The sequence below is a fragment of the Dipteris shenzhenensis genome, chromosome 10 (assembly GCF_047967505.1).
Source record: "Dipteris shenzhenensis isolate YYH24624 ecotype China chromosome 10, Dip_SZ_1.0, whole genome shotgun sequence".
NCBI classification, from domain to species: Eukaryota; Viridiplantae; Streptophyta; class Polypodiopsida; order Gleicheniales; family Dipteridaceae; genus Dipteris; species Dipteris shenzhenensis.
In genome coordinates this window covers 53,727,485-53,799,573 of record NC_141605.1, presented here as the reverse complement: position 1 = coordinate 53,799,573, position 72,089 = coordinate 53,727,485, and the positions used below count along the sequence as shown (strand labels likewise).

General features: G+C 43.2%; 1 protein-coding gene across 2 annotated transcripts; it reads left to right on the top strand.

Moving 5' to 3' along the window:
• Positions 1–14,279: 14,279 nt before the first annotated feature.
• On the top strand, positions 14,280–58,659 carry ALY3 (DNA binding protein). 2 transcript variants are annotated; one of them, XM_087380169.1, is made up of 18 exons: positions 14,280–14,767; positions 22,759–22,857; positions 23,735–23,797; positions 25,250–25,327; positions 26,924–27,125; positions 27,278–27,540; positions 27,646–28,063; positions 28,182–28,265; positions 28,371–28,639; positions 28,742–28,798; positions 31,750–31,890; positions 32,216–32,394; positions 32,486–32,768; positions 45,991–46,239; positions 46,442–46,609; positions 48,541–48,681; positions 48,785–49,288; positions 57,717–58,659. In XM_087380169.1, exons 1-18 carry the CDS (start codon positions 14,666–14,668, stop codon positions 57,915–57,917), a joined length of 3,501 nt encoding a protein of 1,166 aa, XP_087236295.1. In that variant the 5' UTR covers positions 14,280–14,665; the 3' UTR covers positions 57,918–58,659. The 2 variants fall into 2 exon arrangements, with proteins under 2 accessions (XP_087236295.1, XP_087236294.1); XM_087380168.1 differs by having other exon boundaries at positions 26,921–27,125.
• Positions 58,660–72,089: the final 13,430 nt, after the last annotated feature.

Sequence of the window (72,089 nt, the reverse complement as noted above, 5' to 3'; positions counted from 1 at the left end):
ACTGTATAGTGCCCATGTATACTCATATATATATGATAGAGGAATAAGCTGGAGTAGCTTTTGCTCCACCACTTTTGGTGTCTCCTTATCCCTTTGTGTGTGCTCTCCTCTCCCACAAGAAGAGCTAAACGATGCCATTGTCTCAATAGTTACATTCACATAGAAGAAATGGATTAGCGGAATGCAAGAAATTCCGATGAAGAAATACATTGCACTACTTAATTGCCCACCCAAAGCTTACAGTGGACGGAGCGAATATCATGAAAATTCATAAATACCATTACGAAAGACAGTAACGGGTAAGAAAATTAGTTATGAAGTCACCTAAACTATATTACCCTATATATATGAATGGGTCAAGAGGACCTAATTAAATATGATAATAATTATTATAAGTTTTAATCTTAAAAGGAGTGGAGAGAGGAATAATAAGAGAGAGAAGGAGGGAGCAGGGAAATAAGGTGTCACGGGAGTTTGAATAATTCAGAAGGAGGAGTGGAAATTTGTAGTAGCACATAAGTGATAGCGAATCAAAGAAAATGGAAGAGAGAGAGAGAGAGAGAGAGAGAGAGAGAGAAAGAGAGTACATGTATGTGTGTGTGTGTGTGTCCTATTTAAAAATCTAAACTACTACACTATTGGACCAGTTTTAAATGCTCAAGTACATCAAATGCAATCCTATGTCATTGCCCTTTTCAAACCACAAATGGGAGTAATCCGTTCTTATTCAACCCCTTCAGATAGAGCATCAAAGTGATAATCAACATGAATACCCACGATCATATTATTAAAGTGTCCAAAATACACAAAGATAGTCAAGATTATTATCCAACAACTAGCTCATTCGTGTTATTCACTAGTTGGAGAAAATTTGCAACAAAGTACTTGTCGCAATTGCCAACGTTGTATCTTAAGTCCATCAAAACATGCCAAAGATTCAAATCTAATCGAGAGGTATGCGGACTCACCTAACATCATTAGAACCAAACAAATGTTAAAACAAATCATTTGAGTTGTTGAAGCTAGGCTTCAGCACACGGTTGTTATCCTTGTCACTCTATCAAGTCTAGCATTGACAAAATCATGGCATTAATACATTTTAGAAATCGGCAAAGGTTGCCATAGTAATCCAAGGTCAATGGAAGGTGATAAAGAACCTTGAGGTTTTCAAATTTTGTCTTCTAAATATAGAAGAATGTACTATAGAACAATCGAGTTGCTGAAATTAATTGAATCATGATAATGCAAAACTATAGAAGCCATCAAAGACTATTTTCCCCATGAGAATCCATAGATCCAATCCCTTAATATACTAGTAGTAGGGCATGTGATAACAATGTCCACTAGCCCATATCCATCAAACACCTTAGGCGGGAAATCATTCCATGTGCATCTTAGTAACCATTTCTCATTGTCACTTTATCTCTCCTCATTTCTCTCCTATGAACAGACTCCCAAATGTACCCAGTCACCGTGGGCAGCCCTCTCTCTGGCCTCTCATGTGTGTGTGTGTGTGTGTGTGTGTGTGTGTGTGTGTGTGTGTGTGTGTGTGTGTGTGTGTGTGTGTGTGTGTGTGTGTGTGTGTTTTCAAGACAAACATTATCCATCTTAGACTGATCAATCCTTTTGCAAAGCAGGTTCTTCAATCACCAAATCCCATGGGCCGGTTGGCCAAATGGTTGGCAGTTCTACAAGAATATGATTTTTCTTTCAAAATTGTAAAAGGGGGTTGTTCCAACGTGAAGAATGCTTTGATTGATTTAGAGGAGTGCCTTGATGTAACCCTTGTAGCGGCCATAGAAGTCGGGGATCCATGGTATGGGGGTATCTACAGGTTTCTGACTACTTTCTCCTTTCCTCCAAAAAGTACTAGCCATGAGAGAAAGAAGATCCGCAATGGGGTGTTGTACCGTCAAAACATGGATGGGGTACTAAGATAGGCCATTAATGCAGATGAAGTGCCTAAGGTATTGAAGCATTATCATGATGGATTTTGTGGATGCCACTATGCTAGTGACTATACAACTAAGAAGATTTTACATGCTAGATACTATTGGCCGACCTTGTTCAAGGATGTCACTTTGTATTGCAAAACCTGTGAACCATGCCAATTCTTTGGTAGGAAGGATTTGCATCCTGGGCAACATCACCCAGTGATGTCCATCCACCCGTTTCAGAAGTGGGGAATAGATTTTATCGGACCCTTGCCCATGACTGCCTACAAAAAGAAATATCTTTTGGTAGCCACTCAGTATGCCACTAAGTGGGCTGAAGCTATCGCCCTCCCCGCTGCAAATGGTAAGGCAGTTTCAAATTTCATATTTCAACGTATCTACACAAGGTTCGGGACACCCATGGAAATAGTCTCTGACCATGGGAGTCCGTTCTTAAATGAAGCAGTGGAGTTACTCATGGATCGCATGGGTATTGATCATCGCACTTCTAGCATCTATTATCCAGCATCCATGGGTCAAACAGAGTGGACCAATGGCCTCCTTTGTAAAATTATGGGAAAAATGGCCACAGGGAACAGGAGCCAGTGGGATCAAAAGGTCACAGAAGCCGTATGGGCTTACAACATCACTCATAAAACATCTACAGGTCACACTCCTTTTGAGTTGGTATATGGTACTGAGGCCGTTTTACCACTAGAGATAGAGATTACAGCTTTGAGATTGGCACAAGAACAGAGGATGATAGAAGATGAACATGTAGAGGCCCGATTGGTGCAACTTGAGAAGCTAGATGAAACGTGACACCTTGCCCTACATCAAACAGAGATCCAAAAGAATCGACAAAAGGCCCGCTTGGATGCTAAGATTCGCAAGGGATGGGAAAGACATTTTGTTGAGGGGGATGTTGTGCTATGCTTTGATAACAGATTGGACCACCAAATGGATAAGAAGTTTCTGCCACTGTGGACTGGTCCATATAAAGTCATCAAGGAATGTAGCAAAGGGTCTGTACAAGTTCAGGAGCTACATGAACCATATGGCAAGAAGCTGATCAACAAGCATTACCTCAAGCCCTTCTTTGTGCATGATGGACCCAAGCATGGAAATCTGTGCATTCCCTGCCTGGGGGGGGGAACTGTTATGGATAAATTTGTCTAAGGAAAAAGGCATAAATATGAGTGTGTGTTTGTATGTGTGGCAATAGTATAATAAAATATGGTGTGCATAGGGCCCAGGGTTGAGGTGGCAGGGGCATGACCATGTGCCACCCTTCCATGTAAGAGGACCCATAAGGTGTGTTGTACATAATCCATGGTAGTAATATTATAAAATGTAAGGTGGCATGGCTCCTCCATGTGCCACCCCTCCACCTAGGCTGCATTTAGTGAGATATGGCTCAAAGTCCATGGGAGAAGTAATATAAAATAGGTGGAGATGGATATTATATTGGGTTATTCCCTCCATATAGGATAGGCCCATGTGGGGGAGGCGTAGATACTCCAAGGATGCAAGTTAAATAATGGGGAAAGTAGGATGAGGTGGCAAGATCCCTTATGCCAACCCTCCACTTGTCCTCCTAGAGGTTTGAACATATTATAAAATTGGGAGAGACCAAGGGAATATCATAGACTTGAGATATGGGGCTTGATTTTTGTGGAAAAATGAGGCAAAGGGTTGTCGCACACAATTGAGAGTACGTAACCACCTAGCCCACATGGGAGACTTTTCCACACACACCATACATGTGGGAGGATGCATTTATTGGGAGAGAGCCCCTCTCTTGGCTATAAAAGGAGGGGGCTATTCCTTGATGAGACACGCTCATTCTTGTAAAGCCACCTAGCTAGTACTTTGATTTCCCCCTTCCCTTCCTTTCAAATAAAGCATGGTCCTCTTCCCTTAATGTCTTCGTCTTTACATCCCTCCTCCCATTGTGTATATGCTTCTCTTCCCCCTTTCCCTTTCCCCTTGTGCCATAGTCTCCCTCTTCATTCCCTCCCCTTCCAATCCCATTTCCCCTCCCATGATAACGTTTTGCCCTCACGTTCTCCTTTCCTCTATGGCCCTTGAGCGTCGCCATGCTTAGTGTCTAGCCTCTTGTCCTGATTTCTTTTCCGGCTAATAGTAGCTCAAACACTGAGTGGCCCCGTGATGACTCTTGAAATAACATCAAGGTATCAAACATTATTATGGAACATTCAAAGAGTGATGACTCAAACACTGAGTTGCCTCATAAAGTACCTATTGCTAAGGATACATATTTGATTTACTTTGTATTTGAATTTGATATTGTGACATCCATAACAAGTGGAGTTATGCATTGAAGTCTGCAATCCCACAATAAAAGATTTTTGTTCTAATATATCTTTTTTGTGGATGGATGCAAGTGAGTGGAGCTCCTTCAATTTCATATGTAACATGTTACAAGCTTATCAAATTGAGTTATCCTTGCTTTTGTGTGTATATAATGTAGACCCCACATGCTGAGTCATGTTTATTTTGTAATGTACTTTTGAGTTATGTCTTTGTTTGAAGAAGTGAATGCAAGTGTGTTTTTCGTTGAAAGTCAACACACACACACACACACGTATACTTCCCCAACTATGAAGTATTCTTTTATGTAGTCATCTTGAAATCTCCCCTTTACACTCTCTTTTTAACCACCCTGCACATCAAGTATACTAATCCTTCCATACTTTCTCCAATCCCTTCTCAACCCATGCACTCATTTGCTCCTTACTCCACTTGTGACTTATTTATTTATTTTTTAATTTTATCTAAGAATCGATATGGTTGTCCATATTCCTAGGTCAAGTGATAACAAGCTAGGGAAAGCAGGCATTACCTATCTACCCAAATGTAACTATGATGTTCTAATACCTAATTTCTTTGGATGGAGGTAGGTAAGTGGACCCTAACCTCGGAACCTAGATTGCCTAAGGATTCGACATCTTTTTTTAATATTATGTTTGTCAAACTCAATATTATTAAAAATTCTTAAATTTGGTGAATTTTTTTGCAAACTCTAGTTGTTGCATTTTTCAACTTAGATGTCTTAAACATTTTTTCCTTATATGTTCTCCCTTTTATTACTTTTTATCCAATTGATGGAATTAATTTTATGGCTCAATTATTGATGGGACTTTTTAATCTAAACACACACTTTGATTTCCAAACTAGCCTTTGGTCAGGCTAGTACCATACAGTTAATTCACATCCATTGGATAATTCTTTAGCATGGATAATCCTAGTCATTTTGTGATCCACTTGATTTTTTACTAACTTTTATATCTATTTTGGACAAGTAATTTATGCATTTACTATTAGCATTATTTTTCCATTTTGACACTTATCGTAGAGATCCACTTTTATTCACTTATTGTCAATAGGTGGGGAGTAAGTTCCACTTGGTGGGCTTACTCCCCACCATGTGGTCTTACCCTCTGGGTTGGGGTGGGACACACATACACACACACACACACACACACTTCCCTTCTTGTCAAAAGAGAAGTTATGATCCTTTGTTGAGTCTTGATTTGGAGCTTCAGAGCAAAAATTATGATGCCCTAAATATCATGACTCTTCTAGGCCTTTATGTGCACTAGAGTACCCTTGATGTCCCTAAATGAGCTTCTTTATTAAATAATGCAATATGACTTTTGAAAAAGAGGTCATAAATTTCCTTTAAGTTTCTTTTTTTCATTTAAGTAATGATTTCTTAAACTCTTTTTCTTTAATGTAATTGATGTCAATTTCCCTTCCTCTTATTTTGTATGAGGGAATGGCTCTATGCAGCTCTAATGTAAATATTTCTAGTGATGATATTATTCCACTCTTCACTGCATAACTCTGCTCATGGTATGCATAATTTAATCATGGCAAGATTTATTGTATGTATTTTCCTTAATTTAATCTCCTTAGTATGTATTTTCCTTATTTTAACATAAGGATTTTTGCTAATACTAAACCATGGATTTATACACACACACACACACACCAGAAGGAAGTTTATATGTGTGTGTGTGTGTGTGTGTGTGTTTTTGTGTGTGTGTGTGTGTGTGTGTGTGTGTGTGTGTGTGTATATGTGTGTGTGTGTGTGTGTGTGTGTATATATATATATATATATATATATATATATGTATGTATGTATGTATGTATGTATGTATGTATGTATGTATGTATGTATGTATGTATGTATGTATGTATGTATGTATGTATGTATATGTACTCATCATCGAAACCACATCCTAATCCATTGCAGCCACTCAACACATAAAATGAATCTAGATAAAATTCATTTGCTGCATTTTGTGCTTCAACGTGTAGTCTAGCTGTAGACTAGCATCGCCATAGAGGAGATTCAACTCCACCAAGCCAAGTAAGCCATTGCCATATCACCCAATTAGTTCCCAGCGGCGTCAATCCCATCAGATCTATCATCGGTATTCACATTCACACATCTAACACCAACTCAGTCCCTTGGCATTTGGCGGTTCATCACACAGTCTGACACTTGGCAGAGTGATCTTCCTCGGATTTAGGATTGTTGCACATTTGGACACACATATGCCACCCTTGTACAGTCATATTCATCGACTATTTTTTGGCATTAGTTCATGTACACATACATCAACCTTGTATGACCTCTTGGCTACTCCCGACACTCGGTTGTCATCGCTTGCTTATAGGCTTGATATTTGGTATACACTATTCTCACATGACTTGGTTTTGACCGTTTAGCATAAGCCCCATAGTGGTAGATTTTACAATGTTCTCATGGGTAGACACTCTTGTTGGTACATGGGTAAACCTCTTGCACAAAGCACCAGACTGCCTTTAGCATGGAGCTCTTCTCATCTCACAGTTGATTCATGACTCCGAATGAGATCCATGATGAGTGGAAAGAGAACCAACTTCGACCATTCATTTCCACATGGTATGTACCAGTTTATGATGATGACTCGATCCTCATTGGTCTTGAGAGATCAGATGTAGATATACACATGTTAGCATGGGTCAGCCTTCACATTCTAATCATGCACATTTCTTAGTAAGCCCTCAACATGAGGCACATTTGACACTAAGCCCTCAGTACGAGGCAGTACCATCCACATCAACACAGTTTGATTCTAGTGATGTACAACCATCACCTTCATGCATGGATCCGACTCCATCGACTATCACATCAAATGCAGATACAGAGCACAAGTTTAGTTATGATCATGCAGTTATTCAACAGGTAAGTCCTCAGTATGAGGATCTCACATCTCTAGACACATGCAAAGATATATGCCACAATGCATCTAGCTCCTCAGGTGATTCCAATACAACATCCATTAATGATGCTTTCACCTCCGACACGGAGCATACCTTGGACACAATTTCCACGAGCAGTGCTGATTAGCACATCAGTCTTCAGGACATTCCATCATTGGCTTAGTTATGCCACATTGCACAGCCCAGTGATCACCACCTCTTTCGATGAGCAAATCATTCCTCAACGTGAGGATATTTATGCATCAATGCAGTCTTGCCCCATTGCAATGGACATCATCAGGTTCAACCATAGTGCAACCTAGGGAGACTCAGTTTTCATAATGCACTTATGGCTGTCAAATATAGTCCATCTTGATGCAGATTAGTGCTTGGATCCAGCACTTCAGATCAGTCTCTACATTAGCATTCTGCACTGCATATGCCTCAAGGATATCTTATGTTTTGTCATTGATATTTTAGGCTTCTAGGCCTCTATACTGTCAGCTCCACCTTGAGTCTTTGATAGATGCTACATCCCATGCAGACAGAAGTTTAGCCATGAACACCTCATATCACCTTCAGCTCATGATAGTTGAGCATATAGGTTGGACACATTCTTATACCTTGTCATTTGTATAGGCCTCCTCATTACCAGAGCAGTGTATCACACTTGCACCTTCGGCCCCAACTTTAATGCAGCCCCTGGATCATGCTGTCCACACTGATATATGTAGTCTTCTTTGACCCCGCATCATTCGACAGAGATTTATAGCTCTACTATAGCATACCTCTACCATTGCCGTTAGTTCTTTTGGGTTGGTGACACCCTTGTTTGTCATAACCGACCGGATTTGTTCCCCATAGCTACATCGACTAGCTTCACATCCGGATGCCTCTTCTACAGAGCAGCTGCACAGTCCACAACTACTTATGACATGTTCATCTTTGACATGTTCGACATGTAGCCACACATGCAGTTCTCCACGCAGTCATCTTTTGATTGACCAGCAGTCTTTGATCTAGGTGGACTTTACTTTTTGCATATTTCCTTCCTCTTCCTTTTGGCCTATCTTTTGGGTTTTTTTCCCAAAGGCGAAGGATGACCCACAACTTAAGAGAGGGAAATGCACGTTAGGTACATGATCTAGTAAATTATACTCATTAGATATGCTTCCACTATGTAGTCCCTGTGCTCACACATGCATATACTACTCTAATACTTTCGAGTTTTCTTTTTCAGTTTTGGACGCTATCAAATGCACAAAGAAAAAACACAAAAAGATCTTGTACGTGCATACCCAGTGCAATTTAAGAGGGGTGTTAAGGGTGGTGTAAATTGCACCATACCTCTACGACATTAGGGGTGAACCCTAACCCTACCCCTAACCTTAAGGGATTCACATGGATATATTCATGTTATGTATGCCAGTTTGGTCTAATGGCAAGCTTTAGAATTGGCCACTAATGAAACTCATGGTCCTAGGGGACACGACAAAACTCCCGTCAACATTGGTGGCGGCGAGCTGGCCATATGGGAACTCCGTAATAGAAATACCTTTCGCCATCAAATCCAACTTGGGTTCATAGTACCGGTGATAGTAGCAGCCATCAAAGTGTACCTGAGAGTTTTTAGTAGAGTCCTAAAGAGGGTCAATCCTGTCATTAGTCATGCACTTGTGGATGTGGAAGCCTCCCTCTCCCTAGGTTAGGGGCCATGTGCTGGATACAGTGTGTGTTCCTCTTGAAAGACCAACTTTTGTATTGGGTCCATCGTTTTTTTTTTTGGAGAGAGGACTGACCCTCCCTCCTTGAAATATTCGGCTTTTTGGGGGAGGGGAGGCAACATGTATAAAAGCTTCTTCATTTAATCAAAAAGATTCTTAATGCGCTTTTGGTTATAATGCCAATGCTAGCCATGCCTTTGGTTATAAAGTTCTAGGCTTTGATACGCCTTAAAGTTTCATGATGCTACTTCTTAAACTTTTTGGTGTTTAATATATTGCTCATTTGAGCAATAATGTAACCAATGTGCACATTTGGATGCCTTATCAAAAAGTATAGCATCTTTTGTCACATAACATATCTATCATTAGGCAAAAGTGAATACTAGGCTCCCCTTGTACCCCTCGTGACCCACTTTTATTGCATATCTATTGGTAGGCAATCTATTACTAGGCAACAGTGAATACATCATGCATGACTAAAACCATTGAATGGGATGTCTTACTCCATTAGACTTGTTCATCACGATAACTCATGTTATCTAGATGTTCATTATGTTAACTCACATTAACTTTATTGAACTCTTGTAAGCTTTTGCCTCTATTAGACTCATCACCATTAAGTTACCTCATGTTCACTCCATTGCCTCTATTAGACTTGTTCATTAAATTAAATTTATTGGTAAACTTTTCTTGGCCGAAGGGTTGTCTTTTTCCATGTACAACATGCCATCCTCCATATGTGAACTAGCAAAATTCCATCTTTTGCAGTTGAAATCTAAAGGGTCCACTGGATGGATTTGGAATTTAAGGTGTCCCCACGATGCACCTTCTTTGTGAGGCAAGATAAATTCTAGTGCTCCTTGGATTTAGAATGAAATGGCTCCCAACTCTTAGTTGCTTGCTTTGCTTAGTGAATGTAGATCCATTGTTGATTCCCTATTTTGTGAGATATCTCATTTCTTACTTTGGAATATATTTTACCCACACATTACACATTTTATCTATATTTGTCCTATATCTGCAAACTTTCTAATTTGTACTCATTGGTGCCATATGCATATCGTCCCTTGTCCCCCCTCCCCCCTTTAACTAGTACTTCATGACAATGATATGCATATATCTTTGACCAATCTGGGGGCTTAAAGAAAGGTTCCAAGGGAACCAAAGTGGATTGTTGTCCTTCATAATAAAAGAGTGTTAGGATTGTTGTTCTCGTACATACTGCACAATTCATACGTGAAGAGTTTTCTAAGACAAGAAGCTATCACATTATACTAAATTAACTTCTCTACAATGGACCATGTTTTGTGGAAACTAGGATATGTTAATGTGCCTTTATTTGAGGAGGAGCAATGGTTTTTTTGGTAATGAGCATGGACATGGCTATAGAAGCTCAATTAAAACTAGAAACAAGGAATTAATGTTGGTGGCAATATCATTTTAATTGCAACATCATCATTCAAAGACGTAACAAGTAGATGCATGCATTGGCTAAATGAAGGTGTGAACTTGAAGGATGGAAGCTACATCTCTCTTTAGGATAATGGAAAGGAATTGTACTCTTGAGGTTGAGGCAGTGAGGATATCTTATTATTTGTTAGTGATATTTCAAGCTTTTAGGCCTCTATACCTTTGATAGATGCTACATCCCATGCTGATGGATGTTTAGCCATGCACACCTCATATCACCTTCAGCTCCTGACCGTTGAGCATACGGGCCTCCTCATCAGCAAAGTAGGGTATCACACCTGCACCTTCGTCCCCAGCTTTTATGTAGCCCGTGGATCACTCTATCCACACCGATTATGTGGTCTTCTTCTACCCCACATTATTTGACAGAGATTAAAGCTCTACTGTAGCATACCTCTGCCATTGCTATCAATTCTTTTGGGTTGGTGACATGCTTGTTTGTCACAACCTACTGGATTTGTTCTCCATAGCTACATTGACTAGCTTCACATTTGGATGCATATTTTGCAGAGCAGCTGCACAATCCACGATGACTTATGACGTGTTTAGCTTTGACATGTTCAACATGTAGCCATAAACATAGTTCTCCACATAGCCATCTTTCGATCGACCACTCGTTGATCCAGGTGGACTTTACTTTCTACATATTTCCTTCCTCTTCCTTTTGGCCTATCTTCTGAGTTTTATTCCCAAAGGCGAAGGATGATCCACAACTTAAGAGAGGGAAATGCACGTTATGTACATGATCTAGTAAGTTGTAATCATTGTACATGCTTCCACTATGTAGTCATTATGCTCACACATGCACATACTACTCTGATACTTTCTGGTTTTCTTTTTCAATTTTGGATGCTATCAAATGCACCAAACAAAGCACAAAAAGATCTTGTACGTGCATCCTCTACTCACCCACTGCAATTTAAGAGGGGTGTTAAGGATGGTGTAAATTGCACCATACCTCTAGGGGCAAACCCTAACCCTAACCCTAAGGGATTCACATGTATATATTCACGTTATGTTCAATACAACATAGTGTACATGTAGCTATATTGTGTGCACTCCTCTCTCTCTCTCTCTCTCTCTCTCTCTCTCTCTCTCTCTCTCTCTCTCTCTCTCACTTGTGCTATCAAGAAGATAGAACAGGCAGTATGCCAGTCTGCAGGCTTTAGAATTGGCCACTAATGGAAACTCACAGTCCTAGGGGACACGGCGAAACTCCCATCAACATTGGTGACCGGCGAGCTGACCCTACATTAGGGTTGCGGTCATCCTGGGCATATGGGAACTCCGTAATAGAAATACCTTTCGCCATCAAATTGGGTTCATAGTCCCGGTGGCGATAGTAGCAGTCATGAAAGTGTACTTGAGAGATTTCAGTAGAGTCCTAAAGAGGGTCGATCCCCTCATTAGTCACGCACTTGTGGATGTGGAATCCTCCCTCTCCCTAGGCTAGGGGCCTTGTGTTGGATATAGTGTAGGCTAGGGGTGTTCCCCTTGTAAGACCAATTTTATATAGGGTCCATCGTTTTTTGGTTTTTTGAGAGAGGACTAACCCCCCCTTCTTGAAATATTCGGCTTTTCGGGGGAGGGGGGGAAACATGTATGAAAGATTCTTCTCTTAATCAAGAAGATTCTTAATGCACTTTTGGTTATAATGCCAACGCTAGCCAAGCCTTTGGTTATATAGTTCTAGGGTTTAATATGCCTTAAAGTTTCATGATGCTACTTCTCAAACTTTTTGGTGTTTAATATATTGCTCATTTGAGCAAGAATGTAACCAATGTGCACATTTAGATGCCTTATCAAAAAGTATAGCATCTTTTGTCACATAACATATCTATCATTAGGCAAAAGTGAATACTAGGCTCCCCTTGTGACCCACTTTTATGGCATATCTATTAGTAGGCAATCTATTACTAGGCAACAATGAATACATCATGCATGACCAAAACCATTGAATGTGATGTCTTACCTCCATTAGACTTGTTCATTACGTTAACTCATGTTATCTAGATGTTCATTATGTTAACTCACATTAACTTCATTATGTTAACTCTTGTAAGCTCTTGCCTCTATTAGACTTGTCATTAACTTACCTCATGTTCACTCCATTGCCTCTATTAGACTTGTTCATTAAATTAACTTTATTGGTAAACTTTTCTTGGCCGGAGGGTTGTCTTTTTCCACGTACAACATGCCATCCTCCATACGTGAACTAGCAAAATTCCATCTTTCGTAGTTGAAATCTAAAGGGTCCACTGGATGCATTTGGAATCTAAAGTGCCCCCACGATGCACCTTCTTTGTGAGGCAAGATAAATTCTAGTGCTCCTTGGATTTAGAATGAAATGGCTTGAACTCTCATTTGCTTGCTTTGCTTAGTGAATGTGGGTCCATTGTTGATTCCCTATTTTGTGAGATATCTCATTTCTTACTTTGGAATATATTTTACCCACACATTACACATTTTATCTATATTTGTCCTATATTGCAAACTTTCTAATTTGTACTCATTGGTGCCATATGCATATCGTCCCTTGTCCCCCCCTCCCCCCTTTAACTAGTACTTCATGACAATGATATGCATATATCTTTGACCAATTTGGGGGTTTAAAGAAAGGCTCCAAGGGAACCCAAGTGGATTGTTGGCCTACACAATAAAAGAGTATTAGGATTGTTGTTCTCGTACATACTTCACAATTCATACGTGAAGAGTTTTCTAAGATGGGAAGCTATCACATCATACTAAATCAACTTCTCTACAATGGACCATGTTTTGTGGAAACTAGCATAGGTTAATGTGCCTTTATTTGAGGAGGAGCAATGGTTTTTTTGGTAATGAGCATGGACATGGCTATAGAAGCTCTATTAAAACTAGAAACAATGAATTCATGTTGGTGCCAATATCATTATGATTGCAACATTATCATTCAAAGACATAACAAGTAGATGCATGCATTGGCTAAATGAAGGTGTGAACTTGAAGGATGGAAGCTACATGTCTCTTTAGGATTAATGGAAAGGAATTGTACTCTTGAGGTTGAGGCAGCGTGAGATGGGATGGGACAGGGAGGTTAGTGGCTAGCTTGCATGGTATGAGCTACCATTGTCTCATTGTTGTAATCACATCTTTGGGTGTTTACCCATACATCGAAGCTTGCCTAAGTTAGGGAAGGGGTGTCTCCCAGAGTGTCCTCCACACGTCGAGGTGGCAAAAAGGGGGGTGCCCATGGTCATGGGCAGCCACCCCCCCCTTTCGCCCACCCAAACTTGACACAAGAATTTGAACTTGCGACGTCCCATCAAAAGTCGCTTAGCCTATAATATGTAGGCATTTTCCCATGCCGGTGTGTAAGTGCCCTTTGTATGAAGTAAGCCTGAGCAAGGCGTAGGCAGATAGAATTTGATGCGAGGGAGGGATGGGCGTAGAAAAGACTCGTGCGAAGGTACATGCATCATGGGAATCCAAAGTTGAGGACCTAATAATAATAATAAGATAAAAATAGCAGCCTTCGAATTCAAAATTTCAAACAGCCAGCGATTTTAACTGGCTCGGCTGAAAATGTCAAAAACTCGCGCGGACGTGGAGGGAGGGGTCCAGCGAGGCAGGGACGGGCACGGCTGGCAAAAGCGGGGAGGTGAGGTGGCGAAAGGGGGGGTGTGCCAGGGGGGCGGAGGAAGGAGAGGACAGGGGCGAGGGGGAGGTGGCAAAGAAGGAAAAGGGGAGAGAGTAGAGGTGGAGGGTGACAGGTGGAGGTGAGGGGGCAAAAGGGAGCTGATGTGGAGGATGGGATGAAAATGAGGACGGGAAACCAAAGGGGAATTTAAAAAGAGCAGGGAGCTAATTTGAGTTCCATGCACGCGACACTTTGAATATGAATTTTGGTTCCCTCATTCTTCTGCTTCTTCTTCTTCGTCTTCCTCTTCTTCTTCTTCTTCTTCTTCTTCATCATCTTCTTCAGCTGAGCTTTTGCTGCTCCTCTCCTGCTCCTTCTTTTCCTGCTCTTCTCCTCGCCTTACCCTAACCCCCTCCCCCTCTCCCTCCCCTTAGATCTGCTCATTCCTCGCTTTCCCTTTCCCCTTCCCTTCTCCCCTTCCAATTCCCTCCCTTTTCCCTTCTCCTCTCCCTCTTCTCCCCATCGCCTCCCCACCTTCCTGATCTCTCTCAGATCGCCCCCCCTCTCCCTCCCTCCTGCCTCTCAATTGACCCGGATTTGCCTCCCCCCCCCCTCCCCGCATGGGGGCTTGAATCCGGAAGAAGATGTCTGCAAGAAGGCCCAGAACCACTGGTCGCAGGCTCGCCAAAGGTAGAGAAGCATTGGCAGATCGAGACGAAGATGGAGGAGACAGAAGCAAGCAGAAGGTCGGTCTTACCTCCCGAATTAGAGCAGCTTTTTCTAAACGACACATGGCTAAGGTTGTTGCACCTTATTGGGGACGCACAAACGGGTTTTTAAAATCCTCAATGTACAAGCAGCCTTAGCGACCGAGTTGTTCCCCTCTGTAATGGATTCACTGGAGCTTTCACGTTATGTGGGCCAGCACTGAGATAGAGGTCCGCAGGCTTTTGCCTTGCGTCGAAGGTTTTATGGTCCAGGATGAAAAACGAAATCCGTGGTTGACGATCACGAGGTAACGTTTGCCTATATCTTACCCGGCAAACCCTTGTCCATCCTTAAGCAAGCCAGCCTCTTTCTTCCTCCTTAGGAAGCACGCAGTTTTAACCTCTGCGGAGATCAGCCTGATTGGTTGGTCCAAGTAGAAGAACTGTTTTGCCCCAACCGTTTGCATTCGAGAAACTTCGAGATGCTTTGCATTTTCTCAATTAAACTAACAGACGATGATTTATGCAAACAATGAGCGGAGAAAGACCGAAAACAACAACGGGCACGCAAATGAACATGATGGCAATGAATAGGAAGATGTTCAAGATCTATAGCCAGGCAGAAGGGCAGCTTCTTATAGAATATTTGTAGAGGTCTCATGTGACCTGTCCGGGCACTCTTGCATCATGTTCTGTCGGCTGCCTGGTCCGACCAAGCTAGGGTGTCGTAGGATCACTGAAACTGCAGTAAGCGGATGCGGTTCAGAATCGCTCTTATTGGGTTGGGTGGTCTTTGCTGCAGCCTTCTGCTTTGACCTCTTCAGCACGAAGGGCCTTTCGAAATGTATCTCTTTGAAGAGCAAATATCTGCATTTAGAAAGGTCCGTTTGGAATTGTTTTGAAACCTTCTCTCTTATGTGCCAACTTGCCCAGGTTTTTCTACCCGTCTTTTCCAGCTCCATGGCGAATGCCAGCGGCGATGCTTTGCGCTGTTGCCATCTGTCCCATATCGTGCAAGTTGTGATCCCATGCACATGATACAAATCTTTTATAGTCTTGTTGAAAGTGTCTTGTATGTGGCTGAATCATGGAACTTCAGTTTGCAGATATGCCGGTGGGAAAGGGAGATTCCTCTGCCTTCGAAGTTTTGGCCTAGTCCATCAAAACGCTAATCAATTTCTATTTTCAAGGGTGTTTCGTCTGTCGCTCGTTGTCTTCTCTAATTGGGCTATGTAAAGCTGCTCTTTGCTTTTGTTTGTTTGTCTGTGTGCTTAATAATGGCTTGGCTAAGGTGCATGCATGCTGAGCCAAGGCAGCTTTTAGGTGACAGCACCCTCCCATATCACGATAAATTCTGTGCTTACAAGACAGCTAGCACTCTTATTGTGTCTTTATCAAAGAAGCATGCTTGAGTATAACTGTCTTTTTGGCCTGCCGAAAGGAAGGACTAAGTGAAGGCGGTTCACAACAAAGCGAAAATAGCCATTTTCAATTTTCAAAAAATCTCTAATGATTTAATGATCCACTTGGTATTCTTCCCTCTCCACATGCTATTTTTACCTCTAAAAATCCTCTACATTTTTAGGGCCCCCCTCCCCCTCGCTCTCTTTCATGAGCTTTCAATTCATCATCTCCGCCCTCTTTTCCGCACTGCACATCTTCCTCACTATTTTGAATCTAGGGCAGGCCTTATGAATGATTTATAATCATTCACCTTGTTTTCATTCTGACTTAAAAGCAAGCAACTTGCCTTTGGACGCCTTCATTCCATAAATAGCATGTGTAGTCCGCAGCTTTTTATAAACATTTCTCTATCCATACATGTAGTTGCAAGTTATAATAAAGATGTTCCTTAGTGCCTCTGAGTCTTGTCATCCATACAGCTCCCAATTCACCTTGAAGATAAGGTTGGTGTGAGGTTTGGGGCCTGGGCATGCAATGGAGAAACACATATGAGTTGTCTACGTGGAAAATGGATGGCTTCCAGGAGAGGTCTGGAATTCGGATGATCTCGTTGGGACTCCAGGATCCATACGTCCCCAGTTTGGGTGCTGTACGTCGTCAGCTGCTTCATTGGATGCCTTTTGTCTGTCCGAAAGAAGGCAATGTTCCCCTGAGCGTGTTATGTGATGTAGATTTTTTGATCTAGCCATCTCATGAAGAAATAATGTAACGGATCTCAGATTGGTACACTGATGTAGGCAGTCATCAGTCAATATTCACTTGAATCAGTGTTCATATTGGCTTCTGATCCTTGAGCATGCAAAGTAATTTATTGGACTCCAATTTTCTTGAGAGTGCAAAGCCTTCTAGATATTTGAAGCTTGTGAAAAGTATAAACAAGCGCTCGTTTGAGGCCTTGTGTAAATGCTCTAGACTGCATCGGAGCTTCATGGAAACAGAGGGCATGTGAGATACAAAGCTTAGAATTATGCTGCCATCTGCTCCTCTAGACCACTCTTTGCATGAGAGGCAACTTGGGATTGGAAGGGAATAGTCTATCCGTACTATAGACAAAAGCCACTAACAGTCAATTGGGATCCATGGAAAGGAGGGTACAGTAGTTCATGTGTGCAATATAAAGCTTAAAACAATGAGCTTTGTGAATTTCGATGCCTTTTCATTTCTGCGGGCCCAATCAGAGTTAGTCTAACTGACTCAGACCTTGGTACCTCTCATGAGGGGGGGATTGAGAGGGGGAGATTGTTCACTCTTTGGAAGTTATCACATCATGATGCATTGAGGTCATTGGCAGGATTAGGACTGAAGGACACAGAAATTTCATCACAAGTTTTGTTGCAGGTTATAGACCACCCATTGGAGCCAATGCTTTGGTAACTTATTAGCTGTGAGATCATTGGATTGTGCAACTTCTGTGTGCTCATTAGTATGGTATGAGATGGTTGTATTCTGTCCTCAGTGGCTATGCAAGAACCTAGCTCAGGACCTCCTTTATTTGAGTATTTAGTGGCCCTCCTATCTGATGTAATTAATTCACTTTGTTGTATGATTGGTTTTGGGATTAATTTTTGTACTTGGATACTTCCCTAATCCCATAGATCCTGATGGGTCTCCTGTGGACTTTAATACAGGCTTGTTATTTCATTTCATCTCTCTCTCTCTCTCTCTCTCTCTATCTCTCTCTCCCCCCCCTGCGGCCTCCTCCTCTCTCTCGCTTTCAGTCTGTTGCTCTCTTTTCCCACAAAACTGACCTTCTTGCTTTAACATTTGCTCTGGCCTCACCAACTGCCCATTGCCCAATACAGAGTTTCTTTTGTTCCATTCACACCTATTGGCCCATAAGGTATTGTCCATATCATTGATGGTGTCGCAACCAATAGATCTCACCTTTTGCAAAAGGTGTATGGAAAGGTGGAACATGGGTGGTAAATACATGCTAAGATTCATCCAGAAAATTAATCAACATACCAGCATCACAGTCTTTATCAGCAGCGAGTTGCTTTGAAGATGAATTAATTAGCTACAGAAGACCTAAGTCTCCTCATGTGATTTCATATTGTCAAGAGTGGTATTGTTATCACCAATTGCAGACCCAAAAAGCTTGAAAGCTTGGAAAAAGGCCACATCAGATCACTTGGCATCCATTGCAGTCACACAATAGTGCTAATGGTGGGTGAAGATGGGCAATGTACATACATGTACCTTCTAGATGCATGACTTATAGCAAAGGTTGGGACTCCAGGAATAAGGTTATCCAAGTGTCATGGTGTAGATGGTTTGGCTGTTCAAGAGAAGCCTAAATTGTGTAAGAAATCCTAGATTTACTATATTTAGAAATGTGCTAAGGAACAGAAAAGAGACTGAGATAGCAGAGAACAAGGAATAATTGTATTGCTTGAATATCTGTAGGGTGGATGTGATTGTCATCCATACAATTGGGCCTCTCTTATATAGAGAGTGAAGAGTCACACATGAAAAGGTGTGTACTCCAAAGGGTGTGTGCATGAAGAGGTGTGTACCCCTTGTGAAGGGTGTGGCCCTTGATGAGAGGGTACATTACAATAGGAATGTCTCTTCATTAGAATGTCTCTTGTGAAGGGTTATGCCTCATTAGGAAGTGTCCCGTCGAAAGGTCATACCCTTCCACAAGTGTCCATTCATTAAACCATCCATAATTCTAGAAAGAGAAAGGAATACGTCACAGATCGTGACATTCCCTCCCACTCAAAAGAAGACCCTGGTGGAGATAATGAACCGATGTTAGAAAATATCATGGTAGATTCTGAAAATACTGCTGTAAAAGATCAGGGTACTGCTGTAAGTCTTCATCAGACTGCCAAGTAGCGTCGGAGTCGTTCAGATCGCACCAAAGAACGAGGAATTTCGTGATAAGTCGATGTCGAGTCTCTCGTTGTCGATGGTCCAGAATACGCTCAGGAATAAGGAGAACATAATCGTCTTCGATTTCTGGGACATAATCACCTGCAGGAGGAACTGCTTCATCGCTTGGAAGGTACGTCTTTAGCCAAGAAATATGAAATGTTGGATGGATTTTACCCCATGATGGTGGTAATTCCAATTTGTAACTTAAAGGTGAATTTTTCTTGATGATCCGGAAAGGTCCATAGTATCTTGGTCGCAACTTAGGAAACACAGACTTAACCGTCTTATAGCGATGTGGGGCTACAAATAATAGCACCATGTCACCAGTGTTAAATTCCAGGTGACGTCTATGTTTGTTGGCAGACCGTTGATACCGCTCTTGCGCTTTTCGCATATGATCTCTGACTTGCAGTAGAATGTCTTGCATTTCTTGAACCAGTTGATCAGCTAGGGCCACTCGATGTTGAAGTACAAAATTCGTTGGTACAAGCGGAGTGTGTTCATAAGCTGCTTGGAATGGAGTCATGCTGATGGCACTATGGAAAGAGTTATTATAAGCAAACTCAAGGAGTGGTAGATACTCTTCCCAGGCTGCGAGGCGTGACTGAACATAATGTCGAAGCATTTCTTCTAGAACTTGGTTGACTCTTTCAGTCTGGCCATCTGATTCTGGGTGGTAAGTTGAACTGAACAGTAGAGTTATACCCAAAGATTCGAACAGTGAAATCCAAAAGTGACTAGTAAACTTAGGATCTCTGTCAGATATGATATTCTTGGGCAATCCATGGTGTCGGAAGATGTGTTGTATGAAGAGTTTGGCTATGTCCGGAGCCTGTGCATTGCTTTTGCAAGAAACAAAGTGTGCCATTTTGGACAATCGATCAACAATTACCATAATTTGAGTGTCACCTTTGGAGGATCATGGTAGAGTTGTAATGAAATCCATGGAAATACTTTCCCACCTTTCAGTTGGAACTGGAAGAGGCTGAAGAAGTCCTGTTGGAAGTCGTCGGCTTGCTTTCATTTGTTGACATGATAAGCAAGATGTAACCATTTTGATGACATCTCTTTTCATCTGAGGCCAGTAGTATGTTGCACTGGGTAACCGATAAGTCTTATTGATGCCTGGATGGGCAGCATAAGGAACTACATGATGCTCTTTTAACAAAAGACGTTGAACATCCTTGTCATGTGGTACACAAACACGATCTTGATAATACAGAAGGTCGTCCGTATAAGAATAGGATGAGAAAATCTTTTGTTCGGAAGTCGAAGGTTGATCTTTGGAAAGAACCTGTACTGCGGTGCCGAAGTCTTTATCATTGAAATACTTTCCTTTGAATGAATTTGGAACATCCACAGATAATGTAGAGATTACCATGGCTGATGCTAGAGGTACCTGTTGAGAGCATCTGCAACTACATTGCGTAGTCCGGGTATGTACTCAATGGTCATGTGAAAGTTGGCCAAAAACTCAACCCAGCGTGCTTGTCGAGCGTTCATGACTGGCTGAGTAAAGATATACTTTAAAGAGTGATGGTCTGTCTTGACCACAGAGTCGGCACCCATGAGATAATGTTTCCAAGAGCGATAAGCATGTACAACAGCAAGAAACTCCTTATCATAGACCGGATATCGGGTTTGGATATCAGAATGTTTATGGCTGTCAAAAGCAATAACTCTGCCTTCTTGCATCAAGACTGCTCCTGTAGCGATGTCGGAAGCGTCGGTCATGACCTCAAATGGGAGATTTGGGTCAGCAATAGCCATAACTGGTGTGGTAGTGAGTGCTTGCTTGAGTTGTTGGAAACTATACTCTGTTTCGGGAAGCCACTGAAAAATTGCTGTGCGTTTCAATAATTCGGACATAGGAGCTGCGATTTTGGAAAACCGATAGACCTTTGTATGGTAGAAGTTTGCCAATCCGAGAAAAGAGCAGACATCATGAACATTCTTAGGAGTAGGCCAGTTTCGGATTACCTCGACCTTCTTGGGATCCACAGAAATACCTTGAGCTGAAATAACATGTCCCAAATATTCAAGTTGGGTCTTGAAGAACTCACTCTCCTCAATGTTGATGTAGAGAGAATTTGCGCGGAGAACTTCAAAAACTTGGTGAAGATGTTGCTTGTGCTCATGTAGGGATTTGCTGAAAACGAGGATGTCATCGAGGTAAACGAGGATGAACTTATCGAGGAAAGGCCTGAAGATGTCGTTCATTAATGTCATGAATGTGGCCGGGGCATTGTTTAACCCAAAAGGCATGACCAAACATCCATAGTGTCCATGGAAATCCTAGATTTACTATATTTAGAAATGTGCTAAGGAACAGAAAAGAGACTGAGATAGCAGAGAACAAGGAATAATTGTATTGCTTGAATATCTGTAGGGTGGATGTGATTGTCATCCATACAATTGGGCCTCTCTTATATAGAGAGTGAAGAGTCACACATGAAAAGGTGTGTACTCCAAAGGGTATGTGCATGAAGAGGTGTGTACCCCTTGTGAAGGGTGTGACCCTTGATGAGAGGGTACATTACAATAGGAATGTCTCTTGTGAAGGGTTATGCCTCATTAGGAAGTGTCCCGTCGAAAGGTCATACCCTTCCACAAGTGTCCATTCATTAAACCATCCATAAGTCTAGAAAGAGAAAGGAATACGTCACAGATCGTGACAAATTGGGTCAAGTTGTGAGGATAGAACAGGATATGTGGAGAGGACTATACAATCCCTCCTTGCACCCATTGTAGCTGACATTTTGATATGACATCCCCACTTGCACCCATTATACCTGACATTTTGATGTGACATCCCTGTAACATGTTGCTCTGGTTTTAGTGCCATCAAAACATATTGATGAGAATTTAGGACTGAAGTTAGTGGCGAGAAATCAGAGAAACTGAGAATGTACCAGCTACCACAATGAAGGGCCTGATAACATGTCAGATAATATAAAGAGCTTGCTTGCTACCGCCAACTTCCGGCAGTTGAAGACTTCACTAAGAGCATACAACTTTACAGTAACCAGTCATTCCATGTACACAACTACTTTAGAGACACAAGCATAGATCTGAGAAGTGCACAGCATGTAAATCAGCCAATACAGTACATAATGAATGCCCCACAAATGACAAACCCTGATACAAATTGAGATCTCAGTGTGTCCACCATCAAGCAGCAGGGCACTGCCTTGTGTGCACTGTGGACCCCTGTGACCTCCAGAATGCTTTCTTCTACCTCTTCCTGGCCCCTTCAATCTTCTGTAAGCCTGCATGCTGTCTAATGAGCTTCTGTGAGCTGCAGACTAAACTCTCTGGAAGCATGTTCTGGAACCCAAATGGGGTCACAAAGCCCCCTTTCTATAGGTGAAGGCAAGCAGCCCTTATCGTCTTGATTCTGGCTGACCAGCAGGCCGATTATTAGCCTAATGCTGTGACCCAGATAGCTGACCTGTCACATGGCAGGCCGACTGACCTCTGGCCCCTTGGACTGTCCCTGTCCATTTTACACCTTTTCATGATGCCACGGTTGTAGCTTTGTCGTAATAGCCTTATCTCCAAATCAATTTCCAAGAAAAGCAATGAAAGTCTTTTGAGAATAAAATGGGTCTTTCTAGATTATTATTTCAGTTTGTTAAAGAATTTAAATTGATTTGGAAGATAAATTTTGTTAATAATTGTTGCAGAAAAGGAAGCTATCAGACTTGTTGGGGGCCCCATGGACAGAAGATGATCTTCGACAATTTTATCAGGCCTATCGCAGGCATGGAAAGGATTGGAGAAAGGTAAGGACGGTAGTGTTAGAAAATATAGAGCTAGAGATGTAGTCTAAATTTGGAAAGTCTGAGAAAGTGTAGATATCTTTATTTGTATTTCTTGTCTGGTTTTATAAGTACTTGTTGACTATAGCACTTTGCTTTTGAGAAATGCTTTGGTGCCAGGTTTAAAAGGTTGACCATCACTTTGTAAATCTCCTTCAAGTGCTTATTGTAATCTGGGAGAATGAGATAAGTCCTATTGATGGAAAAATGAAGTGTGTTGTAGCAATGGGATTAGCTATACTTGTTTAGGGCTTTTACATTGGCAATCTCCAGTCTCTAGACTCTTTATATGTTGAACTAAATTTTCACATGCCATACACTCGATAGCAGTTCTTTAGCTTAAACAATCAAAGGAAAATTTAATTTTTTCTGTTACACATATTGTCAGGCCTACAAACACAAAGGTGTGTGATGATTGAGGTGCACTCTGAAAGGGGAAACTTCGGCAAACTTTGTTCATGTTCTCTTCCCATGCTTGGGACATAGTTGGAGCAGGAGCTAACAGCTTCAAAAAAAGTCTGACCATATCTGTCTTTGCTATGTAAATGTGTGTAGCTCCAGCCCAACAGGGGCATCAGAATTTCTACATACTGCCTAATCTAATCTGTAGTCCTCTTGCTATGTAATTTTGGATAAGAGAGTATAAGCTCTCCCAGGATAGCCATGTTATTCTAACCTGAACTCATTGAAATCTATTATGTCATAGTTGTGCTGTGAATTGTTGAAGAGCATGGCATAATCACATATTGCTGATGTCTTTCTGTTTTGTTCTAAAGTGAACTGAATTGGCGTGCTGCCGTAAGAAGTTTTTCCTGCCTAAGCACTCGTCAAATTAATGCAGGTGGCAGCTATGTTACACAATCGAACAGTGGAGATGGTGGAAGTTTTGTACAGCATGAACAAGGTATCTGGAACAATCCTCCTCCTTTAGTAGCCAATTACAGCTTGGAGATGCACTAGTAATCTTTAAAAGTAAGCTTTACTTGCTTGACTATTGAAATCTGCTACTGTAAGTAAGACTCAATGAAAGAGATTGTGGAAACCATATAGTTGTTTATTTAGGCTTATCAAGCATCAACATGTCGGTTGTTTTAGAGGAAGCTGGATTTTTAAAATTACAGGATGGTAGAGAGGAATTCAGAAGATCAAACAGTTCTGGAAGCAAACATAAATGGGATATATATTTTAAGCAAAATGATACAGTTTGCATAACGTCCAGATGAGAGGACTTGCATTTAATATGTAATGACCCGCTTCCAAGGTACAAGACTGGTGAAATTGTGACGAAAGGATGTGTAAAGGATTTTAGGGAATCTTCTTGACATCTATGACAGGACCTGGCTTAGAGCCAAGAATTGCAGGGAGTTCTAACGCGAATCACCCCTTTTAACTTTTAACCAATTTACTTGCCTTGCAAGCCTCACAAGTATCATGGTCAGCTTACATGATCTGCCAGACAGATACTGCTATGGCACATGTCCATGGACATGGGCACATGTTTACATGACAGACACCCCTCTTGATTGGTTCTGCATGGATAAAATTCTGGGTTTCATCAACGTGATGGGGTAGTTAATACTCAGTATTCCTTACAGTATGAAGTACATTATGTGAAAATCTGGCTGAATGTGTGTAGAGATGTGTGTTTGTTTGTGAGAACATGTATATTTTGTGAAGACTGTGCTGAAGAATGTTACTGTAGCCACATTGAGTCACTATACTCGGAGCATGAATATTATGCATTCTTTTGAATTTGCAAAAGATAACAAATTATGCTTTGCTAGTGATACCTTGCATGTAGAACTATGTTACATACCGTTGTGGGCACATGATACCTCTTTTAGAACAGGTTACTTTTTTCAGCTATTCTTTTTCTTTCTAGCAGTTTCTAGTTTGCTAACATGTCAGTATCTTTAAGAGATACGTCAGGCATTCTTGCCAGTTTTCCGCTGGGATATGGGGTTGATATGCTGATTTACATCTTCTGTTAGAGGGGTGTAGGAGGATGAGTATTGCTCTTGTTTTTCTAGGGATAATCGAAAATCAAGAAGAATTCATTACAGATGGAATTGGAGAGTGATCGCAAACAAGTTAGTCTGATTTGGAGACAATGCAAGCAGGTCTTGTGTTTGCTTCGTTGAGGGAGGCATGGACATAAAATTTACAAGACCAAGGTCATGAGAAAGAACAATTGTCTTTTTGGTTTCTTTTAAATTATGTTTCAAAGAGCTTCTTGAGGGAAACAAAGACATTTCATACTATTTTTGAGAAGAGCATAGAACAGACACATAATGGCACAAGCTGGATGAATTTATGAATTATACACATCATAAATGAAGCCTTTCCCTCTGTGTAGGCGTATTTGTCACTTCCTGAAGGAGCTGCTTCAGCTGCAGGGCTCATAGCAATGATGACTGATCATTATAATATCTTGGTGAGTTTTTAAAATTGTCACGATTGTAATTAATGATCTCATTAATTTCCTTCAGATGCTTATAAAATGTTGCCTATTTGTAGTTTATGTAGGTAAACTTTTGTCTGTCAAACTCCATTAGTTACTGAAGCAAGATAATGAAGAGCTTATTTACTCAAATAGAATGCACACTTATTAATAGAAAAGTTGCTCTTTTTCCTTTGTGTAGAGTTTCTTTGTTTCCTTCTTTTTTATGGGCATAATCAATAGATTGTGGCTAGGCATCTCACTGAATTGGTGCCAATGATGGACAAAAAGGAGATATAGGACCTTTGTGTAGCGTTTCTTTGTTTAGTTCTTTTTATGGGCGTAATCAATAGATTGTGTTTAGGCGTCTCACTGAATTGGTACTAATGATAGACAAAGAGGAGACATAGGATCTTGATGTGTCCATCCATCAAGCCAAACATGGAGTTTAGAGAGCTTTCTTCCACTATGAAAGGGATTCAACAACACCTTGTGCGAGATAGGTCATGTAGCCACATAAGACATCGTAGTCTTCCTTTTAAGGACAAAGCTTGTTCATGTGACTTGGACAAGGCATGTATAGAGTTATGTGGCGGTGATTGGTGCAAGTGCATTGATGGATATCTTTTCTCACATTCGACTATTAATCAATCTAGTACCTTTATGCTGCCTTGTAGCACCACATGACTTGTTTCATTGGTGGACTCCCTTGGGTACTGTTATTATTTTTGCTCCTTAGACTTGCTGCATTTGTAGTATCTTTCAAAATTTTAGATAAATTTATTTCACTTTCTTGACATTGTCTTCTAGGATTTATGTATCTTGGTCTCATATATCGCTTTAGTTTTGTGAACAATTTCCTCGTTTCTTTTGTTTGTCTCTCTCTTGGTACCTTGTAGCACCACACGACCTTGTATGGTTGGTGTACTCCCTTTGACATTGTGTTTTTGTGGCTCCATTCACTTGCCGTATTTGTAGCATCTTTTACCTTTTTTATTTATTTTGCATTCTTGACAATTCTTGTGTGAGGTTCATGTATCTTTGTCGCATAGATTGTTTCGATTCTAAGAAAATTTTCTTTACTTTTTTCTTTGCCTCTTTGTTAACCAGGGCTCTGTCTAAATTCAAGATGATACTGAAGTTTTCTTAGCACTGTCCTTTCTTGAGTTGCAAATTTCCTAGTGTAAGGGCTCACATTATCTTTGATTGTGCAATGGATATGATCTTTCCTCACTTTTATTTTACCACCTGACAAGCTATTAAGTTGAAATGGTAACAGATTTGGGCAAAACATTTGTTTGCTGACTTTATGTCAGCTGCATCCAAAGATTACAATACATTGGATGGCATTTTCATCTCTATTGATATTAAAATTTCCATATCAGTAGATCCTTTCTGTACCATTGATTCATTCTGAGAAGATAAGTAAACCTATTGGGGCAAACGGTGCAATCCTGTCCTTCCAGGTTTCTGAGTTAAAGAGCAATAGTGTAACTTTCAATCGACATTGTTGTAGTTGTAGCATATCTATTGTCATATAGATACCGGCCATTTATTGATGCTGAAACTAGTGTACTCTGATATAAGCAGGAGGAAAGCAGAAGTTTTGAGGATGGAAGCAGCGAGGAGGTGGCTGGCTCTGATCCTGCTAACTGCATTCCTGCTCGCTTACGGAACAGATCTGCTGGGATACAACTAGGGAGTAAATCCAGGGTACCTGTGCCACCAGTTGCATCGGGGATCTCCAGCTATGGAGGTCCTTCACCTGCAAAAAAGCCAAGAACTACAGGAGGTAAAGGTGTATTTATAGTTGGAAGTCTCCCTGCTTGCTTTGCTTTGTTTCATTGTCATGATCTGGCATCTTTCTCCTCCCTTTTGTCATCTTTAGTTTTTCTAGCTCATTGCTAATACTGAAGCTTAGCTTTCATTATTATGGATGCATAGTAAACCGCCCTAGAGCTGTGGGAAAAAGGACGCCTCGTGTTCCACTCATGCACTTTCACGACAAGAAGGGTTCTACAAAGATGGTGTTAGTAAAGCAGGTTGAAGATTTAGACCAAGACTCGTTTGGAGACTGTGATGAAGTACAAGTGGCGATGACCTTAGCAGCAGCCTCACAGAGGGTTGCTTCGCCTCAAATCTCTCGAACACCTGCTTGTCAGACAGATCGTTCAAGAAATTCCCCTGCACAAAATGGTCGCTGTAAGGTAAAAGGGGCTAAAATAAGATGTTTTTATTTGTGTAAATCTCTCTTTTTCGTGCATGGAAACTATTCTGGTTAAACATAGGAGTTCCGGGTCGATTTTCATCAGGGATTCGAAAGAGGTGTCAATTCGGGTGGATCCGGCACAAAACACACAGGGTCAAACATGGATAATGGGGGACTGGAAGGCAGTGAAGAGAGCAAGGATACAGAGAATGGAGTAGTCACAAAGGCCAGTACAAGTGCTGCAGTAGATGGAACTAAGGCTGGCAGGAAGGCCTCACTCCCAGTGGGTGAAGCCAAGAGCAGCAGGCTGAGGAGAGGCCAAAAGCCTCAGACAAAGAAGGGAAAAGTCCAAGCTCTTGACAGTGCAAGGTTTGATGACTTGAAGGAAGAATGCAGTTGTACAGAAGAGGGGACAGGAGATGGCAAAGCAGTAGATGGCATGAAGAATGAACAGACCCAGAAGAAAAAAAGGTTACCATCTCAAAAGACAAAAAAGAGGAGCAGACAACTATTTTCTGGAGGTACAAGTGATTTGAAGCTTTCCATATAGTGCGTTGAGTTTGTGGCCTACTCAAAATTGAAATGAGATGTCACCTAACTGGTTCTTAAGTCTCTTCTGGGTCTCTTTTCCTGTCTCAGATGAAAGCAGTGGGCTGGATGCACTAGCAACACTTGCGGATTTGTCCTTAAATGGCCTTCTTCCTTCGCCTAGGCTTGATTTAGGTGGTTTTCTTTTTATCGTTTTCAAATTTATTTAAGAGTGTTTTCTCATTATTATGTTGAACTGTCATTTTCAAATAATAATAATCCATGCATGTTAAATTGCAGTGCCTGCAGCAAAGGTCGTAGAATTAAGCAAGGACTGTGTGCCTGTATTACTTACTTGCACGGTAAGGGAAGCTTTAGGGTCTGAAGTAGAAGCTTCCCATGACCCACCTGAAGAGATACAAAATGCAGATGTCAAAGGCATTTTGGGTGGTGGAACAAAAGATTCATTGTCTAGATTAGACAGTGCTAGCATTATTGAATCAGATGTCCAGAGGGCTAACTCAATTGCGGAGTTCAAAAAGAGAAAACGAAAAGGACTACCTGAAAAGGTGAAGTCTTTTATCTCCAGCCTGTTTGGCACACGGTTTTAGGGTTTGCCATTTGTGTCGTTTGTTGTGTTGTCTTAGAGCTTCTTTTTGTATTTCTTGCAGAGAGAGAATTTTTCTGAGTACAACATTGGGAACCTTGAAGACAAAGTGAATGCAATGGTATTGTATTTCTTAGTACTTTCTTATGCTGTGAATTGTGGACGCCATCATTGTGCTTGAATATGTAGGCTGTAGAGGGCGAGAGTATTGTTTAAAGTGTTTCAGCACATGACACGTAAAAGGGATGCTTAGAACTTAGCTTTCTACATGAATAAAATGGTTTTCAGTTTGATAACACATTGGCAATACTTGTAAAAGTGTATTATAATGAATATTATTTTTTATGGGTCAATTGCTTAATATATATTCCAGTTCTTTATTCTATAGTGTACTTCTAATATCTCCTAACTGTGTTGCTTAAGCAGCGGCTCTCTCATTCCCTGCCCCTTTTTTTTAAGTTGAAACATATAAACGATGTTTGAAGGTATTCTTCTCACGAGATGGAAGCTTATGCTTGGGTACTGATGAGAACATAAGCAAAATTTTACTTTTAAGTAGGTCTCGTTCCTACTTTTTAGTGTCTCTTTTTAAAGACATGGTAACACGATAAGGGTATGATGTCGAAGCTCAACTTGTCCATGTTATGGCTGGATGGGGAATTCTAGCTGCTTGACCCATGTCTTGTTCAAGAAGCTGAGCCATTGGCAAGTTCAATCTATTAACCGTAAAAGGTTGCACTTAGTGTGCAATTCGTAGATGAGTCACCAGTAAATTGGCAAGGAAGGTGACTCTTGTGGGAGCAACCTCTATTGATCAAGATGTTTGTTGGGCTCAATGGATTGATTGGTTGTGGAGGTGAATCATTTGTAGGAGCATCAGTGCTTGGTTCCGACTTATCATGGCAAGTGGGACTTGGGAAATGGTAAACCATTCTGCATAAGCAATAGCCTCAGAAGTGGTTGAGGACTTCGATTTGCATGTATGATTGAGTCCTCATGTGAGGCACGCAACTTTTCATCATTTGTTGACATCGGTACCAGGGCAAAGGAAGGGGCAAATGTCAAGCGACAGATATGTGGTTGTGCCAAGTGGGGGGGGTGGTTCTGCAAATCGTCAGCTCGAAAAGGGGAGACAGCTGAAGATGTGAAAGGCTGCAAGGATGATGACATAAGTGAGGGAAAAGGGGGGGGGAGGGGATTTGCTGCTGTAGGAGGGGGACTTATGCAGCCAGCGATTTAGCCTTGGGGGGCAGGGTAGGCGCTTGAAGGCAATGGGTAGCCGCAATTGAAGGGCAGCCGAGGGATGTATGGCTTTTTTGTGTGTGTTTTTGGGGGGGGGGGTGGGGCAGGGCCTGTGTAGCCCACAAGGGTGTTCTGCGTGAAGGGGCACACTTGCATATGAAACATTTGCAAATGAAACTCTGTCCTTGCCTTTTTCGAGGGTGGGGGGTTGTGGACATGAGTGATTTAGATAAATGGCATGTTGTATAGTTTGTATGGATATTGATCTTTATTGCTTGGTTTGCATTATTTAGCAAGCTTGTAAGCTTTATCTACACAGTATAAGTGTAATTTAATATTTGAAAGTTAAAATCTTAAATATCAAATTATGAATGTTAATTTTCAAATTCATGTCATACAATAGATCTTTGATTGCGTGTGCTCAATATTGTAAGCATACTATGTTGGAATCTGGGACTATTAGTCCTTGTATCAAGGCTCAAGTTTCAACTTGCGAGCTCGTTTTTGCAATGTTTCAGTCTCTTTTAAACCACGTTTTTGCATTCCTTGGGTCTATTATATACACAGGACATATCTTTCACCATGATCCTATACCCGAAGTACAACCTTGTGGTTTGAAACTTTGGGGAATTTTTGAAACCCTGAAACGTCTCAAAACATCTTATGTGATATGGGCGCACTACAAGCTGTTGTTGAGGTGCCTTTGTGCTTGACTGTCCAAGGATGCATGCTCTTGTTTGGAGATTTCTAGGCTCTGCTAGAGGGGCTGAAAGTTACCCTTTGTGACTAACATACAGGGGAAGAGCTTACGATTAGCCCGATTCAGCATCATTGATCACTGATGTTGATCGTCTGTTCATTCACCTCAGATGCTCTGTAGTCCCTGCAATTGTTGTGAATAAGGGCTGAGAAGAGTTTTGATCGATCGATGCCCCTCAAGTTTTAATACATCACTTTCACTGCAATCTGTGAAAATGAGAGACTGTAGACATTCGCAAAACATCAGGGAAATGGCCCATCTGTGGCACACTTGCAGAGAAGAGAAAATTCGCACATCCAACTTCAAGGTCAATACTCATGTAGACAAAGAGTTGTATGAAAAAACTGCAGTAGTGTTTTCAAAATAGAAGCTTCACACAGGAATTTGAAGATCTAGTACAAAAGCATAACCACATTTTATAACATTAGTGTGCAAAATATTATGTGGAGGGGGATTTTGAAGAAAAGGATTGCACAAGTGGCTGTATTTCTGAGGGATGCTTTGTAGAGAACTTAATAAAATAGGAGGCTTAATGATGATACTCAGCTCACTATGAAATGAATGAAACAAAAGAAATGATAAAGGTTTGGTTAAAAATGGAAACATGAAACGGTGGTAATGTGATGAATCTTCTTTTTTAATATCCCTTTTATCTTGCAAATGGCTTTTGTTTCTAGAATTATTCAGAAGTTTTACACCATGTTGGATTGTGATATCACCTGCCTTGTACAATGCTGCTCTGCAGCATATAAACTGAAATTTGAATGACAAAACTTCCTTATAAACCCAATTTAAACTAGGTCTCTTGGTAGATTGAGGGAAGAAGGGGAGGAAGGAATAAAGTTTTGCTAGGTCCTACAAAGCAAGGAAGGTTGTTGAGGGGACGGTCCAGGCACGGACACATATAGAGGTTTGTCATAGGAGTAAGGATATGGATGAAATGAGAGCTGTAATCCCAGGACGTTTTAAGAAAGATAGTCAGTTCTTATTTTTTGTTCAAATTCAATTCAATTTAATTTTTGGTTGTTCTGTTTTTGTTTTTTTTGGGGGGGGGGCGGGGATGGTATTAGGCATCACATCCACAAGTTTCAAGCCTTTTAGATGGCAAAGAAGTCAATGGTTATCGTGCCTACTCCTATGTGGAGTCAACAAGAAGAGAAATGATGCATTGTTCTCACACAACTGCAACACTAGGCCCATTTAGTAACAAGGTATGATTCCAACTCTGAAGATGAATGTGAAAAGTTCCACCTGAACCTCTCTAAGCAGCATGGATTTAATAAGATCAACGTGTACATGTCCAATTTAAGTATTACTGCAGCTGTAGGTTGTGTACTTAGGGTGGAAGATTGGTTTCACTTCTCTGTGAATTTGAAATTCATTATGCTCATGTCATTTGACATTTTTGCTTATGCTTCTCTAAAAAAAATCATACAAGAACCATCTATAATTGATGTAGGCATGCTTTTTGGTGAAGTGCAGATGCTTGAGATTGTACGACGACTTTCTGAGAATGTATATATGATTTTTTTACAGGTCAGACTTACTCATTGCCTCTCGTCTGAAAAAGTTCGGCGGTGGTGCATCTATGAGTGGTTTTACAGTGCCATTGATCTTCCATGGTTTGCGAGGAATGAATTCGTGGAATATCTCAACCATGCTGGTCTTGGCCATGTCCCAAGACTCACTCGAGCAGAATGGGGCGTTATTCGCGGGTACTCTTTTCCCACTGATCATATCTCGAATCTCTGCTCGTGTATGAAAGGGCGGAGACAGTCGTATAATAATTCTTCCTCCTGTGTGCAGCTCTCTTGGAAAGCCACGTAGGTTATCCAAAAGGTTTCTGCAGGAAGAAAGAGAAAAGCTTGAGATTTATAGAGACTCTGTACGGAAGCATTATCAGGAGGTCCGTATTGGTCATCGAGATGGTCTGCCAACTGATCTTCCCAGGCCATTAACAGTGGGTCAGCGAGTTATTGCTCGGCACCCAAAGACAAAAGAGATCCATGATGGGAGTATACTTACAGTTGACCGAAATAGATGCAGGGTACAGTTTGACAGGCCTGAAATGGGAGTAGAGTTGGTTGCTGTAAGTTACTGAGGACAACACTTCATGTCTTGCTGTGTCTGCTGTCTTATAGCTCAAAGCACTTTTCCTTCTCTCCTTTTCGATCATCAGTCAACAATGTGTCAATCACCCATTTAGAGTGTGGTTTCTTTCAGGTCTTGTTGGATGGCTATGAATACGGGCTTACTCTACACTGTTGAATTTCAATTATCTGTAGTTTTATTCAGTCAGGCTTTCCCAAAATGCTATATATTCTATGAACAGATTTTGAGAAGGCATGCCTCGACATGGAAAATAGTATAAGCTCCCTTTGCATGCCGTTTTTCTTCCTCCTCTAGATGTATTGAGTGGAAAAGGCAATACAGTAGAAAGTAAGCAAATTGGAGGATGCTAATTTTACTAAATTCTTTGTTTTTAACTTAAATGAATAGCTCCTGGTCTGCAAATAAACTTTGCCTGCTTCTATGCAGCTTGTTGCAGCCTGATTCAGCGCTACTATTTTTGTTTGAGACGGTTGATTAAGTCTCTATAAAGTGTTACTACCTTGGCTTTTGAGAAGCCCATCCCATCCATTCCTTGCAAGCGTTAGGCACATCCTGTATGCCTTCAAGGATTGTATTGTGCCTCTTGAGGATCTAACTCAAAATCACAAGGCTAAAAATGCCAAATCTCAGGACTCTGTATGTCACTTTGCTCCACGACTGTTAGTTCCTAACTAGAGCCTTTAGTGTCTCATACCATGGTAAGTCATCATGGGTCCAACCAGCTCATACATTTGACCATAGTCCATCTTGAAGTGTGTATGGCCATCCGACAACTTCATCCAAGTTTTGTAGCCTAACCTTTACTAGACTCCGCACCTAGGCTGATACTTATTGGACTCTGCACCTTATTGGACTCTTATTGGACTCGGCACCTAGGATTCAATATGTAGTATGTACCAGCCTTGCCAGTGAAGGATAAAACATACTTGGCTCCCTCATACATTTATGTCAGACTACTTGCACATTCTCTCTCTCTCTCTCTCTCTCTCTCTCTCTCTCTCGGGCAGTTCCAGGTTTCCTCACACAAACTCCGTATCAAGAGCGGTAGAGTAGAGCGACTACCCAGGGAGAGGCGCATATGCACATTGTGTGACATGCAGGAGGTTGAGACAGAGGAGCATTTCATCTTCAGGTGTTCTGTTTACAATGAGATCCGAGGGCGTTTCTACTGCCTCTTGAGAGATAGCTATGGGATTTTGGCCCGTTTCCTCTCCTACCCAGACCGAGCACGGAGCCAGCATCATATTTCTTCCTCGGCTGATCCCTCTCAAAGCTCTATCATGGAGTTGTTTCAGCCAGACCACGTGTCTAGACCCATGCGGACGAGGCCTCGACATGATCATGACTCGGAGCTGGTGACCCGATAGCTCAGATAGAGGATTGACACACGGATCACACTAGGGGACATCTCCTCCTTGTTTAGAGACGGAGCTCGACCGACGAGGGTCACAATGGCCTTGGTTAGACGCAGAGCTACGACCAGGAGACGTACCAGGACTGCACCTTTAAAGGGGCGACAACACTCTATTACTGACCTTATGCCTCCACTGCCTCATCCATCTTGACGTCTTGCGGTTGATGATGATGATGATGATGTTGAGACTGATATATAGTCGACTACCGACATGTCTATGTTGTACTTAGGACTTAGCACTGCCATTTTGCATTTTTTGCATTTTGCATTGGTGTGGATGCTTGTTTAGTAGCTCCACTACCACAGCTCATTGTATCAGGTTTTTCACAGTCTCATAGACCCATCGGTCTTCCGAAGACTTTAATAAACTTTCTTTCTTTCTTTCTTTCTCTCACGGCACAAGTGGGCGCAAGCGTGCACGCACACACACACACGCACACTCCCACACGCATGTACATATTTGCAATTGTGTCCTTGCTGTGTGGGGCTTTGAGCTCCCTTTTTTTGTGGCTTTGTTTGTTGTTTAGCTTGCGTTGTTGGTTGTATTGTTAGTACATTTTCAAGGAAAAAGTATTTGTGGATTACCTAGTATAGATGCACATTGAGCGAGGTTTGGAAAGTTGTTCATTGAGGAACATGCAAAACGTTCCCTCTTTCCTTCACTGAAGGGGGGCATTGTGGCATTTTGAAGCTTCTTCCAAGTCCTTGCTTCTAGAGAATGGTAGAGATAGTTGCACTTGCTCATCCTTGCATGGGAAGCCCACGCCAACTTAACAAGCTTTAAAGCTCGAAGCTCCCTTATAGATGTAGCTTATCCTCCGTTTGTAGCATAGTTAAGCTTAGCTAGTTGTTTAGTTTCTTTGTCATATAACAATCACTCAATATGGCCCACACACGATTAGAGGTAAATAGGGCATTATTGAGTGACATGTGTAGTCAGATTATTTTGCTTGCCACACAGATTGGACTTGGTGCTTTAGCTGTATGTTTCATTTTTTGGTGACAATCTCACTCTATGTGATCTATCCATAAATCATATGGTCTTTGTGGATGGTATACTCTCTCTCAAGCCAAGATTCGCTTGAGATGAAAGGGGCCACAAGGGACTTTGTGCTGTAGAAGTGGTGCACACATAGAGGAGAGGATGTAAGGGGAAAATGGAGTTTTACAAAGAGATAACCCCATGTTAACATCCAATGAGCAATAGTACGTGACGGACAATATCTCGATGTAGATTTAGAGTCAGCTCCCATGGCCTGGAGGTGGAGACAGGTAGATGGTCAGACACCCTAGGCAAGGGAGGCTTTGTGAAACTATCCTGAGGATGAGCATCACTTTATATGGCAGTGTCAGGGATACTTGATGATCGGATTGGCATAGACGGTGGTACTATAGACCTTTCTTTGCCTCCAGCACGAGAGGTTGGAGCTACATTGATCTAGATAGCAAGGCATAGGAAGACACTCCTAGCATATAGGAGTGAGCATTGACCACGGGGCGATCCTAGCCACACTCTAAAGGGATATGCAGCCCTCTCAAGGACCAAATATGTTCATACTCTTTGTTACTAGTTTTCTCTTTTTTAGTTCGACGTGATTGTACTTTTATTTCATTGTCTCAGTAAAACTTTAGATTGAGTCGGGTAGGTTTATTTACCCTAGTGGAGATTGTTGTTTTTCTTGTCAAGTGGAGTTATGTCTAGAACTCCTTGGACCTTATATTCTATACTTACCTTTTTTTTTTCCAGTCTCATAGATCCTAACAGGACTCTTGCGGACTTTAATACAAGCAATTCATTTCATTTCGTTTCTCTCTCTTGTAGGCTTCCGTGGTTGGCTTTATCCTCCTCCATGGCACTAGCGACAGAGGGTGATCGCCTAAGGCTCCACATAGACAGTATTACCTTCCTTCTAGTAGAGCATTGAGCCCCCCTCCATCTCGCTCACATATCACGAGGTGAACTAGGTTACAGTTACACACACTGAGGACTTGGTTGGCATCTCGTGAGCTCTGTGAAGCTCAGCTTCTACATAGACCACTATCTATGGATTTCAGCAGAGGGATTCATCGATCCAATAGGATACACATGGATCCACCTCGAGTAGTTCTATGTCTCATCACACCATCTTGCTATTAAGAGTAGTTGGGTGGAGAGCATACCTAGAGAGGGTCTATGCGATCATGAAGATATGGTGTCAGAGAAGTCTTGTGTACTATGAGAACAGAGGTCGCTATCATTGCCTTTTTAGGGATGGTTTCGGATCCCTATCTAGTCTCCTTTCCTACCCAAACCAGAGATGCTTGGTGGCCTTCATCCATGAGGCCGTCCGACATGGAGTAGTTGCTCAGGGCATGTAGGGAGATCAAGTCACAGAGCCAGACTTCGCTTAGAGCATGATCACAGAGTTTTTCCAGCCAGACAGTACCGACCAATAGGATTTATGGAGATGGTGGCTGCGAGGACCCAAGCCAAAGCCAGAGATACGTTAGACTCGCCACCAGATTGAGGCACGTATCACATTAGGGGACCTTCCCTCCATGCTCATCAGACCAAAGGGACGACCCACAGAAGTGATAGTGGCACTTGTTTGTAGACCACATCGGATTACATATGTCAACAGTCGCTAGCGTTCCATCACATGTTTTATGCAACCATAGCCTCGCACATCGATGTGATCCTCTTGGGGTTGACGCCCTTGCCAGCTCCTACTCCATGAGCTCGGAGTGTTTTCTCCCCATGTATCGATGTCACTATGATTAGGACTATGGGTTCTTTGTATTCAACATGGGTGTTGATGCTCGCTTAGTGGCTCCACTCCTCAGCTCATTGTATTAGTTTTCTTTTAGTCTCATAGACCCTTTGGTCTTCCAAAGACTTTTATTAAACTTTCTTTGGGCAAAATACTTCCAATTTGAAAATGAGTGCAACAATAGCAATACGAGAAGGTGGCAAGTACGAAATATGATCTTTGGGGCATATGTGATACAGACAGTACTCTACGGAGTAGAGGTATGGGGTGGGAGTATATCTCCATCAACGTGGAATGAGATAGAGAAAATGCAAAAGTCTTTCATTAGGAGGCACCTGGGCATCAAGGCTACTACACCATACTCTTTGTTACTCCTAGAGACAGGATGTATACCCATAGAGCTACATGCTCTGAAGAGAGTACTCAAATACATCACAAAGGTCAAGTGCATGGATAATGAAAGGCTACTAAAGAGAGCATGGAATGAAAGTCAGAAGCTTCAAAAGACAAACAAGGGCAAGATTTTGACATTCGGATGGGCACAGGACCTAAAAAAATGGTTCAAGAAGTGGGAAGTAGAAGAGTATTTAAACTACTCTTCAGAGGAGATTGATGAAGAGGCTTTTCATTATGACCTGCTGAATGCACTACACAGGAAATGGCAAACAGCAGAAAACAAAGATAAATTTGAGTACTATCGCACATATATCAACCCCGAATATTGGTCAATTTATACAGGAAGGGAGACAACAACGCAGAAGTACATATGTACACCTATAGCAGTGCATAAACGGAGGGCTTTAGCCTCACTTCGCACCCGATCACACCAGCTGCAAATAGAAACAGGGGGATGGAAAAAGATGCCAAGGGAGAGTAGAATATGCCAACTATGTGATCAAGGTATGGTTGAAACAGAAGAACACATGGTAATGATATGCCCTCACTATGCACACATTAGGGAAGAGTTCAATCACCTCCTTGAGGGACATAACAAACTGGCTCATTTGCTGCATAAAGGGTCACCTTCAGCTTTAGGAACATTTGTGTATAAGCTCTTCAAGCATAGGAATCCACCTGAATCCTAGAAGGTGGTTTCTCTTTCCACCCTCCCATCTTCGGGAGGAGCTTTCATGTACTTGTGATATTGTATTGCCCAGGTCCCATAGGCCGGTTTTGGTCTTCAGAGGACGATAATATATTCTTCTTCTTCTTCTTCTTCTCTCTGATATGGTAGCTTACCTCAATCAGTGATTGTTTCCACCATTATATATATTCCTTTTGGCTGTACATACGTGTGTTGCTCTTTTTATTGTTATGTACGCAAAACACAATTGCATTGTGTCTTTCGTCTAGTATTGTGTTCTCGGGGCAAATCTTCCGTGGAGGGGAGTTGGCATTTAGCAAGTAGGTACCTTGTGTTTTTGTACATAACTGGATGTTTAGGCTCCAAGGACCACTCCTTTTTCTGTGTGTGTGTGTGTGTGTGTGAGTGTGAGTGTCTCTCTCTCTCTCTCTCTCTCTCCCCCCCCCCCCCCCCCCCCCCCCCCAACCTCAACGCCAATCCCAATCCCCTAAATGCACGCGCACACACTTTTTTTAAGTGAGCTTTGATTGATTATATTACAAGAATAGTCACCTCAGAAAAGAGGTGCTCGAAAATACATCAACTGAAGATCTCAGTATAAGCCAAGTATACATCCTGATCTATAAATCTTTCTTTAAGCGTTCTCCGCATCGTTGCCTTGTACTAGATTAAACACACAGGCTCTAAGTTTGCAACAGCAGATTGAGAACCTTAAACAGGAAAACCGGAAACTCCAGAAACTAATGTATCTAGTGGTTGTGGCCCTCCATTGCGAGCCCCCCTAACTGCCACTTCTCTTCAGAATGGAAGTTGTGAAGGGTGCCCATCTCCCCTCCATAAATCTCAGCAAAGGGGATTTTGGCGAAGGGAATAATCTGCAAAAGGGAAAGAAACAGGAGAAAGAGATATGGCCAAAGCTGAAAAACAGGAAGAGAAGGCCAAGGAGGAGGAAAAGCAGCAAAAACAGCTCTAGATCGAAGGTATTAACAAACGCAGCAATTGCAGTGGCTTGCGGAGTGATGGCACTGCTTTATAGAAGGCAGCTTCGACCTCTCGACATCAGCCTCTAGATCATCATCATTAGCACCGATGTCCATTGCACCGTCTTTGGAGGTGACAAAACCTCCATCTCTGAATGCGATAGTGCCATCATTGTAGCTAGCAGCATCACCATCATTGGTGGGATCAGGGACAGCCTTGGCATGTCCCTCTACCCAGACCTCCACCATACCATACTACTGTTTCGGCTACTACCATCCTGTGTGAAGATTGTGGGAGAGAGGGAAGGAGTCTCACTTGCGGCTTTCTCACATGCACAATGGGGGAATACACACAAAGGTGGAGGCTGAAAACAGTTTTCCTCTTCTTAGTTGTGAAAGCCAAAAGAACTCTAGTACAAAGAAATAGAAGAACCCTATATGTGGGTCTCAAACCAAACTCAACTAACTAAGGTGGCATACTAACTGTGCCACGAATTAGTGTAGATAAGGATAGCTGTCATCCAGCTATTATTCGTGGGCGGTGTACCAACCGCATCTCCAGCTAACAAGTCGGTGACATAAATGCACAACAGTCACCCTGGCATATCGCAAGTGGAGCTCGATATCTCAACACTCCCCCTCGAGCTCAATCCCAATTCCTGCACACCAAGCAGGTCTCTGAACTTGCGCAGCTTCTCTGCGCCCAATGCTTTCGTGAATATGTCAGCTACCTGATCCTCTGTGCTGACATAAACTAGATCAATAAGACCTAGTAAAACCTTCTCCCGCACATAGTGATAATGCACCTCAATGTGCTTTGTTCTGGCATGAAAGACTGGGTTCTTTGTCAAATGTATACTACTCATGTTGTCACAATAAATGACAACTGGCCCATCTGTAGACTGATGCATATCATAGAGTAGCTTATGCAACCAAGCTACCTCACATGCAGTCATTGCTGCACCCCTGTACTCAGCCTCTGTGCTCGACAAGGCAACTGTAGGCTGTTTCTTGTTGCTCCAAGTGACTGCAGCACTCCCAAAAGAGAACACATATCCACTGGTAGATCGTCTATCAGAAATGCTACCAGCCCAATCAGCATCAGTGTATCCATGCAACTGTATCTGAACCCCAGCCTCATAAAATAGTCCATACTGCAATGTGGACATCACATACCTGAGTATGCGTCTAGCCGGATCCAAATGCGGTTTCCTTGGAGCCTGCATAAACTGACTTACCAACCCAACAGCATAGCTCAAATCTGGCCTGGTAATAGTCAACTATGCGTCTATACATAGTAGGGTCTTCCAGAAGCTCACCTGCATCTGTGCTCAGCTTCACATTCTGCTCCAAAGGAACTGAAATAGGCTTACAGCCTGTCATCCCATATTTGGACAGCATGTCCAATCCATACTGCCTCTGCAAGAGCTGTATCCCACTTGGTGATCTAATCACCTCAATGCCCAAGAAATAACGCAGCTCTCCCAAATCCTTCATCTCAAACTTCTGTCTCAATAGCATTTTCACATGAAGGATATCTTCATCACTATCACCTGTGATGATCAAATCATCAACATAAATGACCAGCAGCATAATCCCTTTCTCTGTTTTTCTCACATAGAGTGAGAAATCTGCCTTGGAAATCTGAAAGCCAACAGTGACAAGATACTGTCCTATCTTGTCAGACCATGCTCTAGGTGCTTGCTTCAAGCCATACAAGGCTTTGTTCAACCTGCAAACAAACTCAGGATGAGTAGCATGAACATAACCTGCTGGCTGCTCCATAAAGACCTCTTCTTGCAAATCACCATGCAAGAAGGCATTCTTTACATCCATCTGATGTAAAGACCATCCCTTTGATGCAGCCATAGCAATGGCTACTCTTACGGTTGCCATTCTTGCAACCGGGCTGAAAGTTTCTTCATAATCAATGCCATATGTCTGTGCATACCCCTTGACAACTAATCTTGCCTTGTATCTATTCACAGAACCATCTGCATTGTGCTTGATCTTGTAAACCCACTTACAGCCAATTGCATTCTTGCCTTTAGGCAAAGGCACCAATTCCCATGTAGCATTAGCATCCAAGGCATCCATTTCTTCATCCATGGCTTTCTCCCATTTTTCATTTCCCATGGCTTGCTCAAAAGAAGTGGGTTCTGGTTCCTGTATCACTTTGACCATATAGACATAGTGAATGGCTGTAAATCCATCATATTTCAGCCTATTCACAGGATACCTAACCCTGGTAGACCTGCGCAAAATAGGCTCACTTCCAGGTGCTCTTAAAACATCCCTGGTCTTCCTTACTCCAGGTGTAACAACAGAAGGAATACCCAACTCATCATCAATGCTCTGTTTTGAGCCACTGGATTCACCATCCACACAAGAGTGACCTGCATTCACATCAAACATGGGCTGATCTACCTTCTCTTTTCCTTTTTGTGATACCTGCGTACCACTCTCTGCATTGCTTTGAGAGGATTCTCCTGATCTCAATCTGCCTGTCCATGGCGAAGCATGTGAACCACTGGTAGAGGACACTCTAGGTCCACTGATATTTTGTGATTGTTGCTGTGCATTCTGTGCAGCATTACCATTTTGTGCATCTACATCAATCATCACATTTACTGGTTTATACCAACTGCTCATCTCATAAAAAACAACATCTCTGCTCACTGTGAACTTACGTGTAGAAGGGTTATAGCATCTATACCCTTTCTGCTGCAGAGAATAACCAATAAAGATGCACTTCTCAGCTTTTGGATCCAACTTGGACCTCAACTCATCTGGCACATGGACATAGGCAATGCAACAAAAAATCTTCAAATGAGAAATATCTGGTTTCCTACCAGTATACATCTCCTCTGGCGTCATGCCATGTATTGCTGCAGTGGGAGTCCTGTTCATTATATAGACTGCTGTAGCAACTGCTTCAGCCCAATAATAATCTGGTAGATCTTTTTCATTTAGCATAGCTCGAGATACCTCTCCAATATGCCTGTTTTTTCTTTCTGCAATTCCATTTTGCTGTGGGGTATGATTGCATGAATATTGCTGCTTTATACCATGCTCCTGTAAGAACCTTGCAAACTCATTTGAGAGGTACTCTCCCCCTCCATCTGACCTTAGGCATTTTATTTGCAGGCCTGTTTCTTTTTCAACCATAGCTTTGAAAGCTTTGAAGTGCCCAAACACTTCACTTTTCTTTTTCATAAAATACATCCACAGTTTTCTGCTGAAGTCATCTATAAATGTGACAAAATAGTGACAGCCTCCAATAGATGCAGCTTTTGTAGTCCACACATCAGAGTGGATTAATTCCAATGGCTTTTTACTCTCTTGAACATGCCTAGGAAAAGGTTTCCTTGCCTGTTTCCCAAATTGACAGGCTTCACAAACCTTGTGCATTTCTGCAACCTTGAATTTATGCAATCCTGCAACAATATTTTGGGCTTGCATTGATTTAAGTCGCTGTATATTAACGTGACCAATGCGTTTGTGCCAGATATCAATATCTGCAACTACACCGGTCCCATGTGCAAACATTGCTGCACTCAATTCAGGCATGTCTGCATCTAATGTAAACATCTTGCCCTTCTTCTTTCCTTTTGCTATCAAGCGACCATTATTTTTCATATCCTCAACAAAGCATCCATGAGGATTAAATCTGACCTGCAAGCCCTGCTCAACTATCTGACCAACAGAAACCAGGTTCTTGGTGATGTTCGGGACATGAAATACATCAGACAAGTATTTCTTTTTCCCATCTTGCATAGACAAAGGAATTTTGCCAATCTGCACAATAGGATGTGCAGTATCATCACCAGTCTCCACAAATCCTGGCTTTTCCATTTTCCTTGCATCTTGCATCCATTTTGCATGACCTGTCATGTGGTTTGACGCACCTGAGTTAACATACCACACATCATTTTGTTCTTCTGCACTTGTCACAGAATTGGTCCATAAATAGATGCTCATTTCTGTCATCACCCTGCCTGCTAGAAGATGCATAATTGCCTTGCTGCAATTTTTCACTCATAATGTCATTCTGCTTTTTATAGCAGTCCTTAGCCATATGACCCATTTTGCCACAATAGTAGCATTCAACATTGCTGTTTGCATTTTGGCTTCTCTGCCATCCACCACGGCCTCTTTGGCTCCCCCTGCCTCTAGAGTTACCACGTCCTCCTGCATAGGACTGGTTTTCTTGCGTTTGTTGCATATTCTGATTTCTACCACGGCCTGCAGATCGGCCTCCTCTACCTCTGCCTCTACCTCTGCCAGCATTTGAGTAGAAGACAGTTTCTTTTGAAGTTCCTGCTGAAGAAGATGCACCACCATTTCTCTGCTCTTCAGAAATTAGAAGAGCAATCAGCTCCTCAAAATCAGGAAATTTTTCACGGACGGCAATGGATGTCCGGAACTGTGCATAATCCTTTCCTAGAGCATTCAAGGTCACAGAAACCAAATCGTCATCATCCACTGGCGACCCAATGGAAGCAAGTGCATCCGCAATTTTCTTCACCTTCATGTGATAGTCATTGATGTTCATGTTTTCTCTCTGCACATTATGCAACTCCTGTTTGAGTTGCATTTTCCTGGCTTGCGTATTTGTGCTATACATTTTTGCTAAAGTATCCCATGCCTCCTTTGGCGTATTTGCATCTGGAATATGCACAATCATGGAGTCCGAAATACTGATAGATAGCCAGTACATAACTTTCCTGGCTCTCTCATGCCATCCTTTGAATGCCTGCATTTCCTAATGACTGGGAACATTAGGAAGAACAAGTTCTTCTTCATTTTCTGTAATGAATTCCCAATAGCCTTTTCCCATCAAGAAATTCGTCATTCTAAACTTCCATGCCTGGAAGTTGTTCTTGTCAAGCTTTTCAGTGACAATCTGTGAAAGAGAATCAGATGCCATTACAGAACACTGCAAAATATTCTGTCACTGCAAAAAACACAGCTTTTGCCTCGCACAGGCAGATCTGCAAAACTGACGAAAGTGGTATTTTACCACACAGTCACTTCCTGGTGACGATTTTGCATCAACTGGCAACAGGCATGAATCTGCAACTTCCAATATCTCTGCACACAGGCATACGATGCAATTTCTGTGGCACCTTTCCACCGACTAGCCGCGCAGTGGTCGCACAACAAAAAACAGGGCCTTTTTCTGAGTGCCTGCGAAGAACTTCCGCCTTCAAAACGGGCCCCGAAACGGCCTCAAATCAGAAAAATGAAGTCACCGAGGGCTACGCCCTCGTCCGCCGCATATACTGCGCTCTCGCCACATCGCGAAGGGCGTCTCAATCTGAAACAGTGCACTCCTGCACTTCTGGCTGTGCTACCTGCAGAGATTTGCTCCCAAACTCGAAATAGGAAAGCAACACTGGTCCTCTTACCAGGACACCACGAACTTGGCTTGCTTTCTTGAGCTCCTTACCACAAACAAGGCTCTGATACCATGTGAAGAATGTGGGAGAGAGAGAAAGAGTCTCACTTGCGGCTTTCTCACATGCACAATGGGGGAATACACACAAAGGTGGAGGTTGAAAACAGTTTTCCTCTTCTTAGTTGTGAAAGCCAAAAGAACTCTAGTACAAAGAAATAGAAGAACCCTATATGTGGGTCTCAAACCAAACTCAACTAACTAAGGTGGCATACTAACTGTGCCACGAACTAGTGTAGATAAGGATAGCTGTCATCCAGCTATTATTCATGGGCGGTGTACCAACCGCATCTCCAGCTAACAAGTCGGTGACATAAATGCACAACAGTCACCCTGGCATATCGCGAGTGGAGCTCGATATCTCAACATCCTGGAGCAGCAACAGAGAATCATTAAGGCTCTCAACGCTAGGGTACGGGGGATCCCTTGTGCAAATTCCACTCCCATTGAGGATGCGACTGCCTTCGTGGTCTCTACCCTTGGGAGTCCCGAAGCATGGGATTGAGGAGCTTGGCGTGTAGGACGAGACCCTACTCCGCATCATCCGCTTCAGGGATTATCAGGCTTGCCTTATGGCACTAGGTACACACGAAGATCTTCTTGGAGGAGGACCTTAGACATTTGCAAGTAGAGGAGAAGTGCACCCTACTACAATTTTGGGGCAAGTGGGCAGTGGTTCGAGATGGACGGATCTTGATAGGCCGTCGATCGGGTGGCTCCCCTACATAAGGGGATGCATAATTGTGAGAGTACCGAGATTTTGACTTGCATTGTATGGAATTGTAATAGTACCTTATGGTTAGATCCAAGGATTTTTTCAGAGTCTTACATAGGACAAGATGTGGCGTTTTATACAAAGACTCATTAAAGCCAGAGCGCCCTGTGCCGGAAGGACTAGAGACTATTATATTTTTCCCTTGCATATTTAAGACTTTTGTAGAAAATTCATGCATATTACATATGGACCTTGTCCCCCCATACCCTAGATTTTGGATGAGGATAGTAACGTAATACATATTGAGTTGGTGCCTCAGACTCTCAATACCTTTACTATGTTTGCATATTGTTTTGGCAAGTGTGAGAGCAGAATTGCCTGTGCATCATCATAATCCATCTTGGAACCAAGCGTCCCTCGTAGATGCATAATATTTTGCATGGCGGAAACAAGGCATATAGGAAAAACATAATTGCTGCCGGGCTCCTCTTGAGCTCTCCTTGCTAGTTCCCCTTGCCGCCCCCTTCAGCGTGTTTCAACCGTTTTGGCACACTTCCTTACCTTCTATCTCAACCCTCTTGCCCACCTGTGAACACTGGCTGAACCCCCCTGACCCCTTCCCATTCCTTGGTGCTCTATTCTTCCCTCAATAAGATTTTTGCAAGTTGCAGCATGCTTCGTAATTGGTTTGCTATATGAATTCGAATTTTTTTAACAGGAAAACAAGGCTTTGATTTCTGTCTTTTAGATTTTGTTATACCTGTATATTTCTGAGTGCTTTTCGTGATCTGTAAATAGGATATTGACTGCATGCCAGTAAATAATTTGGAGAATTTATCGGATATGTTGATTCGAAGGACCATTCAAGTTGAGGGAGTGGATCAGAGTACTGAAGATATGAAGCACGGCGTAAGGTCTAGGATAGCAGCAAGTGCTGGTACTGCAGCACGAGCTGCCTTAAATGATAGGCTTGAAAAGCCAGGCACATTGCCTGGCTTTAATTCCTCTTCCAGATGTTTCTTGAATGCACTTTGTAAACAGGCACAGGTATGGTTTGATTGCTGTGTTCCCTCTCTTTTTAATTTTATTTGTCTCATGTGGAGTTTGATTTGTTTTGGGAAGGGATGTTTTGGATATCCACAAGATGGGTTTGAGAAAGACTGATGTTTTCCAGTTTTTACATGGTTATAAGATTTATGCCAGTACATGACCTGCTAATGACCAAGCACTGTTGCATTAATTTGATCAGGCAGCCGACACTGTCGATTCTGTTATACAAGTGAAGGCAGCCGCAAATGAAGCTGTTGCAGCTGCACAGCAAGCCATGTACAATCAACCTTGTACACTGGCACAAGTTCAAGCTAGGGAGGCAGATATCAGGGCACTAGCAGACCTTACTCGAGCTCTTGATAAGAAGGTGAGAATGGGTACCTGTGAAGTGTCAAAGGGTTCAGATTTCAGATGTATTGTGTTTGCTGGACTTACCTGAGCGGAGAGCACACAATGTTGGAGAGAGCTGAAATGGATTGCACACAATGTGAACTACTGGAAACTGTGGATTGGGAAGGATACCTTTACACCTAGAATAAGGTTAAGTTCGCTCATGTAGGAATAAGATTAAGTCCTTGTTTTGTTTGCCTTTAATTTTTATCTAAGTTCTTTAGAACATGAGCACAACTGATACAACCAAAGATACTGAAATGCATTACATGCAACTGTCCGAGAGGCCACCAAGTCTTTTTTTAAAGGCAAGGTCAACCATGGAAGATAAGACGGGAAGATTGATCGACTCTCATTTCACAGACATGACAACAAGAAGAAAACCTTTGCTTCTATGCATTTATTAGGTGAAGCAGTAACATGGGTGCATGATTGGTGCACAGACTCTGATGACATAGATTGAGAGTGCACCAAGTCATTGGGGAAGTCAATATCAAAGACAGATGATTCAGAATTTTAACCTCCTACATACATGTATGGACTCAAGGACCAGTCCTTTGAGTTGACACGCGGACCTAGTGAGTACATAAATCACTATGCAAATTGCTTGACTGAGGTAGCTATCCAGTTACAGAAGGGTGAGGATGACAAGCTCAACATGTTTTTCCATGGTCCAAGGTCGGATATTTAGTGGTATGTTTGTAGCTTCTTATCAAAGGACTATGGCATGGCCTATGAACTTGTCGAGAACTTCGAGCTCATGAGCAAGGGTTCAGGAACCAAAGTCCTTAGTAGGAAGTACCAAGAGCTCACCAACTCAGGGCCCAATTACACACAAGAAAGCATAATCCAGGTAGATAGTAAGTATGTGGTTTCCTCAACGCTGAGGAAAGAAGCAGCTTGACAAAGAACGCCAGTGTTATCACTGACATGAGCCAGGGTCCACTTCTTCTTTGCTAGAGGAGTTCTTGCCATTAGAGTCGACAATGGGCTTAATTTTACTGGTTTTGCTTTAATGTGAGCTGGTTCTTTCCTTCAGAGACTGATATTAGCTCCAATTTCCACCATTAAGATATACTTATATAACATTTGATATCAAGCCTAAACTTGGAAAATATTGAACCTTGAAGTATCCCATTTTCCTATCATAGGTTGCAACTACATCATAGTGTGTGCCCCTAAAATCCTTCCTGGTTCGTTTGCCTCCAGTTTGTGTAATAAGGGAGTCCTTGAGGGAGAGAGTTTGCCTTGTGGCTGTTTGCCAGCACAAATGAATCACCCCCCCCCCCCCCCCCCCCCCCTTTTCCCACAAAAAAAGAAAACTACCAACCACCACCCCTCCCTTTCCTGTTGGCATCTAGATTCTAATGGGACACTATTTATCACACACAGCGTGGTCAACAAGAAGGAATGTGCTTGTAATGCTAAAAGTGCTGGGAAAAGTCTCTGTATAAGGAAGTTCTGCATCAAAATTAGGGTGAAAACAGACCCTGAATGACCTCTATAGGGATCTCTAATGTCTGTGAAGGCCATTTTAGATACTTAAAGTTTCTGGATTTCTGTGATTTGAACCGTTCGAAGTTAAACTCTTCATTTCACTTCAAGCTTGCAAGCAAGTGACATACAACTGCTACCACAAAATCTATGAAAAGGTGGAGCAAAATTGCCCTGAGTGAGCTCTAGCGGAGCCCCTTGGAACAAACTCGTTAGTGCACTGAGATCACTTTGTCTTACTTTACAGGGATCACTTTGGTTGTAAACAAAGTGTTATTTCAGGAAGAAAACTAGTTGCCTTAACTAGCTGGGATTCTTTATTGCAATAATGTAAGTGTTATAGTATGCATAAATAAACTTTATTCTTTATGCATTAAAAAAGTGTGGATTCTGACAATCTTGAAATGGTAGCAGGAAGCCCTGCTTTTGGAACTACGGAATATGAATAATGATGCAGATTTAAATCAAAAGGATGGTGAACCTGTGCATAGATCGGACATGTTTCAGAAGCAATATGCTACTCTTCTTTTGCAGCTAAAGGAAGTAAATCAACAGGTATTTTCGATCCATTCTACAAATGCTTGCTGTTGTGGTTTTAGGTTTAACAATTTATTCCGTGCCATCTCATTTCTTTTCATCCCCTTCTTTTTTTGGTCAGGTCTGTGGAGCCCTCCTGCATTTGCGACAGCGCAATAAGTATCAGGAAAATGTATTGCCACCATGGCATCGTTCATCGCTGCAACAGTCCTTGGGAGTAATGGGTACATGCAGTTTGGATTCTAATTTATATCCAATGGAACAACTTACGTCTGTCAGAGAAGTAGCTGTCCATGCCAGGCATCATGCTAGAGTAATGGTCAATACAGGTGTGGAGGCCATGCTTTCTCTTCAGGAAGGAGAAGACGCTTTGATCAAAATTGGAAGTGCTCTGAATTCATTACCAAAGATCAATGTGTCGGTAGCTCAAACAGATGGAGCAAGGGTTGATAGTGCAGCAGCTTGCCAACTCAGCTCATGTTTTGGTATTGGTTCAGATTCTATAACAAGCACAGATTTTACTACTACAGGAGCTGTGAGACATGCAACTTCTAGTAATGGAAAAGATACAAGCCTTTTGGCTGAGCTTATGGCCTCTTGTGTTGCCACACTGCTGATGGTGCAGGTATGTAATGCTCCATATAGCTAATGAAGAAGAGAAGTAGTGTGAAATGTGTTAAAATGAATTGAGTAAAATCAACATTTATACTACTATTTATTATTGTTTGAATTGTGACTGTTGGAAAGTGGACGAACAATTGCTAAAAGATGGCTCTGTTTGCTGCACCCTCTGAGGTAAACTCTTCCTCTTCTGCCTTGTGCCTCCATGCAGGCTTCCCGAGCTGCTCAAGGTAGCTCACTTTGGCAAAATCATGCTTTAATGTTCTCCGCAAACAAAGTTCCCTTCCACACACTCCTTATGCTCTCCTACAGGTGTAGGTCTGCACCTAGGACTGCTCCATGGAACAGATGTCCAGGACCTATGCTCCTGCAAGAACTGATGGTGCTGATCTATTAATCTCTCTTTGCCCTTCACTGTGATGTGTGAAGATGAATTCGCACAAATGTCTCTTCCTTCACATCTTTTGGAGCTCTCATGAAGTGTGGCAAATAGATCTCCTTTCTATCAATGCCACCAATAAAGATCCCAGATTAGAGCTCCATGCACAAAAAATATTAAACATACTGAAAATATTTTAGAGAATCATTTTGTACGTGTAAATAGATTGGTGCCTCGTTCATTTGATATTGCTACCCTTTTTCATCGACTTTTGAGGTTTGCACAAATACTACATACTCACATTCTTAAGTTTTTTGGAGTCTTCACATTGTTAAAGAAGTTCTTCCACAATGTATTAAAGTGATAGGGTCAGGTGACCCTCCAGACCGGCCGACCCATTTAGTAAATAAACCAACCAGCCACAGACCAGCCACACCTGGTCTGTGGATCTGGCGACCTGGTCCAGCCTATATAAGGCCCTTGCTGCTAGTTCCTCCAGCCCTGCTGCAGCCTCGAGGCCTTCTTCTGTGCCTGCTGCTGTACGCGAGCACCAGTACCTGCTGCTGTAGTGCATCTGCTGCTGCTGCTGCTGACCTATTGCAGACCTGCCGACCAGTATGTGTGTGGTATCCTTGCCGCAGCTCCTGTCCATGGGTTCTTGGCTGGGCTGCACAGAGCCCCACAACCAGCCCACATACTAGTTTTATTGTTAGCCCTATCTGCTGACCAGGGTGGCCTCATTGGCTGCCCTGAAGGAACTCTTTCTGCTGCCCACATGGCAGCCTCAGTCCATCCGCCTACTGATGCATACCTGCTAAGGTATCAAGCACCTTGGCTCTCCTCATTTGGGGGCTTACAGTGGGCCATTGACCCTGTACTTCCAAAGGGCCATGCATCCCATACTATGCACACATTCCACTCGTCTACTACTTCCTAGCCACCAGATCAGACTCTTGGAAAACTCTTGTTCTTTGTAGCTTTAGTTATTATTGGCATCTGATTCCACAACTATAGAAGACATGCCCCAAATAGGGTGCTTTTCTTTGATTTTCTTTGCTTTGATTGTAGTAGCTCTGTCCATGGGATTTGAAACTCATCCATGCTAGCTCTGGTCTTGAAATAGGTCCCAAACCCTGCACTTAATCTTCAACTAATATCGATATTGGGTTTAGCCTAATCTTAACCTTGGCTGATGCTAACCTTGGGTTAGATTGCTCCTGACCCCTTGATCTCTCCAGATTGTAACTGGTCTTAACCTTTGGATTATCCAACTTGGGTTAAGCCTTGCTAGTGCCAATAGGGACACAACATTTTTCCCTCTTTAGTAAAGATTTATGTCTTGATATATCGAGGTCTAGAGATGTAATCATTCAACATATTGGCATGAGACATCACGGTATTATCCTTTCTCCAGTAGACTTTTTGCCTCCCGCTTATGCTAGGAGAGGTTCAGAGAGGGCAGATGTTTGCATCACTAGATCTGGGAAGCTTCTTCTACCCCCCGATGAGGATTATCAACTGGAACATTCAACGTCTTGGTGGTGTTTCTCATTGCCGTCAAAGACACCCGATACGCAATTAGTTACATCCAAGGTCTTAGGGGGACCCATTAATATATTTTTTAAATCAAGGAGCACAAACATTATTATAGGGATTGCAAAAAGTCACGTCAGCTGCTTTCAGGTCATAACTTTTGATCTCTTGCCTCGCATTTGGGGAGGGATTTGCTGTTCAGTTTTAGTCACCATTTTTCCTCTTGTGGTTGGCCATGGTATAATTATTCCATTTGGGTCTCAATGGATTATCTTGTTGATTGATAGATGTGAAGATCTGCTTTCTCAACATCCATGCGCTTAGTATAGACCGGAAATAATACATTTTTGGAAGTAATTTCTCTCTTAGGGCTATAAGTGGGATTGTCATGGTGCTCCCAAATGATGACGACATAGCAGATGTGTACCAGCAGCATGAGAGAGAGAGAGAGAGAGAGAGAGAGAGAGAGAGAGAGAGAGAGATGATTGGCTGCTGTTAAAGGGTGGCACTAGGCTACTGCTGTACCCCAGATGTGACAGAAAGGCCTATAATTGGGGCAGGCAGGTATAAGGGCAGCAGAAGACTTGTACTTGGCAGAGCATAGGACCAGTGCAGCACCTGGAGCAGACAGTCGGGTGCAGCAGACTGGCTGGGGCAGAGTAGCGAGTCTGGACAGTGTCAGAACATGTCGGAGCAGTGAGTGACTGCCACATGGCAATCAGGCAGTGCGTTTGGGACAGCTCCAGTTGACAGTCTGGTTGGGCCAGTCTGCAGATCTGATCGGCTATTTTTAGGGGCATCCAGCCCTACATAAAGGGACCAATCCTTTCTACTTGTTCGACGGTTTGTGTTGTCCTCCTACTTTGACAACAGCTCTATCTGATGTTAGTGGTTTTTATACTCCATTGCCAAGAACCAAGGACAGACTACCCTTAGGCAGGAGGTTGCCATTTATCACAGTCGGCAGGCCTGCAAAGGGAAGAACAGAAATGAGATCTGACCGTCAGATCTTTGGGTCTATGAGCACCTTGTTGGAGTAAGGGATCAGTAGCAGACTCGTTTGGAGAGTAAAGCTAAGCTTTCTTATCATGCACATGAGTCTTTTTGGATTCACATGAATCAACCAACTTTTCCTCTACTCCTTGTTCTAGACATGGTAGAGAACAGTTGATGGACTCTGACAGGATTTTGCTGTCAGATCTAGATACAGTCATGCATATTGCTTCATATTCTTTTGCTTTCCTCCTTATTGTAGATCCTGACACCACTGATAGAAATAGTGCTAAATTGAAGGTTTTATAGGCAGCTCCACTGTTGGTGAAACAGATATGAGGACTCTTATGATGCACCTTTGACAAATTTGAAAAGCAGGATTGGGTAAATGTCCACGACTCCTCTTCATTGGCTTTTGAGAGGACATTGGTGATCACAGCTTTGTGTGTGCAAACATTTTCTCTGCTAGGGAAATGCTATCTAGATTTTGGAAATTGAAGTTGCTGAAGCCAGGTGATACTCGATCCACATCAAACTTCATCATGCTCCAAAGCTTGGTAAAGGCGATTGTCCATGGCTGTCAGCCAGGATTGGGATGATTGGAGAGATAGCAAGATGAAGCTTTGTGGATTCAGAGCACCATATGGTGGGATGAAGTGGAGAAGTATGTGAGATTGTGTTGGCCTATCATGGTCATGTTCTGATCGGTGGACAAGGGTGATGCATGTCTTGGTGCGATCTACTAAGATATTGATTACATTCTTGAGAATATAAAAGAGATCTTGGCAGGAGGAAGCAATGGAGCAACAATGTATGAAAGTTTGTTCCTTCTTTGCAGTGGGATGATCAAAGAGACTCCAAAGCCCCGCTTACATGTGAGGTGAGATCTCATCTCTTGGCATTCATCATCAAACCATCGGTTCTAAGGCATCTTCCAAGCTAGAGAGCATGTTGCAGATCGAGTTGTGGGGAAGGATTTGGCGATGGCACTGATATTGGAGTGTCTAAGGCATGGGTGAGGTCAGCAACATCTTGGAGGGGGGTCGGTAGCTCACAGAACAACTAGCTCACGCAAACCAATGACGGGCATGATCAAAGTTTATCTGAACACAGGTGGGGGTCGGAAGGTCCTATCCACCAAGTGGCGGTGGTTGAGATGCTGAATGCCATATAGGAGTGGTCAGCGCAAGTGGGGGGAGGGGCGCACAATATATTGTGTGCATGCGACACCAAGGTTGGGGAACCCATTAGGTAGTTCGTTGTACTCGTTCCCCTTGCATGTGGGAAACAGTTGAGCCTTTGGTCATATATGAGCCCTCTATGAAGACGATTATATATGATCAGGTCATGCATCGCTCCCATCTCTAGTAGGTGCCGGGCATATCATGTGACCTGTGGTGCATCCTTTGTGTGCATCACTATCCCAAGCTTGTTGGATCTATTTTTGGTAACTTTAAGGGGGTTAGATCCGAAGTCAAGCAAACCCACTTGTCTTATCCCCTTGCGCGCAGTGAAGTTATCTAGTAGGAGGACCTCCCCTTGCCTAGAGAACTCCATGATATCACCATATATCGTCTCGTATGAGTTGTGACCCTTTGTGGTGACCTCATGCACATATGATGATGTGTTCGCGGGGAAGTGCCATACTACAATGAAAATTGGTCATGTGTCAGGCGATTGAACTTGTATCTACATGTGGTGTGCATGATCCTTTCGCATCACAAATATGAATAGTCTCAGCTGTGATATAAAGAGGACTGCCACCCCTCTAGAGCCTCGTATCCTAGTGCCTCTTCTTATCTTCCTCTTGTGAGCTAACTCCTAGGTGTATCTTGTTATAGTGGGCAATCCTCCCTCTGGGCTCTCATGTGTCTTAGTGTAGAAAATCACTTTTGTGTCGGTGTAGTTCTATGAGAAACCCCTTAGGTTGGACCAAAGGGTGCCATTACAGCTCCACACTACCATATGAAATCTTGGGGGGGGCGGGGGGGGCAGAGAGAGAGAGAGAGAGAGAGAGAGAGAGAGAGCTGATATGATATGATTGTATTAAAGTCCGCATGAGACCCTTGAGGATCTATGGGGCTAGTGACCACTATTAACTAACAGTGGTCCTTTACACCTAATGAAATAAACATCTTACAAACCTGCAATGTAGTGAGTACTTGGTGAGCTAGCTTATGTGCTAGTCCAATACTTTGTAGTAGTTTTCCCAGACTTCTTTTAAGTAGCTTCCTAGATTTTTGGCTGGCTGCTCCAACAGATTTCTCAAGTTGTTTATGCTGTCCTTGTAGTTTTCTCTGTTGTGTGCAACATGCTGCTCTTTTTCTACGTCTTCTATGGGGCAGATTTTCACAAGTTCTTTCCTCACTTGGGACCTTGGGTCTTGCCCACCTTACCCTCTCTTCCTCTAGATTATGTGAGCTGGTTCTCATTTTGTAGATTAGATGCCTTTTAAACATTGATATGTCTTCTTTGAGGTATTTTTGCATTCTATAGCTGTGAATTGGATTAATTTCTTGTTTTTAGAAACGCATTTTTGCCCCCAGGTAATTTTTGTAGCATTTTCTCGTTAGTAAGTCCCTGATTTTACATGCATCCTTTGGTCTATCAGCAGCCGTTATGCCCCAGAATTCTCATCCATTTCATTTCTTCTCTGTGCCAACCAATGGTTCATGTAGATTCCAATGCCTTTTGCGGTATCCTATTGGCACCCATCTTCTCAATCTTGTTGAGGTAGGCCATGTATTGGCATAATGCTTCCCTTCCGAGATTTATCATACCTGTCTCTCAGCAAACAGAATTGGATAGGGTGTCTATGGCTTGACCCCTAGCTCTCCTGTGCGAAAGCATTTAGGTAGAGTTTCTATTCTTTTCTAGTGAGTTCTAGAAAGCCCAGGTGCCTAGGCTGGACACACGTAAAGAATCACTGTTTGTACAAGCATAGCATATAGAAACTTTTGCATTTCCCAATTCCATAGGTGTGCCTTCCTGCACTTATTTTAAAAGCTGTACAAGGCTTTCAAACCTCCCAGAATTTTTGTTTCCACGCATGCATTCCTCTTGTAATCTGTAAATTCCAGCCCTAAATATTTGTATGTGGTGACTCGTCTAAGGGCTCACCTTCAGAAGTGAAATCAATCTGTTTGTTGCGAGTCCCAATCACCATTACTTTTGTCTTGGCTATGTTGGCATGCATACCGGAGTTTTTGCAATGCCTCCAAATGTGCATAGATGTCTCATCTTACTTTTTGTGAAGAAGACTTGCATAAATAAGTAGTAATAGGGCATATCTTGCTATCTGAACTCTTGTACTGTGTATTCTCATCCAATCTTAGATACCGAAATGAGTTGGTGAGAGGAGCCAGCCTTGCTTGACCCTATATCACTGTTTATGACAGGTTAGAGAGAGAGAGAGAGAGAGATTAACGTCCTCGGAAGACCTCACGGGTCTATGGGACAAAATACACAAACCAAAACACTACAGCATTAGTTAGAGACTGAGAGTTTGTGGGGGAGTACAACAACTCAGCCCCAGATTATTATAATAGCATAACATAACTACATTGAGGTACTATGTAAGAGTGATCTGAAGAGATTCTTTTGGTTTAGGTTTGAAATCTCTTATCAGTGCTTTCCCATGTCGGTAGACCGCCCATTTACCTTCCTTCCTTGCTTCTTTCACTTTGATGAGTTCATTTGCCCGTTGTTTGAGTTGGGTCATAGTGAGCTCTTCAGATATCCAAATCCTAGTACCTTTCAGCTTGTTGGTATGTCTAAGCATCTTGACCCTTGAGCTTTTTTCTTTGAAGTAAATCTGTGCCTGGTTACCCTTTCGAGTGATGAAGTTTATGTCATTCTCATCCCAATCGACTTGTGGTACTGCCTTCTTGAGTTGAATGATCTTGCTCTCATCAATGCGTTCCTCTTCCTCTTCCATTCCAAAACAGCTAAGGCAGCTGTCTTGCAACAATCATCCAATGCGTAAAATCTTCTTGTTACTTATTATGGTTTGCTGCTCTCTTACCTCAGTATAGAGATCACATTTGTCGATCTTGTTGTGTATTGCTGCTGTAATTTCCTGTCCCATGGATTTGAGCTGAGTGTTAACCATTTCTTGGACCTTGACTACGAGCTGTGGTGTCGGAGCCACGGTGTTGCATTGATGTAGGACTTCTTGTCTTACTTCTTGTCTGCCTTCATTCTTCATTTCTGAAACTATCTTCTCCAGAGAAGCAATGCAGAGCTTTGCATCTTTGAGTTCTTGCTGTGGGAAGTAAATCCGTTCGTGTGGATCAAGCTTACTTTGAAATCTGTGATAAGTCAGAGCGTAGGGGGAAGGCGTCGACCACAGCAGCGTAGAGCATAGTCACCAGAAACATTTCGAATTCTTGGATATCATGTTCCGCAATCTCTTCTTGGATATCGGATTTATTCACCTTTGCTCCAAACTCCACAATTACCTCTTGCTTCGCTGTCTGCATTTCAGTTTGAACCAGATCCTCGACTGTGGAGACTAACTGGGGGGTAGGTGGGGAATCCTTGCAAGAATTTATAGCCTCATTAATTACCTCCTGCTTACCAGGTCCTTCAAGAACCTGGATTCTAGCTACAACATCTGCCAGTTGTGTCCTCAGCTCTCACCTGATCTTGTAAGAACAAAATATGTTCATGATATCCAATAATGGTGTGGCCGAAAAGACCTCTCATATATATGTGCATAAGGAGAGGGTGTTCGAGCTGTAACTGTGGCATATTTCGCCCTGCTGGAAGGAGCTATTGGAGTTGATGGGTTTTTTGAGGAAGAGGGGGAAGAGAGGGTGGGTCATTCTTGACTGGCCATGTCTCTTGCAACCCCTTGCTGAGCTAACCCCCCAATTGGGCTAGGGGTTTCAGCCCAGCTCGGGGTTAGGTGATGAAGGAGAGGCTGCTGCTGTTTGGTGCTGTTGACGGGCGTCAGGCTAACGAGCTAACGGGCTGGCGAACTGTAAGGGGCTAACAAAGGGCTAACGAACGCAGAAGCGGAGGGGGAGATTAACAAAGCGACCGAACGCAAGAACTGAGGGATGACGGATGAACCAGTGATAGAGGGCTGAGCGACGGAGATCAGCTCTCGACGGAGAGAGAGAGGGCTGATGGATGATCAGCGGTGGAGAGAGAGAGGGCTTGACGGACGATCAGCGACGGAGAGAGGTCTGATGGATGATGATGATGAGAGAGAGAGAGAGAGAGATTCACGTCCACGGAAAACCTCCAGGGCCTCTGGGACAGAGTGCAAAACAGAGAAAAAGGGAGAGAGAGAGTCTGAAATGAGTTTCGCGGAACACTGAATGACTTTATATTGTTCCTCAAGGTGTTTGCCTAGAGTATTAATTCAGAAAGAAATATCTCGTATCTTTTTAGTACTTGAAGATTAGTAGAGTATGCCTCAATTGAATTAACGGAAACCAATCCCCCCCCATTTCTTTCTGTTTGTTTGTTTGTTGTCATCTTGATTTTGAATTAGGATTTCGATGGCTCATTTTTGCAGGCTTGTACTGAAAGACAATATCCACCAGCAGAGGTTGCGATGGCATTTGATTCGGTTATTGCAAGTTTGCGTCCATTTTCCTCTCAAAATTATGCGATCTATGCAGAGATTCAACAATACGTCAATCTTCTCAAGAACCAAATAATTGCTTTGTTTCCCACCCAATCTCTTTCTGTCGACTGCTCTCCTACACCAAACTAAGGTTATTTTCCCCATAGAAATAACAGTTGCTGCAACCTTGAATGCTGGAGATGTGCCCTCTTGAGAGTCTGGCTCATGGTACTGCTTGTTTTGTGGATCAATAGCCATGCCCATCCCTAACTTCTCCTATAAACATGCTGATACCAACCTCAGCTGTACAAGTATATGAGTTATCTATTGCCATCCTTAATTCGCATCTCACTGAAGGTATCTACTGCTGGATTTTTCTCAAATTGAAGGAGTCCTAAAGAGTATCATTGGTGCCACAGGGTTGCTGGATGTTGTAACATAGCAGCTTCCATTTTTCCTCTATTTATATTTGACCTCCTTTGACACACGTGAACAGTCAGGTTCTCTTATAAGTGTTGGGATGATGCTGTATATGGATCGTGATGGTTGGGGCATGGTAAGAAATAAGACAGCATGGGGTACACTTTTGGTTTACACTGGGAAAATTATGACTCCTCACGTCAGTGGATTTATGAAGAAGCTGGACATTTTCAGTCCATATCTTACTACAGTCAGCAGTCTCATTCCTTTCTTTGTGCAGAGGTCCAGTTATATATGGTAAACTTGTTAAAGGTTTTTGATGTATGAACTTGAGAATCTCACTGATTTTCATGGAAGTGTAAATTTTCATTATTGTAAAAGACAAGAACTTCAAATATGGTCTTGCTGTGTAAACAGTTGGTTCTTCAAGATCTTCAAGAGTCTCAGAGTCTGCTTCATTCCAGAGGAGATGATGCATTCTTTTCTTGTGCTCACATGTCTGTTTATATGGTATTAATTTTTAAAATATAAGCGATGCAGTAGGCTGTATGCTTTAGTATTTCTTATATTTTGGACTTGAACAAATCCCAATTCATGGCATTTTCGTCTTTTGTCTTCAAATTGCTTTTTAACGTGAGAATTGATAGCATTGCAGGATGATTTTTCACTTGTCCATTTTGCAAGGGGGATGATAAATATCTCTTTCTTAGAGTATGTTGCTGGATTACTTGCAATAAATTAAAATAGTTTTTTTGGTCCAATAGCAAGGGCAAGTCATTTGTTTTAGGGTCGCTTCAATGATTGACGTCAGGAACTCATGACACAATACAAAGGCTAGCACAACACACAAGGGTTACACGGTCCGATAAACCAAAGATTTCTAAATGTGCAAGCATTGAGCAATTTGTGCCACACCAAACAAGTCGCCAATCGTTGGTGCAAGCAGACATCGTTCCATACAAAGTTGCACATAAGAAGTCTACCACAGGTTGCAAAACCTTGGCAACATTCCATGAAGTCCAAAACAGAGAGCCACCTTGCGTCAGTCATGGGGTAGCCATAATCCATGCAAGCTTTGATACCATTGTTAGTGCCTCCAAAAAGGGACATGCATAGTGTCGAATATAGGTCCAAATTGCCCCATAGCCACACACTAGCTCTCTTCAATACACAAAATGTCGGTTGGGATATGAGGAGGTTTTCAACCCAGGCCTTATATCCAAGGCTACTAATGAAGCCCCTTCAATGCTATATATCATTCAATGCTAGGGTGTCTTTTACCCTTCTATTATTTCCATTAGTTATACAACACATGAGGGGGTTGGCCCATATAATTTGCCCCCCCCCCCTTCCTAATTTGCTCCCCCACCTTTCCCCTTTTTGAGGATAAAGCTTTGGCTTGGTTGGATCTGCAAGTTGCAAGACCTATGCATAAGAAATGAATTATATATTAGTCCCAATTATGGGATATGAGGAGAAAGAAGGAAAGAAAGGAAGAAAGAAAGATTATTAAAGTCTTCGGAAGACCGATGGGTCTATAAGACTCTGAAAAACATGATACAATGAGTTGTAGTGGAGCTACTAAACGAGCATCCAAACCAATGCAGAATGCAAAAAAATGCAAAATGGCAGTACTAAGTCCTAAGTATAACATAGTCATATCTCGACTATAAATATCAATCTCAGCATCATCGTCGACATCATCATAATCATAATTATAATCATCAGCAACAGGACATCAGGATGGATGAGGTTGTGGAAGTGGAGGCATGAGATCAGTAATAGTGTCATCACCTTCTCAAGGGTGCAGTCTTGGTACGTCTCTTGGGCATAGCTCTGCGTCTAGCCAGGGCCATCATGACCCTCGTCGGGCTACGACCCTAAACAAGGAGGGGATGCCCCCAAGTATGATTTGTGAGTCAACCCTTTGTTTGAGCTATCGGGTCACAGGCTCTTGGTCATGGTCATGTCGGGGTCTCGTCTAGTGGGGATCTATGTGATCTGGCTGAAAGAACTCCGTGATAGAGCTTTGAGAGGTATCAGTCGAGGAAGAAGTATGCTCCTATCTCTGTGCTCGAAGTATCCTATCGCGGTGTTTGAGCACCTCATGAATGCAACCAACCAAGCATCGCTGGTCTGGGTAGGAGAGGAAATGGGCCAAAATCCCATAACTATCTTTGAAGAGGCAGTGGAAACACCCTTGGATCTCATAGTAAACAAGACACCTGAAGCTGACATGCTTCTCTATCTCAACCTCCTGCACGTCACACAGTGTGCATATGCGTCTCTCCTTGGGTTACCGCTCTGCTCTGCCGCTCTCGATACGAAGTCTGTGTGAAGAGATCTTGAACTGCCTAAGGGAGATCCTCAGCGAGTGGGGTAGGTGAATCTGCGTGTATCCTGGTGGATCAATGAAACCCTCTACTGTGATATGTAAGAAGTGATATCTGTAGAAGCCTAGCTTCATTGGAAGATCACTCGAGCCTAACCAAGTCCGGAATGTGTGTAGCTGTAGTAGATCCTCACGGATAACTTGGTTGACCTTGTAATAGGAGGGGAGAGAAAGGAGCATCCATGTTATACTGGAAAGGAGGTAGTCTGTCCATGTGGAGCCCTAGTCTTGCAAACCATCTCTCTGTGCGTGCATACGAGCACCTCTGGTCTCTCTCCGTTGCAAGTGCCATAGAAGAGAACAGTGCTATCCATGGTATTCTGCTACACTCGGATGTGTAATCCCCATACTCTCTGACTCGGTACAGATACGTAATGACTTGAAATGCAGCATCTAGTTGTAATGGGGGTGATCCAAACTCCACCCGAATGATCTGGTGAGGGACGGATGGCTTACCATGGATCATTCGTGATAACATGAGAACTTGTAGCCGCTCCACCTTGGCTCAATCTGTATCCGACAAGTCTTGCCCCCAGCATGGATTGCCATACATCCCTGTTAGGCGAACCAAGGAGTCAAAAAGCAACCCTTTGGTCCGTGGATCCTGAAAGTGAGAGCGGAAGCACTATCTCTCTAGTCTAGCCAATGAAGCATATCCTCTGCTCAGGCGGGCATGCATCGCGGGTCTCATGGTGAATATGGGTTCGGAAAAGACGACCCCCAGATAAGTGTATGATGAACTACCTCAACAGGGGACCCATCAAATGCGAAATGCTCATCGCGCATGACGGCTCGAGATGTATTGAAGATCATAACCTTGTTTTTATCCAAGTTAACCTTCAAATCATGAGACTCACAAAATGATTGTAGTGCGTCAAGGTGCCTCTGGAGTCCCTCTGTTGAGGAAGACAAGAGAGCCACGTCATCTGCGTAAACTAATATCCGGATCAGTGTGCTTGTGAGAGAGCAACCTACCCCACTCTGTGCTTGCATCATTGTCTCGAGCTCGTCGATGTAGAGGCCAAACAAGGTAGGTGATAATGGGCACCCTTGTTTTTGACCCCGATAGTGCTCATGATCTCGTCTGTCCATGCGGATGCTGTTCTCGCTCATAAAGTGCCATGACAGTCCAAATGATCTCTTGGTCATAGCCCAAATCTTGTAGGCGTCATATGAGGCGGGCTCTCGGAACGGTATTAAATGGCTTGCATAAATCCACAAAGCAATAGTAAACCCTCTGCTTTCGTGCCGTCATCTCCTCGAAAATACATCTGAGCACGAGAATGTGTACCATGGTCCCATGATCCCGCCTGAAACCGGCTTGTCCCCTTTGCTCTGAGTCCTTGGCACTCTGCAAATCTGCTGACCTCAGAATCAAGTACTGAGGCATAAATCTTGGACATGACATGTTCAATCATAATGGTCATGTAGCTCTCCGGGTTCATAGGATCCCCTACCTTGTGGATGGGTGAGATAGTGTTGATGGTCTAGGTGCGCGAAAACCCCAAGCAAATAGCTTCATTAAATAGCTTTGCTAAGATCAGGGCTAGGAGCTTAATCCCATATGCAATGAACTCAGTGCATAGTCCCTCATGATCCTTCGCTCGACCATTATGAAGTTTCATTACGGCATCCTTTACCCCCTCCTAGTGAAGAGGGTGCAGGATGTGGGGCGTGGCATATGTGATAGGTTAGGGGCTGGCTAATTTGGGATATCATAGAGCGTGCATGCATAGTCAGACCACACTTGAGTAGTATCAGTAAGTGGTGGGGGGACCGTCCCTCTAGAAATCTCCACCAGAAGTCCTTAGACTTGTTACTAAACAGAATGTTTAGTAGCTCCTCCTCGTTCCGGCGCACAAAGTCAAGTTTCTTTTTGTGCACCAGACGACGGTACTCGCCTAGCGTCTTTGGTTCGCTTGGAAGGCTGTTTTTTGTTTCGAATTTGAGCCGACGGTATAAAGCCTTACACTCATCATCATACCAGCTATTACAGGGTACGGTCCCAGGTGGTGGTGGGCGGGTGGTGTGGGGGAAGGCGTGAAGAGCAGCCTCGTGTAGTGAGCGGGTGACTAGGGCAGCACGGTCCTCTAATAGGGGTATAAAGTCAATGTATGCGAGAAGTATGTACAGACGGCCAGAGTAAGTAGGTGAGTGATCACGATCAAAGCGTATATCATGGAAGGAGCTCGAACCAGTACCCACCGTTGGTGTTGCACGTGTTGATGGATTATTGGTAAGTCAAAGCTATTTGAGTTCATGGTTAATATTGGATACCATTATGATACGAAACCTTGAGACAAGATCTTATATTTGCACTAAATCTTAAAATAGGATGAGGAGGCTGACAAGGGTACACATATACCTTCACACTTTGAGCAAGACTATAGTCTCCCGAATGATGACAAGGGTATGGTCGACATGATGGATTCTATTTTTAGGGGCACTACATCCCATGTACACGTGATGTCAGAGTCTGAGGTCAAAATGCAAGAGTTGCAATCAACACAGTTGTACGAGGGTGCTAGGATGTCTAAACTACGTGCTTGTCTCTCAATCTTGAATCTGCAAGCAAAGTATGGGTGGTTGGATACAAGTGTCTCGGCCTTAATGAGGTTAGCTCCCGCATTAATTTGACTCATTATTTGGATATTGTTTTTTTTGAGAATCATCATGCATGGATTAGTGTCATGGTAGGTGGAGTAAGAACTTAACGGGGTAGGAACCATTGTGCGGCAGGGGGTAGAAATGCTAAAGAAAAGATAGGTATGATCAGTCCCTGGAGGGAGAGGTCCTACGGTAAAGTTAGTGATGCGAGATGTGAAGATAGGGGATCCCATGATGTAGTCCATAACACTGAAGCCTCCCCCATGTGGAAAGCAAGTGAAGCCACCTGATGCGAGCCATCTGTCAAGACCATTATAGATAATGAGATCATGCATCTTGCCGAGGTCTAATAGGGCCTGTCCATAGGATGTGAGCGGTCCTCGTCTGTCAGCCCAAACTCGTAGCAAACCTGCCTTCTCAAGGTCAATGTCTGGCAGTAGAGTGGAATCATCCCTGAAGTCGAGGAGTGGGCTTGACGAGCACCTGTTCTCGCATTGAAGTCCCCAACTAGGAGGACTTCCCCATGGCTAGAGAAGTCAACAATGGACTGATAAAGAGAAGCAAACGGGGATCCTCCCCTTAGATATCTCTTGCAAAGCGAGACGTCTTGGGGGGGAAGTAGCAAACTGCAATAAACAAATCCCGGCTATCCATGTGTCAAGAAACCTGGAGTGTGGATCTCTCTGCTCCACTGAGATGGCCCCCAAAAGTGTGGATCTATAAAGGACTGCGACTCCTCCTGACCCTTGAACCCCTCTTGTATCCCTCGTCTCATCTCTGTAGGCAGACTCCCATGTATATCCGCTGACTACTGGTAGTGGTGGGCGCTCTCGACTCTGATGTGTCTCTGTGTAAAAGACCATGTCGTGACTTGTATAGGATTTCGAGAAGTTCGCTCGTTGTGACCATAAGGTACCATTATAGTTTTAGATGGTACACGATAGGGTCTCGGATGTCTGGGTCTCATAGACCCTGCCTCCCCATGTGGGAGGAGAGGTGGGTGCCCGACAGGGGCTTGTAAGGAGTTGTCCATCTTGTATTATTGTCCACTTCCCTCCTTGCGGGCGTGATCCCACCTACTGCAATAGAAAATGCCTCTCCTCAACTTGTAGTGGAGTGAGGTCCTCATCCATGGAGATCAGATCGTTGGCTGGTCTCGTAAGGCTGACCTACGACGTAAAGCTGAAAGTCGTGCCTGGGCATCATGGAATTGTATGATAAGGGATTGCTCTCGGTTGGGGTTCCTCCCAACCCACCATGCTCTCTCAATCTTGTGCTTAGTCGCCCCTAGGATAGTGGTCACAAAGGCTTGGCATCTGCCATTGGTGTAGCCTCAGTGCGGGGGATCCCACATACTTTGATGTTGAGAGCTTTGGTGGCTCTCTACTGTTGCTCCAAGAGGGTAGCCGAAACAGTTACCCTTGCAGGTTCCCATTTGGCTACGTCGACCCATCTGGACGTCTCCTCAATGGCAGATTGCATGCTCGCATTCTATGCCTCCACAACTGGGGTGCTCCCTGGGACTGTACGTACAGCATGACCTCTTGTTGGAGCTGTGAGATCTCCTGTCTGAGTCCTGGAATAAGATCAGCTTGGACTCGGATAGCTTGAGACTACTCTTGTATGAGTCGTGCCTGCTCCTGGGTGAAGCGTGTCTGCTCCTGTGCGAAGCGTGACATTCCCTCCCCCACTCTCGGATGCTCTGGACCTCCATCAGCAAGTACTCCCAAGCCTTTGATGGGTTAGCTCGTCCGTGCTCTAGCAAAAACTGAATGGACTATGGCCTGAAAGTGTGAGGATGAGACTAGAGAATGGGTGATGACTGGGTGAGATGGGTGCGGTATGGGGATGATAGTGGCCTAGAGGAGGCAGGGTGTGGGAGCATGGGCTCACTGAGAGGTAGAGGGGAGAGAAAGGTCGAGTAGTGTGGGACAGTATATGAACCCTCCAAAGTAGGTGTCATAATCGGAGAGAGAACTGGAGCGGGAGAAGAAGGGAGAGATGGTGTCAGTGACAACCCCTCTATCCTAAGGGAGGGTGAGGCAATGGATGTCATGGGTAGGGTATATCAGAGCCAGTAGCTATAATTGTAGAGGCTATGGGGGTGGAAGTGGAGCTGGAACTGGAACTAAAGCTGACGCTAAGGCTAAAACTGAGGCTGAGTATAAGGATGTAGCTGAGATAGATCCCTGTTTTTTCATCGACTTGTTAGCTATAGATGTGGTTGGTACACTACCCATGAATAATAGCTAGATGATAGCTATCTTTATGTACTCTAGTTAGCGGCTCAGTTAGTATGCCACCTAGGTTAGCTGAGTTTGGTTTGAGACCCACATATAGGGTTCACCTATTCCTTTTGTACTTAGAGAGAGTTCTTTTGGCTTTCACAACAAAGAAGAGGAACTAAAAATGTTGGTTGTTGCAACTAAAAATGTGTACCAAGATTCAATTGCCTCCTGCAATCACATCATTGCAGGCAAATAGGGAGGCCCCATGATTCCCCACTGCTGGTTGAGCATGGAAAGCCAATAGTCAAATGTCACCCTAGAGACTGTGAAACCAAGGAATCCAGCCCAGCATTCAATTGCTGGACCAGGAAATCATGTATCCTTCATTGTCAAACACCCTCAAAGATTTTTCTCTCCATGTAGTTTGCCAGTGACTTTGCCTATGAGGAAGCCAAGTTGAGTAGCTACAAGGAATACGGTGGGATGTAATCCTTCTAGCCCTCCAGGTATGCCCAGTTCAATGAATCCCCAACACTAGCAAAAGTGCAAGGAGTCCCTCTAAACATCTCCATGCGTTTGAGTTGTTTAGGGTAGGTTTTCTACTTATATAAAAGATGACATTCTTTTGAGTTAGCATTCTCCTTGCACCACCGCTACCATTGCCCATTGTCTACATAGAAAAGAGCTTGAATTTTCAAGATAAATCTCTACACCTCTTTAGTTTTTCAATGGCCAAAAAGGACAATGATTTGAATGAATTACCTCGTTACCTTGACACCCATACTGACTTGGAGCTGTTTGTGCATGTTCGGAACCTATACCAATAGTATTTTGATCTCAAGAAATACTGGGATGTGGACCTGTGTGACCTCCCTGGGGCAACTCTCATTTGAATGGACAAAGGATAGCTCGACTTGAATACATATGAATAAGGCAAGACTAAGAGGCAAATTTTGGAGGACTCCATTGAAGACATGGTAGAGTTGATATAAGGTGAAGATGGGACACTGCTACAAACCCCCTTGGAGCATAGACTCCAAAGGAGCATTTCGCTATCAAACGGGAGTGCAATCAGGCGGAGGGGCCACCAAAGAGGCTAGAGATGAGGCCCACAAAACCTCAAAGCAAGGGAGAAGAAGTTGAGTAGGGAATATTTGTAGGTTATGTTGCACCATGTGCATAGGGCAAGTTGTAAGGTCTTTTTTGAGGGCTGACCACCCATTTAATGTAAGACAACTTTATTCGGGCATTTACGTAAACTTAAATCACTTTAAAATGTTTGAATTATATTTCCATGCATGTTCTTAGTAAGAATGTTTCAAAGATGGCACGTTTTAAGAAAGTTTCAAAAGAAAATGTCTAATTCACAGAGGGACGTTTACACTCGAACCAAAGAACAATTTGTAGATAGATCCAAAGGAAATTTTGTTTACAAAAGCTAATGCACAAACTATCACAGGCTAGAACTAAAGTTCGAGCATGCTCCAACCAAATTCTCAAAGATGTCGGCAATCACATCTGCTCATGTTCAAGGAACTTATATTAAGCATTCTCAAGGGAAATTCACAAAGATGTCGCAAATGATCACAGAAGCTCACCGATGAAATCACATCCTAATGATAGAAGCTAGTGTAGTAGCTGTCATATGGTCAAACTTAAGCTTGAGCACGCTCCTTTAAGCATGCTCCTACCAAATTCACAAAGATGGTACCAGTGATCACATATGCTTGTGCACCACTTCTACAACCCCACTCGTTTTTTGGAAAGGCATTGGATTTCATCTAGAGATTCTTCTTTGTTTTGACTGTGCCAGAGTGGAAGAAATTGTGCATCAATTGAAATTATCTCTTGCCAAATTCTCATAACATCCCACCTTTTTGCAACACTTTTTGGATAGAGTAAGCTTGAACTTAAGTTCACACATGCCTATTGACCCTGTGTTAACATGGACTTAAGGAACATAAAATGTGTGTGTAAAGTAGTGGCAAAGCTCCGCTTGTACTTGCATAAGGCTAGCCTATAATCTCTCTTAGGAATCCAACATGCATGTTCTACATGCAAGTTCTACATGCGATTCCTACATGCATGTTCTACATGCAAGTTCTACATGCGACTCCTACATGCATGTTCTACATGCAAGTTCTACATGTGATTCCTACATGCATGTTCTACATGCAAGTCCTACATGCATGTTCTACAAGCAACTTCTACATGCAACTCCTACAGTCAACTTCTAGATGCATGTTCTACATGTAGAGAGAGAATATCTTACAATTCCTACATGCAAAGAGAGAAGTTCTCCAACTTGTATAAATACCCCATAATGGAATTCAGCCCACACTCTTTGGGGGCATTGTGTTTAGTTCTACCTTGGTATTCCAAGCAATTGGCTGTCCATGCTTCCTTGCACTCCACATCCAAAAGCATGTCCTACCCTTGCAATCCCTCGTCCTCCCTCCTCCCCCCTCTCCTCCTCCCTCCTCCTCCTTTCTCCCCTCTCCTCCTCCCCCATGCTCTTACACCTTCTTCCTCTCCCACTCCTATGCTACCCCTAAAACCTTCTCCCTTAGATTAGTCCCTCAACCCTTGACCTCCATGATACGAGGGAGATGAGTTCTCCGCCTTCCAACCCTTAAACTCCCTCTAGACCCTGCAACTCCTTTTGAACCTTGGAACCTCTTCTAAACCCTAGACCCTCTTCTAAACCTTGGAATCCCTTTGGAACCATGAACCTCCCTCTAACCCTTAAACTCTTTCTAAACCTTTCAATCCTCAATGGAGGCAAAAGCCTTCATTACCCCACTGATGATGATGCACGTTCCTTTCACACAAACATGCATGATGTTTACTTATCATACTTAAGCCTACGTCTCTCACTGGAATATGACCCAATGTCCTGAGCTACACTTATACTAGAAATGATGACACCTATATATCTATAGGTGACAAAAAAACTCAGAACCCTGCATATTGAGAGCACCCTGTTCTTCTTGCGAAAGCCATGGGAAAGAGCCAACATTTGGCACCATTGCTAGGGAGTCTAGCATCTCAAGTAATGACTAAACATATGCAAGCATGTGTAAAGAACAAACTACCACAAAGTATCAAAAAGATATTACTAAAGGGCTAGGAGAGAAAAAAAAAATCCCAACTCTAGCCAAAGTATCAACCCCAAGCATCAACCTTGGGTTATTACCTTAAGAAATTTGTTATTTCTTAAAAACAAGCCACTTAAAAAACAAGTTAGGCCATCTAATGGACACCAATGTGTAGAGCTTGCAATTTTGAACATTTCACCTTTTTACAGAAGAGAGATCCAAGCTAACCCCATGAAAAGTCATGGCACGGGAAGGTTCTAGGGGCTTAATCTTAACCCTAAACCCCTTCCTATAAAAACCCACTCCACCCCCTCATTCTTATTCTTCTACATATAGCCTCCATCCTCTTCCCCATTTTGATCCCTATGCAAGACCCTCCTCCCTCTCCATCGATGACCACCACCCTTCTCCCATCCTTCATTGTCGAGTTGCTTCGAGCCCTTCTCGCACAGCGACAATAACCTAGCCATCCACCCACTGTTGATTTGCCCTCGACAATCCTGTTACATCGAGAAAGAATTGGGATAGCGTTGTAGGTGATCATCCCCTCCTCCCTTTGAATTCTCGTCAAGTTTTCTGTCCGTTAAGTTCCCCCCCCCCCTCCCCCCCTCCAGCACCCCAACCTGCTCCACCCCTGCTCCACTCCCAGCCCCTAGCCCCACCACCCCTCCCCAACACCACCCCTCGCTACCCTCCCCCCCTTCCACCACCACCCCGACCCCCCCTTACCCCCCCCTTCACCTTGCCCACCCCCCCACCTCCCCCCTGTCCACCCCCCTCTCCGATCCTCCATCCCCCACACCCCCTCCACCCCCCCACCACCCCCCTCTCAACTGCCCCCCTCTCCACCACCTCCACCCCTCCCCCCCCTCCCCCCCTTGCCCCCCTTGCCCCCCTTACTCCCCCCCTCCCTGCGGGTCTCCAGGCCCTCGCCCCCCTTCCTCCCCCCCTCTAGGCCCGTGCCCCCTTCCTCACCCACCCCCCACCCCCCCTCTAGCACCCCCCCTCCCTCCCCTCCCTCCCCCCGCCCGCCATCCCCACCCCCACCCCCACCCCCACCCCTTCCACACCACCCACACAACCAACCCCCCCTCCTTCCCCCCCTCCAACCCCTCACTACCCACCTTCAAACCCCCCACTACCTTGGGGCCTAGACCACCACCGGCTGCTGTTGACGGTAGCCCGTGCAGTGCCCACGTGTGTCGGTGGCATCCCCTGCCCATGCTCCTCGGTGGCTCCACCACTCCCAACCTCCCTCCTCCACCGGCCTCTACCTCATCCTCCCTCCTCCGTCGGCCTCGACCCGCAACTTCCCTTCTCTGCCGCTCACGCCCCTCCAACGCCCCTCCCTGCCCACCCCTCCCCTACACCCACCCACCTCCACACTGCCCCCCTCAACTCCCACCCCCACCCCTCCTCCTCCACCCTTGCTCCGCTAGTGGCAGTGGTGGCCGCCACACCCCTCCACCTTCCCTTTATTAAAAAAAAGCCTAACCCTAGGTTGGTTGACCATACTTAGGTTAGGTTAGTATTAGCTTGGGTTAGTTTAGCCTTAGGTTAGTGTTAGTCACACTTAGGTTAGGTTAGACTAACTAGGTTAATTAGGTTAGGTTAACTAAAGCGTTAGGTTAGACTAAGTTAGGTTAGGTTAAACTAAGCTAGGTTAGTGTAACTGATAGTCAGAGTAATTGACACTTAGAGTAACTGACAGTTAGAGTAAGTGGGTAGTTGAGTAATTATCCAGTTAGACTAATAAGAAGTTAGACCAACCAACCCTAGTCTAGTTACCTTAAATATATAAAGGCCATTCACACCTAGTTTTGGACCCGTACCCCCAAAAGACCTAGTTTTGACTCAAATTTAAAGGTCCGTATCTCAATCATTTGGGACTTGAATTGAACCCAATTGGAACTATGATCTCACACATAGAAACACCATGCTACAAAGTATTTTTCTAGACCATTGCACACCAGTTTGGCATCCCTAACACTCATTAACTTGTGCCCCTGTGTGGGGCCCTTTTCACACTAATTCGCTCATAAATTTCCATGGTGACCTCTGATTGACGATCCCTCTGCACCGACACATTTCCACACTCACGTGGGACAATCTTAGGCACATTATTAACATGACATTCCCTAATACAATAACGGATCTCTAAACCCCCTAACACACCTAATCAACACTCGACCTTGCAAAAGATGTATCCAAGACAATTGTGGATGCAACCACGCTCCGGCCAATGTCTCCGCCCACCCTCTCCCTTGAATCCCCCCCTTGAAATTCAGCCAAGCCCATTGACTCCTCCAAGTCACAACATGGTGGATCGTCATCACGGATGATGGTGACATTGACCTGGAGGCAGATGGAGATAATTTCTTTAACACACAACAATTATGGCTGACCCAATAACAATCAAGGAAGGTGACTCCTAGGCAAACTCGAAGTTCCCAAATACAATGGTTGAGGTGACCCAGCAAGACTCCTTTAGCATTTTGATGCTGCATGCCGAGCTAGAGGAGATCAATCCCATGAAACAAAGGTCACATGGTTCCCCATGGCCTTAGCTGATGAAGCAGCCTCAGAATGGTACCTAGACCTCCTAGTGGACGAATGAGCCACATGGGACCTACTGCAAACCGAAGTCAAGAGGAGGTTCCAAACGAAGAGACTACAAGATGATCCTGCTCTCCAACTAAGCAAGCTCAAACAAGGTCAGCGAGAAGATGTATGCACGTACCTGGGCAAGATGAAACCCTTAATTGCCAAATGTGAACCATGCCCTAATGATAAGTACCTCACAACATGGTTCATTGTAGGCCTAAGGAAGAAAATCCGCAAAGAGATGAAAAAAATTAGCAGTTCAATGTTGCTTATGTGGCAGCCATTAACATTGAAGATGACATGATAGACTCTGACACCCGCAGTGATGATGGAAGAGACATTGTGCAATATAAGTGCTCTAAAAAGGGCAAAGCCAAGTCAAAAGTAGAAACTTCTAATGAAGAACACCTAGAGGTCATGACCATGAAGCTCCAATGGCTAATCACATAGCAAATGAATTCCCCATCCTAAGAGCCAAGATCAATGCACCCTGCCAAGGTTGTGGTTCCACATTTGCAAAGTCGGTGGGCATGATGAAAATAGTTGCATCTTCAACATGCACAACAATCTACCCTGACCTCAATAATATCAACCGGCACCCATCCCAATGTACAGGCAACCAACAATTGCCCAAGCACCCCTAGCTCCGAGATTGAATCCTATTCCCATCTAGACCCAAGTCTCACAATTACTCAAAAATCCTAATCCATGACCATATCTAAGAGTGCCAAATCTAGCTCCTTCGGGAGTTCCAATACAACAACTTCAAGCTGAGGAACTAGATTCACAATTCTAGTATGAAGATGAGTACCCAAGGTACTATGTGGAAGGATCAAAAGGTTTAATCCTTGTCTATGTGAATGATCAAGTTCGGCCCAATACATATCGAGCACCAATCAAGTACTATGGTTTGGAGAGAATCACTAGATCACAAAATGCCCTCATCATGGTAGCCCTAATGGATGTTTTTATC

What these genes read in the sequence shown, in the direction of transcription:
- ALY3 (XM_087380168.1), top strand. Translation starts at nt 14,666, where the DNA reads ATGTCTGCAAGAAGGCCCAGAACCACTGGTCGCAGGCTCGCCAAAGGT. An exon ending in CAGACAACTATTTTCTGGAG is followed by an intron (nt 28,064 to 28,181) that starts GTACAAGTGATT and finishes TTCCTGTCTCAG; the next exon opens with ATGAAAGCAGTGGGCTGGAT. An exon ending in TAAAGGAAGTAAATCAACAG is followed by an intron (nt 48,682 to 48,784) that starts GTATTTTCGATC and finishes TTTTTTGGTCAG; the next exon opens with GTCTGTGGAGCCCTCCTGCA.